Source organism: Nymphaea colorata, chromosome 10 (genome assembly GCF_008831285.2).
Source record: "Nymphaea colorata isolate Beijing-Zhang1983 chromosome 10, ASM883128v2, whole genome shotgun sequence".
Lineage (NCBI taxonomy): Eukaryota > Viridiplantae > Streptophyta > Magnoliopsida > Nymphaeales > Nymphaeaceae > Nymphaea > Nymphaea colorata.
In genome coordinates this window covers 17,339,764-17,407,570 of record NC_045147.1, presented here as the reverse complement: position 1 = coordinate 17,407,570, position 67,807 = coordinate 17,339,764, and the positions used below count along the sequence as shown (strand labels likewise).

The window sequence follows — 67,807 nt, the reverse complement described above, 5'->3', positions numbered from 1 at the left end:
TATGTTTTCCTTCGCTAGCTACTAATAGGTGACTTGTAGTGTGAACTAATTCTAAATCTTTTGCAGTTACTACCTGAGTTCTGTTGTTGGATACTTCAAGCTTTAAAAGATCAAACTTTTCTCTGAGTATACTTTCTTTTAACAAAGTCTTTGTTACTTTGGGTGCAAATTAAGAAAAATACCATTTTAGTCATCGATCATATAAGCAATTAAGACTCTTGCAGTGTAGAAATGGTTCACTGGAATTGCAGAAGTTCAAAACCAACCATCTTTTTCTTTAAGAGGCACTAAACCATTCTGTAATATAAATGCCATAGGTGCTGTTAATTTCATTTGGAACTTGAGTCCTTTGCTGCTGTTGATTTTTCCAAACATATGTATTTCTTTACATGCATAGAACATCATACAGTAAAATTAATGGGAACATAAACAAATAAATAGAAAAAATGGGCTGAATAAGGCATAAGAAGGCAAATATGAGAAGTTGTAAGATCCATTTAGGCCTCTCAACTGTACCAAGAAGCAATAACTTGGTGACCGCTAGATCAAGTTACAGCATATTTTTGTTCCTGATATCAGTTATCAGTTACGTGAATGTGGAGCATGAAAGAGTGGTAGTGTTTCCTAATTCTTTCATTTTCCTGTTGCGCTTTTTGTTGTCCTAGCTCGGATGCAACTGATTCCTCTTCTGGCACTTGGCATATCATTTAATGTTTTCTCCTTTTTGCCTTTCCTTGCTATTGCCTTGTTCTTGTTTAGTTAGCCATAGAATGCATAACCACTTTTTAATGTGTGATATTGGGATCCCATTTTTCAAAGAGAATTGTAGAAGCCTTTATTGTTCCTTAAGGTGACAATCTTTTCTTGGATTTTGTTTGCCTTCATTTCATATTTCATTGGGGCATGTCTTGTGTACAACTCAAACCCTATCCTCTGTGGACAATATTGGTCTCAACACTTCCTCAACAAGGTTTTTCTTCATAGTTTGTTGAAAGATGTTTTTTTTCTTGAGGAATTATCAGAAAGATCTTGAAAGTTCTAAAACTTGAGAAATGTAAAGAGCAACAAGAAAGTTATTACTTATAAAGATTTCAACAGGTAAAAAAAGGTTTGAACAAGAGAGAAAGAAAGAGAAAAAGCACATGCTATCTAGGGAATAATATCTTGAGACAATGTTGCAATATTTTTTAGTCTGATGATATTTCCAAGATTGGGGTGATATTTCGTCAATATTATCAGCTAACCTTCAAAATAGTGACAGTATCATAATATTTTCAAGTTTCAACATACTGGAACTCTTTGTGATTGTTTCATCTAAAGGAAGGTGATCTGGGAAAAAAATTGTCATACATTGCATGCTTATTTCATAGTTCATTCTTGAGCAGGTGATTGCTACAATATGCGAGGAACTCCCCGCAGATGGCATTTTCCTTTTGTATATTTCAGCACCAGGTTAGACTTTATCATCTATTGCAGTTTCTTCAGGTCTGCTTAGAACTTCCAAGAATCTGATGAGATTATCATTCTTCAGGGAAGGTCAATCAAAGCCCCACATCATCACCTTGTGTGAACTCTTTCAGACATGTAAAAGTGGGTCGTCAAGCTGTTGATTACTTTTCAAAGTCAGGTCCCGTTTCTCAAACAAGTACAGCAAACTGCCATAAAGACAACCATTCACATTCTCATCCTATGAATAAAAGGATAGAAGACACCAAGGACTATCTAGGTGGCTTTCTGTGGCTTGGTCCTCGTGGAAGAGGTACTTGGTGCTTATAATTCAGGCATATAAATTGGGGAAATCCATCGTTTGACCTAAAACAGGTGACATTTCTTTCAGGTTTGAACAACTTGTATCCTGGTGATATAATTCCTTTTACAAGGAGACCCCTCTTCCTAATCATTGATAGTGACAACAGCGATGCATTCAAGGCAGGTTTGTCCAACCTTGTCTCTGGTCTGGTTGATATTTTGCTTGATATAAGGTTTCTGTAGGGTGTCACCTTGATACTGCCTATTTTGCTTTTGTGGTGTAAGGCTATCTCTGACAATGTAAACTGGGGATTTTTACGTAGGTAAATGATCTCTGGTGGACAACCTGATTGTGGGCCAATACAATTGAAAAACCATGTTCTTTGTTGTAAACTTCCTTCACGTGTTGGTTGAATGTAAAAGTATCTAATATTAATCAGTCTTTTTTAGGTTATGCAAGTCATGGTGCACTGTAGGATTTCTTTGAGGGACTTAAAAACTAAAAAAGTTTCCTTCTGGTAGGCTCAGTTAGTCCTTTGCTGCTGGAAGTTGACTCCCCTTTGTCTTCGTAAAAATTGTATTGGATTAAATTTCTTCTTTAATCATGTTCTTCATCATAGTGGTCATGGAGAATGACGGAACCTAAATGGTTTCCTGAAATCGAACTTTAGGCAACTAGTGTCATGAATTATGCTTGAACTTCATTTGAGTGGAAGCAAGAACCTACGACTCATAGAGTGTCCTGGCTCATGTTTTAGACTTGTGCCCTCCTAGGTAGTTTAGTGAGAATCCCAAAGGGTGAACAATTCAATACAGCAAGATAGAAATACTCAATCTTGGACAAAATACCATTTAATCATGGGGGTCTATTTGTAAGTGGTATTTTAGTAAGAATTAGAGGTAGCTTCTTTTTCATCAGATTGATAAATCTTCTCAGTTCTTTCTTTGGGATAGCAACATTTGCTTGATTATTACTCAAAGAATTACATGGAGTTTTAGTTTGCACTTATCTCTAACTTAATAACGCCTGATCCATTGTGCCATTAAAAATGTTGTTGTTTCCATTTCTAATGATCTACTGAAGTGTCTTTACTCTTTAGGTGTCTATGTAGCACTGGTAAGCTTTTTTTAAATTTTTCAGATGTGGGGGAAGGAGAGGCTTGCTTTTCTTTCCATTTTTTTGGTTCATTTGTAACTTTAGCTTCTATTTTTCATTCTGGTTTGTATACCTTTTTTTGACTTTTTCCTTTTTCTTTCCAGGCAATACATGGTGCAGAAAGAGGTGAGGCTGCTGCTTTGCTCCTCTCTCCTGGGAAATCAACATTCCTTGCGTCATCAGCAATTGATTCGACACATGATGGAAGCCAGTTCACTTTTTTCCTGACTTCTCCATTACAAGCATTTTGTCAGCTAGTTGGTCTCTGTGCTGCTAGCATTGATGTGGTATGTTCAGGAGGTCATTTTTGTTTTTCTTTCTTTTCGGCAGTCTGAAATTTGAAGGAAACACAAGTACGACTAGATCAGAGGCCAACAATGTACAAAAATCTTGTTGAAGAAACAAGAATGTGTACAAGTTTGACCTTTTCTGAGTCTGATAACAATCAAATAAAATGGAGAATAATATCCCTACATGTGCAACAGTTTACACAAAAAAGTTAATATGGCTCCAGAAGTATTCAGGATGTTGTACTCTGGCAATCTTTTTTCACTTCATCTTACATGACATTGCCAATTGCCAAGCTTATACATATGACAATCTCTTTGTCACTTAGCCTAACATATGCCACATAAATGCTTCAGGATATGTACAGCAGGGCAGAGAACATCTTTTCCTCATTATTATCTCAATGGGAGACAATATTGTGTACATCTGACTGCCTAGATCATGTCTGGGTGCGGGTTTTAGGCGATCCATTTCTGAGACAGCTGATCCTAAGGTACGTGTTAATATGTTCCTCGTTTTCTTGTTGTGGCTTGTGAACAATACCATGCATTAGATCTCAAACATGGCATGTGGTTAATTATATTTGAATGATTTTTTTGTTTTGTTTTCTGATACAGTTTTAGTTTCTATTAAAATGGAGAAATAACAGGAGTCTAAATGTGGTAGTTTCAAATAAGACAATTGTAGCCTTTTCGATTTAAAATTTTCTTTTTTATTATGACTCTGGAAGTGAGAAATCTATTTAAACAAGGATATGTCACATGGTTGAGCATCAAGAAAACTGGAAGTTGTTTATATCCATATAAGCATACAAAAGTCATAAAAACTTGTTGTATCCTCCACCCTTAGGAGTTAAGGTAATCCTTCAAGGAGTGGGTAAAAGTAAAACAAGAGATGGTTGATCCTCTCAAGTTCTGATGTTTGTGAAGAGGTCACAGACCAATGCTACTAGCTTCTTTGGGCGAACAGCGTACTAGTTACGAACAGCAGATATTCTTGCACTTCTGAGATTTTGTTTTCTGCTATTCTTTTCAGGTTCATCTTCTGTAGATCGGCTCTCTCTTTGTTTGTTTTATCACACAACAATAGCCAATGTTTACCAACTTGCCTGCCCCGGCTTCCAGATCGCCTTTCACCTTCCTCTGCGATCATACAGTCAAGCATACACAGGCTGGCCAACAGTTTGAGGGCTGTTAGCTACTTTACTTTTACCAACATTGTTAATCATGTGCCCTCAGGCTCTACTTTCGAGTTGTCTGAAATTCAAGAAGTGGGTTGAAAGCTCAGCGGCCACAAAAAGGAAGACCTTTTTTTTTTCTCTTCCCTCCTGGAGGATTCCTCACAAGTTTTCAGGCATGCGGGACTGCTAAAGGGCCTAAACTGCTATTGTTGCAGGGTTCTTATGCTGTGGTAGTGTGAGATAATTTGTCCTGCGGTAGTCCAAAACTGCTTCCACAGGCTTGGATTCTCGCACTCTGTAAAGTTGGTGTATCTTTCCGAACGTGGTTGTATCATCATTCCTGAGCCGGAGTTCCTCTTGTTAATTTATTCTTTTTGATGTATAATTTGATTATTACTGGCTGAGTCCTGTAAGAAGATGCAGCTCGGTTCAACTCCATCCGAGTAGTGGAATATCATAGTTGCTCATTCTTTTTCCTTTTCTTTTCCTATTTTCCTATGAACTTGTTCATCTATACATTTTGGCTGTGTCTGAACTTTGTAGAGTTTAATTTGGTTTGACGAAAGGAATCTCTCTCTCTCTCTCTCTCTCTCTCTCTCTTTCTCAAGCGCTTGTGCATGAAACTACCTACTAGCGCGAAAGGGAACCCTAGAGGACAAACCGTCCTGGTATTCTGGTGCATTAAGCAAAAGATACTAATGTTTTCTACTCTTTCTTTCTCAATCTTATTCCTCTTTTTGTCTTTTCATTATTCAACTCTATCGAGCATCAACCTTCGTGAAATGGTCACTTGTATATGTGGAAAACGTTCTATGCGGGTTCCAAAGGGCTTATGGACATCGATGTTTGGGAGGCCTTCCCTTCGTTGAGCGGTGGAACGCTCGGCAGTCGGATCCCAAATGTGGTCTCCCATAGAGGGTAGCCAGTCATGGGCGGCTTTCTTTCTGGCAAGGAGCAGAGTTCTCCCCAAGATGATGGTCCGCTTAAGGTTGAGGAGGCTGATGGCCGGATGAGGATAATCATCCGAGAGGAAGATTATGAGCAGATGAAAAGGACGTTTTTGTGGTCAGGTATCGTTTGGGGCCTAAAGGGAAAGCAAAAATTAACTATCCTGAACTCGTCAACAAACTCAGAGCCATGTGGGCTGAGATTATCCATGGCCAGTTCACGATTTTGGGGAGACGTGATTTCCTGGTAAGAGTTCGGAAAAACTCTCAAACAGATTTGGGGCTTTAAGCGAGGGGTGTTTGCCTGCGGAAGGAGAGGAAGGGGAAAGGGCATCGGTGAGCTCGGCTACAGGGGATGCAACAGACTCTTTGATGGCTTCTCGTACACAGGACGCCAAGATTTCTGGAAAGAGGAAGGAAGTTAGATGCAAGAGAGGTGCTGTCGTGGGGAAGGGTAAGGCCAAAGTCTCTAACCTTGGAGACCTGCTTTCGCCCTATCTCTTCATTGTTGCCATGGAGATGGCTTCCCAGCTCATGGCTGACAGATGCAGCAAAAGTGGATCCTCACCCCTTAGTTCCCAGAGGGGGGTGGGTGCCCAGGTATGCTTTCTTTCGCGGATGAAGTGCTCATTTTCAGTAAAGCTTGCATTTCTTGCATACAGGAGGGGTGGCCGTTTTCCTGAAATGACTTTTGCCTTCATGCGGGTTCTAAAATTCACCGGCACAAGTCTACTATCATTCCTTTCCACCTTGATGAGGCCCGAGTTAGGGGGATCAGGGCGATTCTAGGATGGCAGGTTGGAGCTCTCCCTTCTTTGTATCTCGGACTTCCGTTATTTCATGGTAATCTTACTGTTGAAGGTTGTGAGGATCTTTTGACAAAACCCCACAAGAGCATAGCTGGATGGAAATCCAAGATTCTGTCATATTCTTGTATATTTTGCCTCATCAAGCACGTTCTCGTCGAGATACTGGAACTCGGTTTTTCCGTTACCAAGCGCTGTTATGAGGAAGATTGCTTCCTTGATGGCTCGATTTCTTTGGGGCAATCTCAATCAGAGCAGAAGTGAGCACTTGATAGCTTGGTCTACCGTGTGGAAGCCCCTATTAGAAGGATGAATGGGCCTCACTGACCCCAAAGCCATGGGGAGAATGTCTCTGGCTTGGTTAGCCTTGCAGGTCTGCAGAGATCAAAAGGAATGGACATGTTTTATCCACCGCAAGTATTTTCATTTTCACTCTCTCTGGTCCACCAAGTTCATTAAACATTCTTCGTGGTTCGTGAAAAGAATTTCTGATGGCTGGAAGGCAATTCAAAGTCACACGCAGTGGAGGGTAGGAGAAGGATCCATTAACTTTTGGGCTGATAAGTGGGGTCCAATCTGCCTAAGGAATCATGTCAATGGTACTCAGCTGCACAGATCTTTTAACCTCTCAATTAAAGACACTATGGTAATGGAGGCACCTATGGCTCTCCATGGTCAGATTTTAATCTTCCTTAATAGAGTGCAGCTGTCTATGCCATCCATCACTACTCTTCCAGACCAACTCATTGTCCAAGGGATTCATGCTGAGCAGTGGAAGAGTTCTAAAGTTTGTCAACTTATAAGGGAGAGAAGAGTAGAGGAGAGATGGCGTAAATGGATCTGCAGATTCTGCACCAAGAACACTCCACCTCGCCAGTCTTGGAAGAGTGAGTTCAGTTGCTGTCTCCCTCCGAATACTTGTAATGAACATTGTCATAGAAAACACGTCTTACTTCGAAAAGTACAAGTAGCAAAAAAAGTCAGCCATATAGAACACGAAAAAACACATCTTTTTTAAAAAAATGACAAAATAAAAAAATGTGAAAATACACATATTATATTACATTTTTCGTTTTTTTTTGTATTTTTTATGTTTTTTTAATTTTTAGGATTTATTAAATATTTTAAATTTTTTAAAAATTTGCGGAGGTTTTTTCGAGATATTTTTAAGATATACAACTTTGTCATATTATAACTCCGAATACAACTTTGTCATATTATACCTGAGAAATTTCTCGTCGTATAATATCCATACAGATTTTTACATACAGTTTTCCTGTGATCTTACGTCATTTATAATTTTGTGAGGTAGCTACCGATACACCCTCGGTGAACGTTCTGTTCTGGCGTCCAAAAGTCCATAATTCCTTTTTTTCCTCCCTTTATGGCGTGTTTCCTGAATTCAAGTCCCATGCAACATGTTGATTCTGCCCGGTAAGAAGGCACTTCTATCGTGCAAGCACCATTCACTACCATCAATTGTTCGATGGAATGGTTGGATGGCAGTTCACACAAGGACTTGAGATCAATATTTATTGTATGAATATCTGAATACTAATCAGGTTAAAATTTAGTGAGCAATTTTGTAGTTGAATCTGAGGCGAGTCTGAAGTTCTATATAAATCCAACCTGATTACATGTAAATGCCAGCCTCTGTGTTGTGGCCAGATTCTATTTTAAACATGCAGGTCCAGCTCTGAGTCAGACTCCAATTGCGTAAATACTTGTCGTTCTGATTCAATTCACATCCCATTTAGCTCACCCTGAAGAGATTCGCACAGACTCTTTTTGCTTGTAATGAAAGGGAAGAAAATGTCCAAAACGCTTGGGTTCTTTGCTCCTCATCCTTCTACGTGATCTCTCTGCTATACAGACTATTGAATGATATAACCCCGCCCCCCAGGTGTGTAGTGCACTGGGCAGTAAGGCTGTCTACTCCAACTTCGGTCTATATTAAGAAACCTGTGGTCACTGTTACGGCCCAATGCACTATTTTCCTGAATCGTCGAAAGGGCAATGTGCCGGAGATAGGACGAGGGTTTGGCTGATTTTGATTTTTGTCGCCGCTTTGTGTCCCAGCTCGAAATTTGTTCAGTTCGTCCACATCCAAAGTATTTGCAAGCCAATTAGCTCACATACAGGCGTGGCTGCCACGATCTCTTCAAGTTTTATGGTTGACCAAAGCCAAAATCTTTAAGAGTTTGGGCCTCCATGTTTCCTCTACATGCTATGCATGACACCTTGGCCAATTCATTCGGCTTCTGGCGAGCAACGCTTTGTTGTAGGAGCAACTTAATTTTTTCGCTAGTTGTGGGAAGCTCGCTGTGTTGTAACAGCTAACTGGCGAATGAGATCATGGCTTCCCTGATTATAATATATATTTTTTTACCATATTATATCTTAAGCAACAATATCATCGCATCAACTGTACCAAATTATATAGGAAAAGGAATTCTTAGGGGTGTTTTGAGGTGGGTTATAAGCGTGAGGGCGGAATTTAGGATTATAGTGGAAAAGATAGACTCAAAGAGAGTGAAATAATCTAGGATTATAGTGGAAAAGATAGACTCAAAGAGAGCGAATTAATCCATTTTTATATATTTTCTGAGTGCACAACACTTCTTTCCATTTCATTTTCCAACAAAATGTGCTACACTTTCTCCCCAAGCACACACATCTACATGTGTATAGTTTAGTTCGATAAGCAAACATAATAAGGAAAGACTTCTTCTATTTATATATTCAGTTCAACCGACTCTTTTAGAAAAAGCAATGAAACAAGTAAGAGTGTGCATTCTAACTAAATAATGGTACAAAGTGATGCTAACTGGAATCCTTTTTGATGTTGTCACTTCTTCACTCATTCATAAAAAATAGGAATACTTTTTCTTGAGTGAAAAAACTTCCAACAATATGTGTTCTACTCTTTCTCCACAAACACACACCTCTAAACGTGTATGGGTTTAGTTCAGCAAGCAAACACAATAAGAAGAGAGTTCTTCTATTTATAATTCAATTCAATCAACTCATTTAGAAAAAGCTATGAAACAAGTAAGATTCTGCATTCTACCTAAAGAATGTACAAAGTGATGCTAACTGGAACCTTTTTTAATGTGGTCACTTCTTCACGCATTCATTAAAAAATTGAAATACTTTCTCTTGAGTGAAAGAACAACTGATTCGACATTTCTGTGCTCACGATCGTTAACATCAAATAGAACAATACTTCCCATACTGTTAATTACAAAAACACATCTTGTTTCTTTTTTTTTTTTGTTTAAATAAGAAGGTAAATCCTTTGTTGCATTCCAATTTGATTGAGAGGATCGTTGCAAGCATAAAATGAGTCGTTGGCAGCTATTGAAGGCTTAGCCACTAAAGCAGGAGAAGAGGGGACCTCTCTTCGTTGGAAGGCTCTTAAGCCAAAGTAGAGCAGAGGTCAGAGCGCCATCCATTAATTTGACCTCTTAAAGTTACTCAACTTTGAGAGTCCTATTTGGATATCATCTAATTAATAGATGACGACCAGTTATGCAATCTACATTCTAAACAACTCAAATCATCATATGACCAGTTAGAAGGACAAGCAAGTTCGGTAAGTAAGTGAGGACAACAGAATCTGGCAAAGCCTCTGCACGTTCTGAAAACTTAAAAGAGTCTAAACTTCAAGTTCTGAGTCGTGCACCCACATGGCCTCATCAATGTCCATTTCAAAATTCAAATCATTAAAGATGGAGCATGGGCCTCTTCTCTGTCGCCCATTTTCTGCACTTTCACATGAACAGCTTCTTAGTCATTGACACTAACAGAAGATCCACACACATTCGTCAGAGAAGGAAAACGGACGAACAACATTAATAGAAACACACCGGGGAGGTCGACAGCGTCCTGCATCTGACTTGCCTTTTCTCGTGCCGTCGACAGATAGCAAGCGGATGGATCCAACACACGCACTCTCTCTCTCTCTCTCTTTCTCGTAACGTAACTTACGAGAAATGGTAATATCTTCAACTTCTTACAAAAATATTTAGAGCGGACTTCTAGATGTAATCTTTATTTCAGGTTCAACTTTTTATTGGAGTTACGTTAATGTCTTTCTTCTCTCTCTCTCTCTCTCTCTCTATATATATATATATATATATATATATATATATATATAAAAAGAGAGAGAGAGAGAGAGAGAGAGAGAGAAGTAGGACATTAAAATATCCAATTTACCTGTTTGCATCCCTAAAAGACTGGTTCAAATATTAGACGGGAAGGTGACACTAGCACGTAAGGAACGGCGCATCGCAACTTTGAGGATGGCTTTAAAAAGTGGGAATAGGGAGAAAGATGGCCCAAAAAAAATTCTCTCTATACCTTGAGTGTCCAAAATATCGAGAGTTTGAGACTAGGACATAAGTTGGCCCTTGTAATTTATAATTTTGAAAATAGCACCAAAGTTCAATATTGCCAATTTATGTTGTTGTTGTTGCTGCTTTTGCTATTATTGTTATTATTATTATAGGCATAGTTCAAGATTAATGTTTGGCCCAGCACTTCATTAAGTAGTGATCAATTTTATTGAAGCCAATAACGTCTTGGCAGTGCACTGTTAAATGTTTGATAAAGTAATAATTTCCACACTTTATGGTTACATCACTAAAAGCATAGAGGAGAAGCATAAAATTGAAGCAGGTTTATGAAACACTTTTTAAAGGGTTTCATGAATGTGTCATAGGTGTTGTGTAAAAGGAAGAGATAGTATTTGTGCTAGGTTTGGTCAGGCCTCCCTAGCAGTGTGGCCTCAAAGAGATCCAAGCCTTGTTTTAGACTAACTGGCCTAGCCCAACACTTACGATGCCAAGCCTAAGCCCTTTTTAAGGGGTCGAACGTGCTTTTACCAACTACCAATCCAATGTCTAATATATATGAACTTGTTTTCAAATTATTTTAAATATTTTTATATCGTTTTTGGTTATTTATTTAAAATGATTTTTTATCATTTTTGGTCAATTCTCGACGGATTTACCCGATCGTGCCGTGCCCATTCCGTTCACAAGCCAATTTTAATAACACTGCTTTATTTGGGCCCCCGATAATGAAAGCCTTTTTTCCTTTTTAGTGCAATACCAATTATGGGGACTTAAGCAAGAGATCGCGTTATTTGTTTAGGGAGATTTTTTTATATAAAAACTTGGAAATGTATTTGTTTCTATATATATATATGTGCACGCACGAACGCCTACATGTATACGTATACGGTCTTCGAGCATAAAGCCTGCCGATGAAAATCTGAGTCACGAGAATATTTAGTCCATTGGTTGCCTTCCTTGCTGAGAACAGAGTCTGATCATGGCCGCACAAACTTACAGTCCCTCGTATTTGACCAAGATGGCAGCGCAGCGGCCTGCAGGCCTTGATTGGCTGGAACTGATGGCCCAGCAACGGCGCATTCTGTCCAACTCCTGCACTTGTCCACCAGGCTGCCAGCCCGGCGCCATGACAGGTGCCGCATAAGGCCGCTCTCCTGCAATACAGTTTTACGATTTTTTATCAGCATTCAAGTTGAAGTTGAAGAAAATGGAGAGACCAACGTGCCAAAGGAGGCTTAAGAAGTGAGCTTGGTCATCATTTTTACTATTAACCAGCAGAGGTGCTTCTGCTTTTAACAGAAAGGCCTTAACTAGTAAACTTGGAATAGGTTTTTAGAGAGAGATTGTGCAACAAAATTTTCTTATGCGGTGGAGCATCTTTCTGAAAGGTGAACCGGTTCTTTATTAAGAGACAGATTGTCAACGCAGCAAATATGAACTGCACGATCACAAGGACTCGGCCTCTCCCCATGAAAATCACCACTGTGACGACATAAGAAAGCATAAATGACCTGAATAAATGACATTAAGATAATGTCTTTGCCACGTACTAAAGTTAATTTTAATGTAAAGGCATAGTTTTTGCATGATTTTAGCATCATTCATAGATAATACTAGTCCGAAATTTATGAATCGATACTCAAAGTTTATGAATTGAAATGTCGTCAGTGTCGACATCGGCGCTATATTATTCGTGCTTGACATGCATCGACTCATATCTCGAGCCGGCTTGCTTTTTAGAACGAAACCTTTTGCGGATTTTTAAACGATTGAGCTAAATCAACGAACACTTTTTTGACTCGGAAGCGATTCAATTCGATTTTCCATCGTTGCGACACTGATTGCAGATAGTCGTATATGCGGACAGGTTTGCTGCATATGCAATTTAAGGGAAGCAAAAAAAATGATGCTGTGTTTCCAAATGTAGCAACGTCAGAACGTGGCAGCAGGACTGCTGTTTCTCTGTTGGTAAATTTTTTAAGATGAATCCTATGAAAAGGAAACCATTCAAATCTCGACCCTCTCTACGTATACGTATATAAGATTTAAGCAAAGCGTCGTCCGCGAGACAGGTCTAGCGCTGCGCCAAGAAGCAGTTGGCGGATGCAGGAAATAGTTTAAAGAGTAGAGGGTGGAGAACACCATCTCGCCAACTCCATCTGCATTGTCTCTGCGGGCGAGAGAAGAAGAGACTGAACAAATTGTTGGTGGGTGGTGAGAAAAAGAGAGAGAGAGTGTGTGTGTGGGGATGAGGGAAGAGGAGGAAAAGATGCAGCAGCGCCGGCGGCTATTCAAAGTGCTGAGTAGTGTCTCGCTGCTAAGGTTGCTACTTCTCTGCGCCACTGTTACCATCTCTCTCGCTGCCATCCTTTCCTGCTGCATGTTCCCTTCCGGCAAGGTTGCCGTCCGCCACGCTTCTCTAACCGAGGTGATCGAACGCGCTCGTTTACATTCTCTACGACCCCATTTTCCCTTTCGCTTATGACTCTATGCCCTGCTTGTTCTTCTTTCTTTTCATCATTTCTTGCTCGATGTCCGGTTTTCTGTTTCTTAATTGCGGCTGCTATATTTAGCTGCACAATGGATTGTTTTAGTTCTCCTTTTTTCGACTTTTGTTGATCGGAAATGGCCTTAGGATAGTACTTTTCTGCCAAAATGGGAGAATGAGTTCTTTTGCGGTATGAGTATGCTTAGAATTCTTGCGTTTGTTAGGATCTTAGGAACACTAGTTTTTTCGGTCTCTGCGAGTATAAAAGGGTCTCCCTGTTCTGTTTTATATGTTTTTGTGGTATGGAGTTTCTGTCTGCAGTTTTTAACCTCGTTTTGCTATGTTTTATTTGCGTACCGTGGGAGTTTGCCTCTTATTCGACGAATATGGTGTGTGCTCTCCTTTGTTGTTTGCTAGGCTTGTAACGTCACTTGGTTGTTTTTGTGGAAATGATTTCACTTCTTGCCTTCATTACTATTCACAAGGTTTTCTGTGCCTGTTGATGTTAGACTCTATCGAAGTGCTGATCTTCGAGTAATCTAGTGGTTTGAGATTTTCACCCTCTGTATTTCCGTTGTTTTCAAACGAAACATCCTAAAAATGTGGAGGGTGCATCTAGGATTGAACCCGTGTTGTCGTGTTTAAAGCAGTTGGACTTCATGAATATTCCAGTTCTTCCAAATATCTGAGTCATTTTGGGGAGGTTGTAAGGTGGGGTTCACGGTTCAAAGAAAGTTGAAATCCGATTGTTCTGATCCTACATTACTCGATCACGTTATGATCCATGGATGCCAAAAGAGTGTAAATTCCAGATCTCATAAAAGATCTTTCGGATTTTGATAAATTTGCTTCTTCTTACATGATGATATTTTTTGGTGAGATGAATCAGTAAACTTGAGAGGAGGTGATAGGGGTGACGGGCCACCTCTTCCTACTGCATCCTTGTTTCCCTGTCCTTGCATTTGCTTACGGACACAAGACATAAATATATGCATATATGTCTATGTATTTATGTTTCTCTTTTGGTACTTCTGTTTGGAGTAGTAGTGGAACCCAGCGAATACCTTTGCTAGGGAAACAAAAGATCTACATATTTGTCTGATGTTTTATGTTCTAAGGTTGGATGTCCCCCATGTTAGGAAATTTAGTTTAACCATAATGTACGAGCACTGTGCTGTTACTCCTACTGTTTCCTTGCTTGTTGCACTGGATTTTTTTTGTAGAAGGTTGGAATCAAATTAGCTACTCCTACTGTGTCCTTGCTTGTTGTACTGGATTTTTTTTTGTAGAAGGTTGGCATCAAATTAGCTAAGCCCTGTCCTTCAGCAGAATGATATTGCAATTGAAAGACAAAGATATGAGTTACACTGGACAAGATTATCTTCTCCCAGACAGTTGCTGAAAGAGGCCACTCCTTTACAAAAGGTGATGCACATTTACTTCCACCATCATCCTGGACTTTTGGGTATTTCTTTTTTCTTATTTATGTCTGGGTTGCTGAAACCCGTCCCTTTTCTTCTTGAGATGTAGGTGTAATTTCTTTTTCCTTTTTCAGAGCATGTTTATTGTTGTTGAAGTGTTTGATGCCCATACGCAGTTGGGTAGAATCAATGACACGGTGATTCTCAACAAGCTTTGGAAGCCTCCCTCTGTTCGAAAGTTTGTGCAATGTGTACAACCAAGTAAATCATATACAGGTATTAGGATCTACTTTTTATATTCTTTAATGATCTTAGGGTCTAAATATGAATGTGATTGTTATTTTGTTTCTGCTTTTTTTTTTTTCCTTCAGCTCCTAATGGATCAAAAGGTTACCTATTGGTTAACACTAATGGGGGACTTAACCAGATGCGAGCTGGGGTAAGCAAGCCTCTTTTCTTTAGGGTCTGGCTCTTGTCTTTAAGCTTGTATTTTTTGGTCTTCAACACAATAAAATTTCTTATAAAATAAAAAATACAAATGAATATAAATATATGTTTTGTGTGTTTGTGTGTGCTGTCATAGATGCAGAAGGAAGATTGCATGTGTACTAGTCTATTTTAGAAGGTTTCTCTATTCAGAACTGGGAGTGCTTCTTTCTCCTTTTTCTGTAGGTTCATATTAATAAAAATGCATATTTCAAACCGCAGATAAGTGACATGGTAGCTGTGGCTCGTATTATAAATGCAACTCTTGTAGTACCAAAACTAGACAAAAATTCATTCTGGCGAGATTCAAGGTTGATTATCTTCTGCTTTTCTGCTTCTTGCTTCATTATTATTCTGAAATCCTTTGGTAAATTGGTAATATTTTCTTAGATAGTTTTCACATCTTGTTGCAAATTCAGCATTTTCTCTGATGTATTTGATGAGGAGCACTTCATAAGTTCATTAGTTAAGGATGTTAAAGTTGTGAAGAAACTGCCTAAGGAAATGTTAACGGCACCAAAGAAATATCAAACTTTTAGGAGCTGGTCTGGCATAAACTACTATGCAAAAGTGATTTCACACTTATGGGACGATTATCAGGTGCTCATCAGCCTCCTTTCACTTTTTTACAGCATCTTAATGAAGTTAATTGTTGTCCATGATTAATACTATTGTTTCAATTTTTATATAGGTAATTCAAGCTATAAAATCTGATTCACGACTTGCAAATAATGATCTACCTCAAGACATACAGAAGTTGCGTTGTCGTGTTTTTTATGAAGCCCTCCGTTTTTCGCCAAAAATTGAAGCTATGGGAAAGGTAAATGTTGGTGTTAGCATTGTATTATTCATGTGTTTGATATTTATCATCAACATACCATGGCTGCAGCTGCTGGTTGAACGGATGAGATCTTATGGTCGTTATATTGCTTTGCACTTGCGTTATGAGAAAGACATGCTTGCTTTTAGTGGCTGCACTTATGGTCTGTCATCTGCCGAAGCTGATGAACTCACCACCCTCAGGTAGATCAATTAGAGGTAACTTGTCTATGGAAGGAATGGTGTCATACATGTATTTACCTATGAGGAGACCAGTTGCAATGCTGCTTACTCTAAAATCTTCTTCAGAAAAAATACCCCACATTGGAGAGTGAAGGATATTGACCCCGTGGAACAGAGGGCAAAAGGATATTGTCCTCTAACACCGAAAGAAGTTGGGATGTTCCTTAGAGCTCTTGGACATCCATCAGATACTCCAATCTATGTTGCTGCAGGAGAAATTTATGGTGGTGACTCTCGCATGGCTGATCTCAGGTCCGCCTTTCCTATTCTCATGGGCAAGGTACTGAATGTTGGTCCTTGTTCCTACTTCTTCTCCACTGTTCAACATCTTCTGGGTTTGTTTTTATTTAGTAGGTAACTCTTGGTCCTTACTTCACATTAAAAATGCCATTTTTTAAGCAAGGATATATTAAAAAGTCTGAGAGATTATATTCTGAAATACTTAATATCCACATGCATTGGGGAGCTGCGAGATAAATGTAGGTACTACAGTCTCTTTTCTTTTTGCTCCATCTTCAGACTCCAGCTTGTCCCACTGGAATGTTCTTATGGCTCTCAAGGTGATGGGTTTTTCTTAAAATTAAAAGATTAAGAAATGCTAGATGGGTTTTCCCTTAACCTCACTTAGCATTGTTGTGTAGAATAGTTCATCAACCTGGCAAGCTTTCACTGGCCAGTTGTGGTTTCTTCCCCATAATGATTCAGGGACCGTAGGCTAGTTGTTATTTTTGTCAGAGTAATAGGCTCCTACGACTTTGGTATCCTGAATCCTTCATCCTGTCTCGGGTGGTTATCGTTGTCCATAAGTTTGTGGTAACGAAGCAACAGATTCCTGAATCCTTGAACTGTATGAGCTCTATTGTTTTGTTTGGTGCTGCTTGCTCGTGAAAATTGAGGAAAACTTGCTAAGGTTGCTCTGTGCTCTTCCATGCGAGTGAAGCTAGATTCAAGGGCACATCTTTTATGTTCTGCTTTTTAACCAGGAAAATTTAGCATCTCCAGAGGAGCTCAAGCCATTTGTGCACCATGCGTCTCAAATGGCAGCCCTAGACTACATTGTGTCAGTGGAGAGTGATGTGTTTGTTCCAACCTATTCTGGGAACATGGCAAGGGCTGTTGAGGGACATCGACGTTTCCTTGGTCACAGGAAAACAATTTCTCCATACAGGTGACCTGATGTTATATCATTTACAAGAATTCATTTCAAGGATCTCAGTATCTCACTTCTCAGTTCACTGCACTTCGTTTCTTTTTCAGAAAGGGCCTTGTAAATCTCTTTGATAAAATTGATCAAGGATCGCCCAATTCAACCAGAAAGTTATCTGAAAAGATTATGGAAATGCACAGGAAAAGGTGTGCAGTGTCTCCCAAACAAATTATAAATTCATGGACAAATTTGTCAAGTTACTTTCTCAAGGTGAAGCTGATATTTTTTTGGTTTGACAGGCGAGGATCTCCTAGAAAAAGAAAAGGGCCTGTGTCGGGGACTAGGGGAAGGAAAAGGTTTCTATCTGAAGAACCATTCTATCAGAACCCACTGCCAGATTGTCTGTGCCTCAAGGAAACACTTCATATGCCCATGCAAGAGACAGCAGAGCATAAGCTGGGGTCTTCTTAGCAGGACGTCGTGGAAGTACTCTCTTTCTTCCGCCCCTTCGACGCCCCCTTTCCCTTCTAGCTGGCTACTACGGGCTACCCACCGCAATTCGAGTAACCTGTTAGTGGCGCAAGTTTAGATTGACTTCTTGGTTTCGCTCTCTGCAAATTCTCCTGTAACTGGTAGCTTCTCACTCACCAAATCATACTTCATTTCCCTATGCCTTAAAAGAACGACAAATCAGTGCAGCCGCCCTAAAGGGTGGCAAATGCATTTCCATTGTATATTTTTACTGGTGTGGAGTTCTTTGTACTGTAAGCATGGTAGCAGCAGGCTGGTTCTACTCGGGAAACCAGAATTTGTAATGAGCTGCAGTTGTCATTTTAAGTTGTGATCTCATTTTTCCATGTATTTCATGGCTCGTTCTACTCGGGAAACCAGAATTTGTAATGAGCTGCAGTTGTCATTTTCAGTTATCTCATTTTTCCATGTATTTCATTGTATCAAAGGAACACTGAGCAATACAAGAATGCTTTTGCTTGCAATTCGGGGGACTAAGTAATCGCTAAATCTTGGACCGATGACGGGCATGCATTTCCTCCTCCATAATTTTCACTAATCAGAACGAGTAAAACCCAACGAGTGTGGACGGCGATAGAGAAGAGTCATATGTTGATTGTTTTAAAATTCTGATGACTTTTATGATCCGTTGAAACGGCACATTTCTTGCTCCACCCATAACATTGTCCAAGCATCAGATCAAGTTGCCAAATATCACTGGAACTGCCTGCACTGCCTTTACGGAACAGAACATTTGATTCTAATTATGAACAGGTTTCAAAATCTAGAGATCGCCTTGTGTACGCCTCGAGGTTATCACTTGTTGAATCACCTTATTCTTTACATCATAGTGATGACAAAAATTCAAGAGTGGGCGATTGATCAGTATCCAGCTGTTAAATAGAATATGCTTCATCTCAATAACTACTAGTACGTGCATTTTCAAGATCTAGAATGGTATTTTGAAATGTTGAGCCAACACAAGTAATGTCAATTTTATGTGAAAGGAGCCCTCGATATCCACCATCTCTGTTGTTCCTCCTCTGTAGTAGGATGATGAAAAATTGAGTTCTAACATGTACAACTATTTTTCTCAACATTTTATGATAAATAAGGAAAAACTTTTACCTTAGGATTATAAGTTCGTCGCTAATGTTTTTGAACATTCCAATATAATCATCAATGGCTTCACTTTCGGCCAATCTCAACTCTTTGGTGCAACCAAATCTTGCGTACCCATTGGATAAAATGTACTAGCCCATATAGACATATATGAACACTATTCTCTTGGGATCTGATCGTCGAAGTTTCATTTTTCACAAACACGATCTAACTGCTTTGTCAATTGCATATTGGACTTCGATGCCCTGGTGATTGTAAATCCATGACAGGATATATCAGTAACTTCTTTCACCTAATATGTTATCTACATTACGGTTCAAAGAAAGTTGAAATCCGATGGTTCTGACCCTACATGTCTCGATCACATGGAGTGCCGAAAGATTGGAAATTCCAAATCTCATGAAAAATCTTTCGGATTTTGAAGAATTCGTCTTTCCTTACATTATGACAATTTTTGGTTAAATGAATCAGTAAACTTGAGGAGGCAAAAACCAAAAACGCACTCAACCTTTGGAGAAATATCAAGAGCATAAGTTAGAATGTTTCACAAAAGCACAATTAGCCTTTTAAAGCATCAAAAGAACGTACTCGTATTTAATATATTAAGGCAAGTTTTCCATACAAACGCATAAGAGATGCAATTTATTTTAGTTCGGGCTGGATCCAACCTTTGTCAAATTCACCTTAATGGGATTCTATGTAATGACTCCTATTTTTTCAAATCCCTGCAATCGGCGCGCATAAAAGCGAGCGAGAAAATGATAGAACACTGACGTAGATGGCGAGAGATCTATGTGACATGGATACGGCAATTGTTCTTGAAGAATGAGAACAGCGTGCTAATTTTCTGACAATCATTTTCTCAGTGTGTCATCCAAACACCATAGAGTTTGCAACAGCTTCTAAATTCAGTTGTTTCATTGGAAATTGTATACTGTAGGTTGTCAATTTGAAAGTGGTTAATGATGTAGGATGGGATTCACAACAGTTGCTTAGATCTCTCAGTCTCAATGTCTCCTCATTTTCTTTAGCTGATTTTTTTCTTATTTATTATGTCTTTTTGTTTACTTTAGCTGATGTTGTACCTTTGGCATTGCAGCCGAGCCGGGTGTGTGGAAACCCACACGGTTTAATCCGAAAATATGGGCTCGTGTTGCAGACAATGTTTTCGCAGCAATGCCAAGGACATTGGCCTTATCAAGGTAACTTGGTCTACCCTTTGAGGTTGCTCTTGAGATGTTGCTTTCTTAGATAGGTTGCGATGTACAAGAACGATTGAAATGGTCATCGTGCGGCTTAGTTTTGTTTTATTGGAGAAATAGTATCAGTACTATTATGGACCTAGATTCCTATTTGGCAAGTCTTCTACTGATCGTTATCTGACTATTTGCTTTCTCCTCCTCCTTCTCTCTCTCTCTCTCTCTCTCTCTCTCTGTTGAAGATTTTCAGCGCCATAAGGCTGTTGAAAGTTCGTTGAACTTTTGTGTTTTGCGACACGTTATTTAATTAATTATAATTTTTTTTATCCCGATAAATCTTTTTCAAATTGCTACATACGTATGCTTGTCACCTTAGTAAGTTCCTCAAAGCTTTTGCACTGCGGTTTGCCTCAACAACGGTGAGTAGAGTTAGAGTTGCATCTCAAACTGATGTATATCCTGATTTCCCGCTATGGGAGATATTGGGAGAATTGGTGTCTTAAGAGCCGCCGTATCTTGAAAAAATTTTGGTCTCATTTGATAGGGTATTCTGTAGTTATGATCTTATGGGTCCTGTTGCCACGCTTCACGAATGTATTTGGCATGGGTATTTTTGCTATGTTGGCCGGGTTTATTTTGAAATTCTTCGTGTAGTGGACGATCTGATGATGGATTCTTGCTAAAACAGGCATTCAACAATTTTACATAGCCAAATTTCAAAATCAAAATGTGCAGGATTAAGAAGAATGCAAGACTAAATGGTTTGGATTTATCTATATGATTAAGAGAGAGAGCCAACCATGTTGGTGTTATCTATATGATTATTTTTTTGAGAATGATTTGGATTTCATTATCTTAAAATTTCGTAAATTTTGTGGTTAGCAAAAGGGGAAGGGGGTTGTTGAACCGTGAAGGATGTCGAGGGGAATCAAGCCTTAATTTTGCTAGGTTTGCAGCCTGAGCTTGTCTTAATGAAGCAGGGAGTTTTTCTTCTTAAGGAGCAGAAGCAGGTCTATTAAATGAACTGAGACTCAAAGCGTCCATCGTCCAGAAAAGGGATCTTCTCCAATTTGAGATTTGCTGACATATCAATTGAATTCCAAATAATATAGTTTTGAATTTCGGGTTGTTAGATAGGCAGCATAGTACCTATTCGTATATACGTATCACATATTCTAGCTAGATTTGTTTTTCTTTCTAGGAATTGAAATTTTGAAAACTAAGGATGTAATATCACAGGTTACAATGGTTCCGTATCACCATATCAACTTCGGAGTGTCCGATTGCAACTGAAACTTATGGATAATTTATCTCCATTTTAACATCAAAGCATCTTAAAGTTCCCACTTTGCACAGAATGCCATCTGCAGCAAATTGAGCGTTCGTGTAAACAAATTCAATATGGAACTTCCATCCAGGTACTACCTACCCTCTTACATAGTTCTCTAGATGGCCTAGATACAAATTTTGCATAGCGTTTCCCTCTTTTAACAGCCGCCAATTGACAGCAGACCTATCGAGCCGAGCTTTAAATAAGTACACCAAAAGAAAACTGGGAAAGCCTGACGCATGGCTGACCTTCACCCGAAGGAATAAGAAATAACATTATCAGAATCAAATCAGGCTGCACAAAATTCTTTGACGTGAATGAAAACTTTGCTCTGTGGACCGGTTCAGCCTAAGCTTTCAGGTGGAAAATCTGGCAACCAGGTCTGTATGACCTCTTTTCTGCAGCCTGCTCGAATTTTTTGGCAATTGCTTCATTGTCTTGCAAATCTGTCTGCAAAAAGTACCGGATCCACCAGGACTGGCTTCGCAGCTTTGCCTGTCACAAGAAATTCATAAGATTGAGAAGGGCAGCAAGAATTTTTGCAGCAAGGAAAGAGAGCTGGACAAACATCTACTGTTTCAAATGTTGCATGCAGAAAGAATGATTCAATACATTAATAAGTGAATCAGTAAAACACTGAAAAGAAGATTCTCCACGGGTGTTTACTTCTAGAAATCAAAGAGTGATTTCATATCAGAACAAACCTCAAATATCATTACAATTCCAGACCATTTTTGTACTTTTTGGGAGCCTAGGATTTCCTCAGGTATGGAGATGTTTGACCGTCTTCAATTCATTGATAACAGCAACCATTTGTTTGAAATTATCACCAAATAATGTACAAAATCTACTTAAAAATTTGAGGACAAAATGTTGGAGATCCCAGCTCCGACTCCTTTTTCCTTGAAATTTTGCTCTTCTAAGTGCTGAAAGAGAAAATTTTCAAGAAAGTTCCAACCATGTTTGATTTAGGGTTGTATTGCAGGTGATATTTAACCCATCTGCACCCCAACTTGTTTTTTCTCCTGTGGTATCCAATGCCTCCTTAGATTATTGACCTATCTTCACGAATCAAACTGTGAGCAAGTACCATGACACAGTGAATTGGTAACGTGGCGATATGAGCATATGATAAGCACAAAAGAGAAAAAATGAAAATTACAAAGAGAAAGTTGACTATAACATATGATTGCTAGTCTTGCAGGTCCACATTATCAGGTAAAAAGGCACAAATTTTACATCCTAGTAGCCAGGATCAAAGAAAACTTTGTGCCTTGGAACTGAAAATATAAACTTTTCCAGTGACACACAATTCAATAAGTCAAACAACAGCAGTGAGACACTAAACAAAACACTAATAAGAAGTAAAAAAAAAAGGGGAGGAAACTTACAGGTCTCCCAAATCTTGATGCTTCTGGCAGTTTAGCTCTACGGTTACCAGGATAACCTTCACGAAGAAAAAACATTGTCAAACTAGTGAGATAAACTACACACACATTATTAAAAACTAAAAAGTGAACCAATGTCTATCATGACAGATTGGGAGATCAAGGGCTGCTATTAATCACGCCAAATAACTCATATGAACGATATATATGTACAAAAATGGAGTAATGGACTTTGACTTGCTTTTGTCTGTACACAAAATACCATAATCTAGCAAGGTTATGGAAAACTTAAAGACATAAAAGAATACCAAGGAAAAGTAGCCTGAAATTTTGTCAAGATCTAAACAACAAGCAATGAATAGATGTAAAATAATCCACGTTATACTACTAACAGCTTATGAAAGCTCAGGCATTTTCTTCAGCATTTAGCATTCACATGCAGATATTCGGATCCACTAAATCAGACAGGCAGTTTTGGATTGGGTCATCACAATTTCACAATGTTATGCAGCAGATGCTTGTGTAAAAGGCTTAATCCAACCAACTACTTGTTTGTGGGGATATTACATCTAAATAAAAATTGATTAATGCAGTACATATGCAAAAACATAAGTTAAAATAGGTGGATCACAGTCAATGTCATGTTCTTGTATTCTAGTTGACACACTAATGTGTCATACTGTATCCTAACAGATCATGCAAATGATCAGCCTTCTGAGCTAAAGCACAAGGGAACAATAAAAGATTACACATTTCAATCAGAAAAATTCAAACTCATATACTTAAAGCAGCTGAAGAGCTTCGGTACTGACCAGCAAATAAAACAAGCCCATCTTTTGATACTCTGGCAAGTTCAGGAAGAGTCTTATTGAGGTACTTTGGGGAGAGATAGTCCAACGCATCTGAAACAATGACAACAGAAAATGACTTTGCCCTGTAAGGCAGAGGGAACTTGATATCAGCAACACGGACTAGGCCCTTGTGCACAAGCGACTTGCAACTGTTGTCCGCATCTTCCAAGTCATATGGTTCCACACCCCAAGCTTCTGTATCATCTTCTTTCAGCAGTTTAGAGACAACTGCACATGTATCAGGGCCAACATGCAAAACATTGTGCATGCTGTCGCCATATGCCTTCTGCAGAAGAGGCAGTGCTCTCAAAACTTCGGATGTGCATGAATGGTCACCTGCTAAGAAAAATGCATCTTAGCAAAATGATAAGAACCAGTAGCTGATATAAGTTCACATTGATAAATGATTCACATTGTCATTTGATAAGAATCCGGGAGAACATGGGAGCAAGAAGAGTAAGTATGTAGCATCTATCAGGGCATGCTGTGCAGTGACAGGATCTCTTGAACCTAATACTTATAGCAACTGAAAGTTCATTAATCTAAACTACGTTTTTTGTGCAACCATATACCTCTCAAATTTGAAATGGAAGACAACCACAGCAAATATATGTTTTGAAACCAGGTACACTGATCATGCAGTGAATGTAATTTTCATCCTCCGGTTGTGTAGGAAATCACAAAGCAATAATTGACTAACAAAATTTATGCAGTTCTGAGATACAACTTCCCTATGGCAGCAAACCACGTAGCAACTTTGCATCTCAATAATATATGCACCGAGGCATAAGTATCAAACCTCCCTGAGCCCCTTAATCCAAAAGGAATAAATCTATAGGATGATTGGTAGATGAAGAATGGCTTACAACAAGGCAAAGCTGCTCCTAGACAACCTGACAACTCATTATGGACATGAAATGTTGAAGGAATTGAATGAACCCTGCTGAACTATGAAGGACCACAATGAATGCAGTAGTCAGATTGGCATTATTTTTAGGAGTCTTTATACACACACACACACACAGTCTATATAGTAAGCATGAGGAAAGGCACCAAGAATGCATCATTTCCCACAGGACCCTGTTGGACTGTCCAATTTCTCACAATCAGATGGCCTTTCTTATTAAAAGAAAAAATGATGGTAAGCAGGCCTCAACAGACCCACGGAGCCTTCTACAGATGCCATTGGAGACCGCCCGGCAGGGCAGCAACGGTCAGGATGCTATGGCTGCCATGCCAGGCTGTCTCGCCTTCCCCTGTTGCAAAACAATTTACCCAAATGGCAAGCTTTTCTTGCAGGGTAAGGCTGTCACCTCCCCCTATGGTGTGTGTTGGGGGAGGTAAGGTTTCCTTTTACATTTTTTTCTTTTTACATTTCCTTGTGGGGGGAGGCTGTCAAAATTTTCTTTTTAATTTTTTTGTCATTATGGGCGGTCCGAATGAAAGCAATTGGATGGCCCAGAATGTGTTCGCTGAGAGATAATGCTTACAAGGTGTTGTTCCTCAATTTTCCTACACACAAACAGAGAGAGACATATAGAAGAAAGAGAACATTTCTTGGCCATTTATTGATGAAGGAACTGGGTAAAAGGCAATGTTGAGAAATAGCACTCACTTCATGGTCCGTATATTTAGAATTTTAGATATACATGAGTGAGAACATGGATCAGTGGCCAGTCGTTCATAAAAGCGTACTGCTGTTACAGTGAACACTAGATATACACACTTTTTGGTAACTTATCTTTTGGAGAAAACCATTTCAGATACACATAATTTTAAATCTCCCTCTTTCTATTTTTCTCTCTCATGCAGGAGCGCATATAGGATCCTATCATGTTCCAAGCTTTCAAAAAAAAAATAAATCAATAAAAAATACATACTCTGCAAACGTCTAATGCCATTTGCAGTTTAGATTAATCATCTTATACAAACATTATGAGAATAAGCATGTTGAAACTGCATAAGCTACAAGCATGACAATGCATAATAAGGAAAGGCAGGCATACCATCATATCTCAACAAAGCTTCTCTGTCGCTACTACCAAAACCACCTGTCAATACCCAAAAGTTTAGACACAATAAAAAACTGCACATGATTTATATCAATATAGTATCTTCTAATTCAATTATATGGATGTAACATCCCAGAAGTTTAGTCTTATATCAAGGATTGTGAGGGATCTTCAAGGACTTATAAAAGAAGACCATTAATGAGATGATTGTCCTGGTTCCTAGTCTTTTTAGGATTGAATCCGAAACTGCTAGGGAGTGGGTTGGGATCCGTCGAACCAGCGGCCCGAGCCCGGGAGTGGGTCAGGTTGTTATAGTGGTATCAGAGCAGTTTCAACACTCGGACCTAGGGTATCACACGCACGGACGCGTGTGCCTTAAGGGGGGTGGATTGTAACATCCCAGAAATTTAGTCTTGTATCGAAGATTGTGAGGGATCTTCAAGGACTTATAAAGGAAGACCATTAATGAGATGATTGTCCTGGTTTCTAACCTTTTTAGGATTGAAACCAAAACTACTAGGGGGCCGATTGGGATCCGTCGAATCAGGGGCCCGAGTCCGAGAGTGGGTCGGGTATCTACCATGCACATAAAATTGTCAAAAGTGTTACTAGTAAATAAAATAACTCATAATTGGAAGCTGCCAAGAGGAGTCCTTGAAGAGAATTTTCCACAATATGTAAGATTTTTAACAAAGAAAATTCATAAAGGAAAATGACACTCCCAATTGTTTGAGCAATTTTTACGACTTATCTCAGCAAAAGCCAGAAGTTCTTAAGAAATAAAGATGTGTACAGTCATGCGAGCCAAACCTGAACTACTGTAAGAATAGGCAATGAGAAGAAAAGCTCCCTGCAAGTATTAAAGAGAACAATGAGTGCATCTGTTACTCCACCGTGAAATAGAGAGTCACTATTGAAGCCACTACCATCCTTTAAAAGAAACAAACCATACCAGGAGAATCAATCCAACAGATAACATAGATGAGGACCGGGACTTCTGATGAAAAGTATTTGTCAATGGTACGGTAGAGCTATCAGCAAAGCGCCTCGCGCTCGGATTTACTGACCTCCTCGACATAATTCCTGATCAACGAAACCTATACAGTCTGAAACATTACGTTTGAAACGGTACCCAAAACAACAAGAGTGGAGCAAACCGACCGAATAAAACGCGCACTGACAATACTAAAACAGTAAAAATAAACTAAATGGTCCAAATAATGAAAATCCTATCACGATGGAAATACTCTTGAACTAAATCTGCTACCCACATCATTCCCCGTGGATCCGAGCGAAAACCTAGAACAAGCCGCTTGACGACACAATCGAACGTCAAAAGGGAGTGAAATTTGCACGATGCACGCACAACCCAAAAATGCTTCAGAGTACACTAGTAACAAAGAACAACGCGTGCTACTGCCACGAAAGCTAGGATCCCTCGAAATTTCCCAGATCTACAACTCATTTTGCAACCGAAAGCTAAAAAGCAACTAACGGCGAAACCGCTCCTGTGATGAGAAGAAAAGGGCGGGAGGGATCGTGCGAGAAAGGCTACGAACTACGAACGGCCGGAGAAACAGCGAGACGCGAGAATTCATGCGACGATAGAGAACAAGAAGAAGCGGAGGAGGAGGATGCTGAGGTACCAGATGTAGGTTGTGAGAGAATCGGCCGTGGATTGTGCAGATCTGGAGGCAAGCTCTGGCACTCGCTCGCTCTCTCTCTCTCGTTCTTCTTTTATTTCTGCGGGAGTTCTCAACGCCGTTTTGAGATCTTTAAAATAAACTAAAGAAAAGACGAGTGTCAGCCAGCAAAACAGCAGCTTAATTCACGGGGAATGTGAAGAAGAGGAAGTTTACGAATCACTGTCTGGGTACAGCCAGAAACTCCTAAGCATCAAGCCCTGGATGCCTTCATTGCCAGCTGCAGGCAGCGTCAAGCATTAGATGAAAATAATGGACCTGCTTTTGGAAAATAGATGAAAATGTTGGGGCTTTTTGGCGGTTCGCTGCCTGGTTTCTCGCGGTTAGGTAAAGGCGGGCGAACGCGGGAGCCAATAGGAAGTCAGGAGTCATCAGGGACTGCCTGCCGTCCATCGTCTGCTCGATCCGACGGTGGAGCTTCGTGTAGGCAAAGCACAACCTGGACGGATCCTGGCCGTCCGCTGGGAGTCGGGCGTGGGTGAGATCCCGCGACGGGCTGGCGCCGCCTATAAATAGGGATGGTGGGCATTGCCCACGACCCTACGGTCTCTGAGCGAGAAGGTTCCCCGCTTTCTTCCGGGTCTTGAAGGTATGTTGCTGTTCCTCTCTCTCGCGTTGTTGGTTTCTGTTGCTAGGTTTACGTTTTTTTGTTGATGGAGAGGATGGATTAGGCTTTCCTTTTGTCTTTCTTGTGTTTTCGTTGGGCTTTTTTGGTTGTAATAGATGCTTAGTTGCTTCTGGGGCTTTGCTGTGGCGTCTCGCTCTTCTAAGAGCGGTTTTTGGGTCCGGATCTACGTTTTCGGTCGCAAATTAGGGTTTTGGGTTTCTTTGTCTTGTCTCTTGTTCTAATTTTTAGGGGTTTCGTTGTATTGTGTCGATATTGTGAATGTGATTACATATCAGTCTCTTGGGTTTCTGTATATGTACGGGGTCTTTTCACCCTCTTCATCCTTACTGGGATTTGGTTGTCTGCAGCATCTCTTTTTCTTTCTGAATAGATTAGGGTTTCGTGCCTCGCTTTCCCTTTTCTGTCCTTTTTTGGATTTTTTCCTTGGGGGTTTGGGTGCAGTGGAGAAAAAAGAGGACGAGCCTGAGGATTGGTGACTAGGTACATCGGTTTTTTTTTTGGGTTTCTTATACCTTTTTCTTTCGGTGGCGATCCTTTCTGTTAGAATATTGGGTTTTATTGTTGGAAATTTTTCTTATTTTCTCCTTTGTCGTGTTTTTTATTCAATGCCTAATTTACGGGTTTTTGGGTTTTCCATTCACCGCCGTTGTCGTTTGTTTGCCTGCACCGTATCTGATACGCTAGTAGGGTCCTTTCGTTTGACAACTTTCCCGTTGCTTACATTTAATTTTGAGGCTTATCTGTCGTTGTATTCTGATTTATTCTGGTATGTTCCTCTCTTGTGGTTCACTAATTTACATCGATATGTGCCAAATTACTGTACATCAAACGGCCCTTATAACAGCCGATGTTTTTTTGCTTCCGTGGTTTCCTTGGTCACTTCTGTTGGGTTGAAGACATTTATAACCAGAGATAGAAAGTAGGAGATTGTGTGGTAACTGTTGGCCGTTGTCTTTCTAGATGGCTCGTACCAAGCAAACCGCCCGTAAGTCCACCGGAGGAAAGGCTCCCAGGAAGCAGCTTGCGACCAAGGTAAATGGTTTGGTCTACAACGAAATGTTGAACCCTTATCTTTCTTCCTCATTTGGCCGATCTCTGAAACTCTTTTCGGCTGAATTTTCAATAGGCTGCTCGTAAGTCGGCCCCTACCACAGGAGGAGTGAAGAAGCCCCACCGCTACCGTCCTGGAACTGTTGCTCTTCGGTATGCTTTTCAAGTTTGTCTTGTTGGATTATTGCCTTCTAAGCTCCTACTATTTGCAAGTTATGATTTTTGTTGTTCTTTCGCTTCTGTTTAGTGAAATTCGCAAGTACCAGAAGAGCACGGAGCTCTTGATCAGGAAACTGCCATTCCAGAGGCTTGTTCGTGAAATCGCTCAGGATTTTAAGGTAAGCGCCTGAGTTGGGGAACTTTCTCTTGTTGGCTGCTTTGCAATTTATGTTTGTCTTAGTGAGTTGTTCTTTTTGCTTGGCAAATTTTGTGCAGACGGATCTGCGTTTCCAGAGCCATGCTGTTCTTGCGTTGCAAGAGGCTGCGGAAGCTTACCTCGTAGGGCTCTTTGAAGATACCAACTTGTGCGCCATCCACGCCAAGCGTGTCACCATCATGCCGAAAGACATTCAGCTGGCACGGAGGATCCGTGGGGAGAGGGCTTGAGCTGATTTGAAGGGCCTCTATTTTGATCAGAAGTGGAGCTCTACCGTCATTCATGGTGGGATTAGAACTACTGATTTCTAATGGTACTTTGTGGGTCATATGAAAACTTTAGGCAGGTGTTTTTGGCTTTTTACTAGTTGTGCGTCTATATTCATGATGGATAATGGTGATTAGAATGTTTTTGTACATAAACCGCCTTTCTATATAGGCGAAAGACCTTGTTTCGGTGGTGACATTTATCAGTTAATCGTTTGTGGTATTGAGCTCCTTATGATTGTGTGCCTTCTCTTTTTCTCACATGCGGAAGGGTCGAAATGCATCACACTAACTCGATTCTTTCATGTACTTGAAACCAAACAAGCAATCGCTGTGGACATGGTGAAATGTGGAGCTTTATCGTTTTAATCGATTTCTGTGGTAATGGTCGACAGTAGGAGATTACTAAGAGGAACAAACTTTGAGGGGATCGACTGTGGGCAACTTCAAGTTGGATTCTTTGTAGTTTACCTGAATTATTCAAGTTGGAATGCTACTTTCAAAATGGATCGTGCATTAACAAGTGCACCTTGAACTCGAGGATTCACAAATGCGTGTTGAACTATATGATAAATTCAGTTTCACTACCTTGGATTGCTGTGACGGTGTCAGGAGTGGATTGGTAACTGTAAGAAATGTGTTTCTTTTTCTCGAGTGTCGATCTTGTGAAATTTTTAGATAAATGGTCTGTACAGTGTCGAACCTAGTCAGTTTTGTGACTCGGAGGATGGTGCCTATGTTTAGGAATGATTTCAGGTTCCGTAGCTTTGGTGTGCAGTGGCAATGTGCGAGATGGTTTTCGCTTGAAATATGGGGAAAAAGAAAGGCGAATGTCAACCGTTACAACACACTGGCATCGGCCATTAAAGATCATAAGGAAGGTAAGTTTACTAATGTCAAAACATAATCACTGGCAGGTTCTCGCAACTGCGTTCTCGGCAAAATTCTTAGCAGAAAAAGGAAAAAGAAAATGTAGAATGCTGCTGTTATTCTTTGGCAATACTTTGGTAAGTCTTGCAAAGACCATAGAGCTTCCGTCTTCTGGTTTAGGTTGCCGGTAAAATCTTAATGCGGTTTTAGACAAAGTGAAAAGATTGTGATGTGCTAAGGATCGAATTAGCTTAATCTGGGTCAATCTAATAGCGCTTCCATAAACACTTGGATTCCTGTAGGCTGCAACAAGCATGATGCCTCTCGTACGCCCAAGGTATCATTTTTTCTAACAATCCCAGAACAAGGTACTGATTGCAGAAGACATTGCTATTTTCTCTCATCATGACGAGTCAAGGACCGGAAAACCACAACGTCGCCGTTGGGCGAGCGACGACCTCACTGCCGGGCAAGCGGCCCCACCAGGGGTCGTCGTGCTCCTGCCAGACAAGGTAGCCGGACCCTTGCCCTCCAGCGAGGGTCGACCGGCCGCTCGCTCGAGCCACCATGAAGATGCAGCGATTTAACTTTGGTGCTTCTGTCCTGCAATGCCCCTTTATCTTTTAACCATTGAAACCCGTCGATTCACTTCCTACTCTATTGAACTAAAAGGTCAAAGCAAGATTGGACCTAATTTAAAAAAAAAAAAAAAGTGAGCAAAAATGAACGATCCAAAACGTGAAACTGCAGCCCATTTTGAAAGCAGTGACTGAAACATGGCAACGACGAAGCATCGGCGAGGTTTCGTTGATTGCAGTGCTGGGCGTGAAAAACCATCGAGACAAAAACAATAAAAATCCGGTGAAACTAAGCCTCAAGTGCACGCGGTAAGAAGAACCAAAGCTGTCGGCACGAAGTCCAACTCTAATCAACAAAACGACAAGCTTAAACCCGACTTCAACCATGAAGAATAATTCGAATCATATTCTCAACACGAACTGCCGGTAATCATCTAAGGTAAAAACTAAGTTTTGAATAAGAAAAATTAGTTGTTTTGGAAAGAGATGAACCTAGCCGATGTCCACCAGTTGGTTCAGAGTGTCGCCGACGCCTTTGGCATCCTCCAGCGAGGCTGTCCCTTACCGGTGCTTTCTTTTCAATTTTTTTTTTATTTGTTTTAGAAGGGCGTACTTAATATTTTATATGAGAAAGCAGTTTACTAAGAATTAGATGCAAAAATTAAGGGTCTTGTGCAAAGTCAACGGACGCGGAGGGGGCAGTTTCCCTTTTTGTTTAATTTTTTTTTTAATCTTCTAAGAGGTAGGCGAATATGTATTGTTTGCACTTTTGTTCCTCCGTCATTCAATGGGACTTGCTTGGCCCGCTTCGATGTGTGACCACCACGTGAAAGGCAGTCGCCAAGGGTGAGTGGAAGGTGCCTCCCTTTTCCAACATTGTTGCATAACTAAATGCCTCTATGTGTAGAAATTTTGAATTCCGGTTGTTTGCCTGGAAGAGTCGATGAAACTCTGCAACTTTTAGTTTCATCTTGGTTGTCAGATAACTTCTTCCACTGCTAAGCTTAAATATATGCCTTAGGTCGCGGTAATGGCCTGTGCCCACATGACGCTTTAATCACAATGTGGAATTGTTGAGGGTAAAGCCTCAAGAAGAGCCTTCAACGATGGCCTGCATATCCCAGAGGGGGAGCTTCCTTTCGCTTCAGTATGAACTAAACTTTCTGCTACTTCCAATACATTCTTGCAAAAAAAACATAGCACGACAAGACAAGCTCCACCGATCCAACTCTTATGGCAAGATTGCCTGAGCACACGGAATTTTAAGCCCACGTAGTCAACTCGAGCTAGAAATAAAGGCAGGAAATTGCTAAAACATCTCAACGTCGGAAGTCATGCTACTCGGAAAGTATATAAGCAGGTAATAAAAAATCAGAAACAGGTTTGCGCATAAGGTCATGCATCAAAATTTATTTCAAAGGAGGATATAATAAGATGTCAAGCGCATCGAAATGCTCTCGAGGAAGAAGACGTGTCCAGCCTTTTGAACCCAGCAAGGATCTTTATCCGTCCAGACATAATTACATAAAAGAAAGAAGAATGTGAGTCATACAGCACACGCTCATAGCTCTTCTTTATATTTGTTTTTTGCCGGTAGTTAAATGCAAAAACTGTGGTTCTGCAACAACAAAAGGGGCCAAGTTCTTATTTTGTTGCTAGGAACAAGATTATGTGAAAATCCCCTCACTTGTTGGTTTTTTAAGGTAGCAAAACCTTCGAATTAATCACTGCAGCTTCAGCAGCTTTTATTACAACGGGCCGGGGAATGTGCCATTCTCTCTCTGCTCGTTCCACTTATCAATCTGCATACAAAAATGATCGTACATAAAATAAACAACACGGCATAAAGAAGTTACGTGACAATCAAGGAGACATATATACAAGATTCTTTCAAATCAACAAACTTCTATGGGCATCATACATGGACATGTGTGGTACAAGTCATGCAGACAAAGATATAGACCTGTGTGGGTCAATTAAATCAGATCTTAAAACCCTTTGAGCAGCATTAACTTGATTGAAATGATCACAATCTTCGAAAAATAATCACGTTTATGAAAGTTTATAATTACTTGTAGCCTTATAGGGATAACTTAGGTCCTCTTTTTGCTTGTTTTAGTGCCAAGATAAAAATTCATAATTAGTAAGGCAACAATACTGGCAAATAGGAGCTTTTGTGACCTCAAAAAACTTTACACATTCAAATAATACCACCTTCACAAGGATGCAGCTATTTGCAAAGTTTCTAATGTTTCTATACAGAATGCTAGTTATATGTATGACTAGGATGTCACCACTTCTAATCAATTCAATGCTGCTAATCATTTTCCTTTTGCTCCTGTCGCCTTTCCCATGCATGACAATGCTAGACAAGAATCGACAACCGCATACACATGTACACATGAATGCAAGACATACGAGGCAAAACATTTGACATCCAAGGCCAGTGATTTGCAAGTGACCGCAACAAAAATATAGCAACAAGAAAGGCAAAAAATAGTAAATGATGATAATCGATTGAAAAGTTTTTTAATTCAAAAGGGCCGTAAACGGAAGAAAGCAAAACAATAAAATGAAAAGGAAAAGGTGTGAAAAGGCGCAAATGGTTTAAGTCTAGGACTACCTAAACAAGCTAAAGAAAAGGGGTAACTAGGCTTGAACAGGAGTTGTGGCTCAAGTTTGGCCTTACTGAGCTGAACAATGCTTGGTATCGGCCCAAGCCAAGACGATTCAAGTCTTTTATTTTTCTCAAAGATATATAAGAGGACCAAGCAATATTTTGAAAATGTAATGCCCTCAATAGAGCATAGATGCTACAATACCAACATTACTTTGTGAAATATTAAAGAAAAAACTGTGTTCCTGTTACAAGTCTAGTCAAGCTTCAGTGAGCAAGTGTGAGGTCATCCCAGCTCCAAGTTCAGTTTATGAGATAAACCTTAACTCATTTATTATGTGACTCGAGCTTGAGCTGAGCTTTAACTGGGTCGAACTCCAGGCAAGTTTGAGTTACTCGATTTCCTTAAATCAAGCTCAGGTGTAGGAACTATAGGATTCAAGTTCAAGCGTTAATGTCATTCAAGCATGAGATTTCACAAACTCAGATTCAAATTTGAGCTTGTTTGAAGTTTTAAAGTTTTACACGATCCAGATATGATTATCACATATTTTGCTTTTCTTCTCTATGTTTCTGAGACACTGAATAGATACCTACAGTGGCTCACGTAATGAAGCCAAACTGTAATGAGTGTGGTATTTCATGCATGTACATACCAAATAAGAATATTAAAATTCTTCTTCTGAAAAAAAGCGAAGCTAGCATCTTAATTGCAGATTATTTAACACCGCTATATGAGTAGTACACATTTAACAAATCTAAGGAAAAAATAATGCACGTTACTCATTGAGTAAACAAAAATGTCAGTGCAATAAAAAGATCAAGGGTACAGAAGAAAGTGAAGTTAGGAGTAAGATGTTAGCTGTAGACTACTTTGTGGAGTTTGTGGTCCACCACTGTCACAATGCCAAGATATTTGGCATGGCATGGGACACATAACACATGCTAGGCGGAAAGTATATGTGACATAATTGATTTGTATGTATATTGTATAGATAATATATAGTGAAAGTCAAACTGGCATGTTTAAATCTTGACCCTAGCACCTGGAAATGTTCATGTTAACTTATCATTGATCTTAAAATTGCAGTATGACACTAGAGGATAGTTGAACATTGAATCAAAATTTTGAAGCCATAAGGCCCATAACCATCTTATGCATTTGTGCATTATGGGCTTCAGGTGCCAATGCAGGATAGGAAAGTTTTGAAACAAAAAGTAGGGTACGAGCCTCACTGATGCAGGCCATTACTTTTTGGTTCTGAGCCTCACAAACTCAGGTTATGAATCACCAAAGATTTTCAGCAGACTAACGTAGGCAGCAATCCAACAGCAATTTGAAAGGTTATTAAAGAAAAAGCACAGCAATGCCACCATATAAGGAGGTAGTAAAATACACAGTTTAAACAAAGTTCAAGATAATAGCATACCCATTCACCAGGGCAAAGAGATCGATAATACTTTGCAAACTTATCACACTCAGCAGCATCTTCTCCTTTTGCAGCTATGCACCTGCAATGTACAATTTATTGATCGATAACATGACAAAAGATCTTGTTATCAAGCAAGCCAGCACAATTCAATCGGCACATTAAGCAATTAATTGTGTGAACCGACAAAAGTGAAACTGGATGCAGGGAAAATAACAAATGGTCTACATAACTAGCTCACCTGTGATACTCAATATAGCGGGTAAAGCAGTGTCTTGTTTGGTTTGTTGTAGGAAACCGGAAGTCTGCTGGTGCTGTCTCAACCTGAAATTCAGAGTTATAGTTGCATTAATATTAAGCAATGACTGGCTTAAGAATAAATGATAATCATAACATTGAAGACTGTATTATATTACCTTGATAACTGGCGCTGAATCATCAGTTTCTTGTGGCTCAGAATCATCATTACTTTCATCTGCAGAAACATCATCAGGATTTGCTATAGTTATTTCTGTGACAACATCAGCAACAAGATCAGGTTTCTCTGCTGATACATCTGCAGCAGCAACAAGATCAGCTTTCTCCATTGCTACTTCTGGAGTAGTGTCAACAGAAACAGGAACAGGTTCCACCGTTGTTATTTGTGTAGCAGCATCAATTTTATTTTCTTCCATTGTTTCTATGACTGCATCTACTACTTTCTCTTGATGCTCATTCTCCTGTAGTATGTCAGCAATCAGAAGATCAGAACAAGTACCACTACAATGCTAGCACAAAGTAAATAAATCAATATGGGGAAAGAGTAGGAGATGAACAAGATGATACTTCCAGGAGATGAACTATATAATGTTAGTATATGTGCTAGCCTGGTGTACTTATTTTGAAGCTGCTATTTAAAGGTGGCAGGCCACAGGGGTAACAGATCCAGATACTAACTGAAGTATATATGACCCTGATTGGTTGAATTTTAGTAAGAAAACGAAATGGGATCATACATGTTCTCATAGATATTCAAACTGGATCACATGTAAATTAGTTGAAGTCGTTGATGCATTTTCTAACAAAAAATTCAGACCAAATCCAAAGGTTAACATCCAAACAATTGGATTCTACTGGATATAGAAACTGCTGGTGCCAGGTGGTATGGCCATGCCTCTTACGCAGATACACATATCGATAAGATTCCTGATATAATTTTTGGGTACAAAACAATAAATGTCATACAACAGAATACCTGACTTATCTTCACTGCACCAGCACCAGAATCAACAGTAGGCTTAGGCGGATCTTGCACCACGAAATAGTCTTCCAGAAGAGTTGGCTGCAACCAGCATGAAACGAAGAAGTTTAATAAGAAAGAGCACTTAATTGTCAAAATGTTGACTAATCCACTGTCTAGTTCCAAGTTTCCAACTAGTTGGTTGAGTTGGCTGTCAACCCTGTGTCTCAAACCAAATACTAGCTGGTCAGACTAGTCAATTAGTTAGCCTATTGTTGGTCGCCTAATTAATCTCTATCCTATAAATATAGATATGTGTATTGTGTGTATGGATCTGTATGTTTCTGTATTTACTTCCATATAAATATATGCATTTATTTATTTATAGTCACCCTACTTGAACTGAGCCAGAACAACTAGTCCCAATTAGTCATTTTCTGAACTTGTATGACTTGTGTCCAACTACTTATTTTGCGAGAGAGAGAGAGATTAACGTGGTTGATCTTGGATGAAAGTGCCTAATATTTGAACAAACAAGACACAAATGTCTAAATTACATAACAAGGTATGCACATGCAAATTGGATGGACGTAAGAATAAAAGGACAACTCAATTAAAACTTAAAAATTCAGTAAATTAAAAGAACTTCATGGTGAAAACGACTTTCTTAAAAGGAGTCATAATAGGAATTTATTTTTTTGTTTGATTAAGTTAACCTTTAAGATTGACGGTGGCAATACAGGGCAGATTTAGAGCTCTCGAATGCAATATGCAAATCCCAAAAAGTGGTAATATGCAGGGACTATATTAGTAGCCAACGGTTTGCAAAGACTTGTATCCTGGAAGTACTCTTCAACAGAAATAAAAATATAGGAAAGGCACCTCAGTGGCTTTCAACACTAACTTCGTTTTTGTATGGTAGAGTATCTTGATTGCAAATGCCAGAGGAAGGGCCTAAAAGCTGGAAGCAGTACAAGAGCCAGAATAAGACAATGTGGTTTCAATTCTTTAGATTTCAGGGGAGTAGGTATCATGCAGACAGTGATGAGGAGATTACATGGGAAGAGATGTAAATGCAAAGGCGTTCTGATCCAAGTAAGAGCAAAAAGCATAACAAAGTTGATATCCAAGCTCCATTGAAAAAAAAAATGAAAGCTCATGGGTGAGGAGATTCTCAAGAATCTCAACTGAAAATTAGACACAATTGAGAACAACTTCCTCTTCTTCTTTCCAAACATGGATTCCCACTCACTCTAACCACTTATGTCAACCACAATTTCGGTTTTAAAACTCAAAAGAGTTAGTTGCGATAGAGTACAGTTAAATGCTGAGGCAAGAAGAATGAGCATGACGTGGAGGGTGAAAATCTGTACAGAAATAGAGCATTAGTTCCTTTGAGTGAACAACAGAAAACCCAATCTTATAGCTGCCTACTCACAGAAACTAGCCTTGCCTAACCGTTTCATGTGGCAATATAGGTCAGTGGTTATCATTTATCTGAATTCATGATCTAGAGAATCTACCATGTAGTATCTCTTCCAAAAAATTGTCACATTCAAGAATGACTGGTACAAACAGTGTCCGCCACATTTGTCGGTCTTTGGTAAATGGACAAAGGCATAATTACTAGTATAAGATACATATCATATCCAGACAGGAATTAGATTCAGAAACAGTTACTTCCAATAACATGAACAAGATAAATCAATCTTCGTTAAGTGGTTAAAATTAAAGGTAGCAAAAAATTTGAACTAGCTTGTTTCTTCAAAGTCTCATGAGGACCACCTCACCTTATGTTCATAGCAAGTATAAGAACATTGTGTTTGTTTTGGAAATTCATTCCGTGCTTTTGGTCCATATCCTAGATAAACACCATGCAGATTTATTTTGCAATACAGATGAAAATATCAGTTTTATTCTGCTTCCAACTCAAGCAGTATTTCCTGTCGAAGCTCTCTAGCAATGATAGAGGACATATCAGGTCTGAGGAAAAACCCATCACAAGTTGAATTAGAAATTTTCCTTATCTTTTTCTCTTCCCTTGTTTACACAACCGAGGATTACCTGCTCACGGGTTCCGCAAGAAAGCAGTAAACTTTGTTGTAGATTGAGCCTCAGAAGAACTCAGATATTGCGATTTGACATTGTAATTGATCCATTGGCATGTTTCAACAGAGATCCCATTATCCAAGATCTCCCTCTATTCAAGGTTCAAACGCATCCCCAGAGAAATTCAGATAAAAGAAAATCATTAGCACATGATTTCGCTTTTTATGTCCTCTGTAAGATCGTTCAATTACGCTCATTATCAGAGGACGAAGACCACCGGTTGAGGTGGAATCAACACACCTCACTAGAACAATTCAATCCTAAATTCAATGTGAAAAATAGAAGAGAAATCATCTAATAGAACTGCATCAGTCGATTCAATTGGGAAAAACACGCAAACATCAGATCAGCACAAGACTTTGCGGAGAAACCAATCTCGAGACGTAAATGCCGTCCTCATGACACGAAAAATGTCACGATCGCGGCAGGGACAACGTGCCAATCACACAACATATACAGACTGTTGAGAAAAAAAGAGAAGTGGGGAGGGTACGACTCTCATTAAGTTCTGCAGATCAGAATGAAAGCACCCTATTTTCTACGGTTCCCTAAAAATAGGAATGGGGACAAGCAACGGAAAAAGGAAGAGAAAAGCATAAGGGTTCATCCAGAGCTCGGTAGATCTGATTGGGAAGCAAGGCCGTACCTTGTTATCGGCAACCTTCTGCTCCGCTTCCGCCATTGGTGGCCACTCTCTCTCTCTCTCCCTCTCCACCACAAGGCGGCTTTACTCTGACTGAGAGCAACACGAATCCGAGAAGAACGGCGAAGAAGAGACCTTCAGCCTCTCCAAAAGAATAATAATCAAATAAAAAAAGATCCAACGGTCTCCAGGAGATCGCCCCCACCCACCCTTCTATGCAAAGAATCTTGCCCTAAACCCCTGCACTATTTCCCCTAAATCCCATAAAACTCTCTCCCCAACTCATTATTTCTCCACAACCGCCTCCGATGTGTCTCAATCCCAGTTTTTTTCTTGTAAATAACGAAAACGATCCTTTTCTCTTCATACTTATAAATATTCAAACTGATGTTGTGTAAGAAAAACGGGTTGCTTGTGACATTGAAATCGACCTCTCATAAATAACATAGGAATAAGATCAAATTCGAACTAACCTTTTGTTTCATATTATTATCTCAATACATAATCGTGTTCTTAAAGTAATATTGATTTGCTCATATCAAACTAAATGATTTGTTTCATACCTTTTATAATCGTACTTATTTTGCAACCAGTCTACGAATTAATTTATTAACCATCGAAGCTACCAAATGGTATAAATTGACAAGTAGCAGTGTTAGAATTTAGGCTTCTTTTAACCGAAAAAGAATTCCCGATAAAATAAAAAGTAACTTGTAAATCTCCAAAGCTTGCAGGTCGTTTCTAGGTTTTTAGGTATTTGTACGGCATAAAAACACTATTTTGTGAAAATCTAGTTTTCATAAAGTTGTATTTTCATATGAAGATAAAAAGCCTGGACCACCATACGTTTATCACCGAAAACTCAATTTCCGTAACAAAAAAAAAAAAAACATGATTTTTTACTCGATATATTCCAGTTGCTATCGTATATCAAACTTTGGCAAACATATATACGCCTAACATGATTTCGTGCGACAAGTTCCTTTCTTTCATATTTAATATTTAAAAACTTGCCGGTCAGTGATGTACTTGCTTTCCACTTTTCCATGTCAATATAAGTTTGGACCTTTGCAATAGTTTTTAGTGATACAAATAAAACAATAATATTCATCTTGTCACAACAGTAGTCGGCTATATATATATATATGAAAATTCACTATTGTCGGGTGCTAGATAGTTAAAATTTAAAAAGCAATCACTAAACAACAATCACTAAATTAGTATCAACATAGTTTATGATAACTTTAGTGACGATCTATGGTCCTTTTAATGGTAAATTTTTAAATTTTAAACTTCTAATAGCTATCTGATATAGCAGCATTGACCTTTCCCATATACATATACCAATAAAGATTTTGTAACATAACAGTTTTTAAATATTCAACTGAACTTGTTTTTTATAAGCATCCTCCAAAACTTGCTTTCGCGGGATGAGGAAAAAAGATCAGTTTCTCTTATTTTGATCCGGAGCCCCGGTCCCATTTTTCCTTTCCTTCCTGTTCTTTCTTTTCTGTTTCATCGTCAGAATTACAATTCTGCTGTTTCCTTTTGTTCTTTAATTAAATACATTCAATCAAAACATCCAAAATATGAATCCACAGATGGGTGAGTATCAGCTACTTCAGGTCAGTTCAGTCCACTCAAAATCACTAGTAACTTCGCTTTCTCTGAACCAGTCTGTGTATCAATCTTGAATGCGCTACAAACCTAAGGAAAAAAGCAGCTTTGTCCTACAGCTTCACCTTGTGGAAGAGTTGGGAAGAGTGACAATCAGCCATGCTAGCCTTCTTGGGTGGCCTTAACAGTAGTCATTATGGCTCCATAGTGTCCTGTACTTGACAAAACAACTGCTCGCTTTAGGAAATTGTCGTTCTTTTACTTTATATTAGGCACCGAAGGCGGTTATTTGAAAGACCAGGCTTGGAATTTATCATTTATCTGATTCAGCAACACCTAGTGTTATTCGGCCTGGAGCTTCCAGTTGGTAAAACAGGAAAAGAGGAATATCTATTTATTTTTCACTGTTTGAAGCACATGGAGCTGGCTATTCCCCACGACAAATTTGCCAGATGAATAGGACGAAGGACCTGGTCATCAACCAGACGAACAGGCCCCATGGTCAGGTACAGCTTGGGAAAAGGCCGAAGCTTCTTGAGACATCAGAATCACTTGCACTGTCCTTCGCATATCAAGGTCTGTCACCACTGGGAATGGACAACTATGACAAAATTTTACTTTTAGCACAAAATTCAATATGGAGATACCAATAATAACTTGTTAACGGTGGATCATCAAAGGCACACATGTACATATACAGAGTACATCCAACATCATGATCAGATGTAGATGAACAGTCAATGCATGTTTATTGAATGTATTTGCAAGAAAATTTTGATAAATGTCGTTAAGGTTACACAGGTAAACAGGGAACTGGACACATACAGCTACTGTGAATCAGGAATGAACATCTCATGAGCACAAGGGACAATTGACAGAAACGAATGAATAAACAGCATGAAAAATAAACGATCAATTTCACGAGCTTCTTACATGCCATTTTCTCCACCAATCTACTCAAATCCATGTCGTTCTCAGGTGCAAACAATGGATGCTCAGACCCAAATGACTTTCCAAAAGCTATCTCCCACTAGTTTACAAATGAAGAACCATGGAAGTTCAAAGCGTCGGTGCTTCCTGCCATTTAGTATCACAGCAGCCAAAAATGTGACAAGTACCATAATGACCTAAAAGGATTCTCCAGATGCATAAAGTACTGGATGCTTTTTGTCAAGAAATTGAACCTATATCAGCATTTGTGTAGTGAACATGCTTCCAGAAGCATAGCGTACACCTGACCTGGTTTGTAATTTAGATCTGTAATTTTTGCATTCTGAAGATTAAAGAGAAATAAGCAATTGACAGGTGAGCGTTCCAGATGTGTGGCTGCATCACTGCAAATGTGGAAGTTCTGAGTCGCATTCTTCATCTAATTTTCGAATCTGGTAGATGTTCAATGAAATCCTTTAGGGAAAACAATGACAGTGTGGAGAAGAAAGGATACCGTGTGCAAGCAGGAAGCTCCACTCTAAAGCGGACCGTGCTCTAGAACATCTAAACTTCAATATGAGATTGAGAGAGCCAGATGACCCATATTCATGCAGTGACATCTTCAGTAAAGACTAGAACTGAAAACAAACATTTTCTCTGAAAACAAAATGATCATTTGTGTCCATGAAAAATGGCATATCAAACAGAATAGGTGGTGGTTGTAGAACTGCTACTTCCAAAAGTTTTTCGTGAAAGACTGAAACCATCACCTGAAGACGAGCATGAATAACTCTGTTAGTATCTATCGTTGGAAGTCTTATTTATGATTTCCCTTTTTTCTTCAACATGTCCCCAAAACGCCGTAGCAATGCCTTTTTCTTTTTCTGTATAGCAGGAGGCACTTTGTTTTCATCCATCTCTTCCAGCTGGGAACAAGTCACGTGGTCATAGTCATCAAAATTCAAAGTTTCTCCATCATCCGTCCTGTTCGGTGACAAATCAGACATCTTATCTATTGATTCATATTGTGGTTCAAAGTCATCTATTTCTGATATATCATCAGGATCATGGGGATCCAAAACCAATTCTTTGTTTTTCGAATTTTCATTTGGTGAAATACTTAGAGGCCGAGCAGAATATGTTTTAACATCTGCTGAGGGTACTTCAATGTGTCTCGAATCATGAAGCCCCTTGGCTGATGTTTTAGGATACTCTGCTGCCCCTTTCGACTTCATTTTTGATGCCCCTTCAATTCCACAGTCTTCTAGCAGCCTTATTTCACTGTGCGGCAACTCATGGTTTATTTTACTTGGCAAACTGCAGCTTCTGTTGGAGTCTTCTACTGTTGCTGCATCCAGCAACTTCATCAGCTTGTCAACATTCTGACGGGCTGCTGCTTCACTTTCCTTAAGATAATCATTTTCATGAATTACACTCACCAACTCTCTCTCTACCTCCGATAAGGCATTCCTAAGCCGTGAGTTCTCAACATTAACAACTTCAAAGGCTTGCCTGGCTGCACTTGCTTCCACCTCAGCTTGTCTCACGGAATCCATAAGCTTGCATTTCTCTATTTCTGCTATTCTTGCTCCTTCCTTAGCTTCTCTAAGCGAAACAATCAGTTTCTGGTTCTCTTCTTTCTCGGCGGCAATTTCTTCTTCTGACATCTTGATACAGTTAATAAAACCCATTTCCTTTGCATTCCATGAGGAAGTAGAATCCTCTGCATCTAATCTGGCCCTTTCAATCACCCCCATCAAACGATCGATTTCTTTCCTTGCTTCATTTAATTCTACTTGAACCTCATCTTCTGAGTTACTTGTAGTTGACTTGTACAACTGTTGTTCAACCTTAAGGCTCTCTGATTCTTTCTGGATAGATTCGAGTTCTGCCTTCACTCGGTTCCCTTCGTTGGTGACCTCATGAAGCACCACCGCCAGATCATCCAGGGCCTTCTTGCTCTTCTCCTCTGCCTCTGTCGCCAACCTAAGCTCATTTCTAAGCGAACTTGCTTCCTCTGCTAGAGCCTGCATGTTTGAAACGGCTAAAAATTCACCTTCTCGTGCATGAAGCAAATCGTTGCGTGATTTTTCTAGCTCCAACTTGAGAATTTCAATAGTTTCACCCATGTTGTGAAGATCAATGTTCCCTTTCTCAAGATGATGGTAAGAAACTTCTAGACCTTTGCTGCCCCGACTGCCTGATGCCTCCAGCGCTTCCATCTTTTCCTTAAGAGAAGATATTTCAAGGTTGGCATCTTGAAGCGACATCTTCGTATCCTCTAGCTGTTCTGTGAGTGAGATCATTGATTCAATTACCTTACTTTCGGATTTCTTAGAAATCTCAATTTCTTCCTCAAGCATCTCGATTCTCTCCTTGCTTTCCCTCAATGAACTTCTGGCCTGAGACTCGGAATCTCTCAGGCTGATAAGCTCGAGCTTCAGGTTCTCCAATAATGTCACTGTTTCAGGTTCTCCCTTTCTTTCCTTCCCTTTCTCGGCTGCCGTCCGAGAATCAGATGCCGACTCTCGAGATTCCGTCAAAAATGCCAGTTCGACTGATAGATCCTGAATCCTCTTGGCATTTGCATCGGCCATCTTCCTAGCCTCCTCGGCCTGATTCAGAGCAAAAGCCTTTGCTTCCAATGCCACAGACAACTCTTTGGTCGCCCTCTCCAGATCCTGCTTAGTTGCAAGCAATGCTGCAGAGTCCAATGACTGCTGTTTCTGCAGTTCCTCAAGCTCAAGCTGCCAAGCTTGTTCCTTCTTTTGTACCGACATGATGCTTGCCCGCTGTTCATCGTCTCTGGGTTTCGCCATCTCAGAATCCTCTTGTACATGCTTCTGTTTCGAGAGAACCTCGCTGAGCCTCAAGTTCGCCTCCTCGGCCATCTTCTTCATCTCCCTGAGCTCTTCAAGAGCTCGTGACTTCGCATCCTCAGCCATAGCCAGCTGATCCTTGGCCTTCTTGAGATCCACCTGGGCCTGACCCAGTTGCTCGTGGAGCACTGACCCTTTCGTCACGGCCCTTTTCTACAGACCCCAGAAGAATTCCATCAAAATGAGCCCCTCCCATCAAGGAACAAAAGAGCAAATGAAAATGGGCTAAGTTTATACCTCAGAAACTGTGCTGCTATTGAGGTGGTTGCTTCTGTTATTGTTGTTTGTGGCGGTGGCGGTGGTGGTGACTTTTGAAGATTTGCGATCTACCAACCTCGCTGATTTATCAGAGGAAGTCTTTGAATGGGTCGAATTCGACCCAGAATCTGGAGATCCCCTGGAGACTCTGCCAACGATCTTAGAGGGGGCAGATCTAGACCCACCAGAAAGCCCATGTACATATTAATCATCAAGAAGCGAAATCAAAAACTCAAAAGGATGGATCCACCATAAAAAATCGATCATCACAAAAACAAACAAAATTGTTCTAGCTTTTGATCGAATATGACTACTTTCTTCAGCTATGCAGAACACTGCTAAAATTTCAATGCGCACGAAAAAGAAGAAATCAGAAACAAATCGAGGTCGAAGACTCATACCGTGATTTTGAAGACGACATGTTGAATCCAGGCTTCTCAGTTAAGATGACGAGACTTGGAGTCTGGAATCATGAGAGAGAAGGGGAGAGAATGAATTTGAGGAGATGAAGAAATGGCGTTTCTGTCCTTCGTCAAATGCCGGAACTCGCGGGTCTCCCGCACCAACACCAGGAGACAACTATCAGGTTGACCCCCAAAGGACTTTCTCTCCCTCTGTAACGCCTTCAAGATGGAAAGAAGTCTCTCTCTCCCTCTCTGTAACGACTCTGCCTGATGGGAAGAGTCTCTTCCCCTTCTCCCTCTCGTCAGACGACGAGCATGCTCTTATTCCTGCGCGCCATGTACTCCGCTTCAGATCACAGTTCCGAAGAGATATAAAATCTCAACCGTTCTTGTGAAAAACTGAGGCCTCTGGTGGATCCCACCACTCCACTGCCTGCGTCGGGGAGGATTAGATGAAGGCAAGTGAATCTAGGCAACTCAAATCCATTTAAAACCGTGATTCGGAAAAGGAGTAAGGCAACTTCCAACGGTCCACTTTGTATCGGGAACTTGGAGTTGCAAATGAGCTGGAAAATTGAAAAATTCCAGATCCACTTACCGAACTCCACCGCATTTCACATGTTAGGTAACATGTTATATTAACCGAACTTCTTTTAATTGGATCTGTATTTAAGTTTAGATCTACGTTTAGATGGCAAGATTTTCAACGCTACAAAGAAAATTTTGAAGGGTGGGATGCGACCGTCGCAGATTTGGATTTGATTTGTGTGGATCTGAATATTTTTTGTTATTTTTCTTGTTAATAATCCGAATCCAAGTCCAGCTCCTTTACAAATCCTAGAGGTTAACTACCAAAGAAGTCTACCAAATTGAGAAAAACGGTTTGGACCCATAAAAGTTCAAGTGTGGATCAAACCCGAACAGTTTAACTTCAAAATTTTCGCCAAATCTTACTGTGCATTGTTGTTCTATTGGATTTTTTTTATCAGAATAAAGTATGAAACAACTAATTTCAACAAAAAAGTTCCATTACTTTTTTAAATTTTATTTACTTATTCTTTTCGAGTATACCCAGCATTATCTTCATAGCAAAGGAGAAAGCTGTTGTTCGAATCCGTAGTTTTTGTAGAACTTCTAGTTTAAGTTCCCATAGCGTAATTTTTTCTTAATTTGCATAATAGGGGTCTTTTTTTAAAAAAAACATTTCTTCACATTTGAAGTTAAATCTGCCTTCAAATTTGATATTTGGGCCTCTTCACCTTAAAAAACATTGTTATGAATCTGAATAGCTAAACAAATATTAATATTGCATGATCTTTTTAAAAAGCAAACAAAGAAAATGTGCAAAAATTTTTATTAAAAAGTTCCTAAAAAAGTATTTAAAAGTAAAAATACCACGTAGCAGTCCAGTATTAGCCGTCGAATCAAATCAATTTGCCGCTAATTCTCTCCAAATCCATTGATTCAAACAAGCTTTTATGACGCTGGTTGGCATGGTAGGAACGCCAACGGCACATAATATTGTTCGGAAGTTAAAGATGTGAAATCAAAGTTTCAATTAGTAAAAAAGTTAACAATGTATATTGCATTAAACTTGATATACCATTATTTAATCCGAATCTACCAGGAAACTGTTCCACAGAACCCACTCTGATCTGAATTTTGAGTTTCAAATATGGGAATAGATGGACGGGAACTCTTGTTCATTATCCAAGTAGGTGTTACTTGTAAGCATCAACTAACCTTCCCGAGAGAAATTTGCATAGGTTTGGCTATATATATTATTTGGTTATAAGTTTTAATCAATATTTTAAACTAATAACAAAGTCGCGATTCTCTATTATGTTTGGATCTCAAATTCAAGGGGATAATAAGATCAGTGAGCGTCTCAGATCTGTATATCCAAGATCCAGCCCCTTAGTTTGGACCTTAATTAAATCCATCGCTTTTGCATGGTAGCGTGGATCTGAGAGTCGTTGTGTTAAAATCTTGCTTTGAAGGAAAGATCTCGCGTTTGTTTCGGAAAATAAAATAAGAGAGCGACGGATTTGACACGTGGAAGGAGGGTGAGCTGCCCACATCCAGATGACTCAGGCACTTGAGTCAGATACGCGACACGTGGGGATGAGTCTACCTCAGCAGGAGCGTCGGTGGCAACGGAGGTCCCCACCTCCTTCGCCAAAGGGAGATAGTAATACAGAGGATGTTTACGAACGCGGAGAGGAAACAGCCGATCGAAGCAGCAGAATCACTGCAATGGCGGACATAATCATCAATGGAGGTGAAGCCCAGGAGAAGAAGAGCTCTGCGGAGAGCTACGAGCTCCTCTTCTACTTAGGGGAACGCCCCGCTCGCTCTCCTCTCACCTCGGCCGAGGCGTTCCTCAAGGCAGCCATCTCCTTCAAGGGGCAGGTACCCAAAGGAAGAGCCACTCGTCTTCTTCTTTCTCTGCTTTCCTTCTTTCTTTTGCTTCATTTTTGAACAAACGTCTTTTCTCTCTCTGTGTCTCGCTCTGCGCGCGGTAGGTTGTGAAGGCCACATGGATTGAGCGTGGAGGTCGGACCATCGATCCCACCATCTACACGGGTCTGCTGGGCACGGCCTTCACTTGTCTCAGGACGTACGAGTCCACTGGGAACGAAACCGACTTGCTTCTCTGCTCTGAGATTGTGGATTCTTGTGCAGTTGTTGCTGAGAGTTGGAACAGGTGGGCATGTGTGTGTGTATGATAGGTCTGTATGGTTATGTTTCCGGGAGGTAATTTGTCTGGATAAACTGGGATATTGGCAAAAGAAGATGGCTGATGGTTGCACTTTTTGAGTGAAACATCAGCTTCTGGTTTACGATGGCGCTGCACCAGTGAAACGAAGCCGGAAATTCCCGTGTGTCTGAATTTTCCGTTGACTGGGACCCTGCCAAAATGCAGAATCGTGGAATAAATCTCTTTTTGTTCTTCACTGGAGAACCTTGAAGATCTGGAATTGTTTCGGCTTTTTCGTGTCCTTTGGAAAGCTAAACATCTGGATTCAGAGTTTGTCCGATTTAATTTATCGTTACATGGCCGATGATTCGCTCATGATGAACAGCACCAAGTTATATTGTCGTATTAAATCTTGTGGGCCTCTGATGATCTTTGTACCGACAAAAATCAGAGTAGGATACTCTCTAGTTTTTACAGAGGGGGAAAAGGTGTCTAGAGGAAGAAGGTTAAAAATCGAGGTAGTAACTTTTTTCTGTTTTCTTTGGGGTGCAGGCACGTTACGTTTCTGTGTGGGAGAGGAGGGGTGTATGCCCTTGGAGCGGTGGCTGCCAAGTACAGGGACGACCATGAAAGACTTGAGCTGTTCTTGAATCTCTTCTATGAGGTATGTTGGGGACAAAAGTAAATATAAAATAGATATATGGTAACAACTCTTACGATCTATGCATTTTGTCTCTTTGGAGAGGATTCACAGCCTAAGTTGCAAATATTCTTATTAGAAGTTAAGGAGATTATATATATATATATTACGGGTCAATGTCTATTCTAGGATAACGACACCTGCTTGTGGGTGGACCGCATCTTTTTTGGTGCCATTAACAAGCTTCCACGGAGATATTAGGTGCTAGACGGATTTCTCCGGAAGTCTCCTTCAGCTAATGAATGTGACAGACATGAGAAAAATATGACACTCAAGAGGCTTTTCTTTAGGAAAAAATTTGAATGAAAAAAAAAATTGGGATTTCCAATCTATGATTTTAAAACCCAATGTTTGCTAAAACCGTACACGTGTGGCAGATCCAGATTCTAAATCCAGGACCGTCAAACATAGCCTAATGTGAGCCTAATGAGAGAACTGGCTGTGCTTCTGTGACATCTATGGTTGCCAAAGTGTAGAACTCTACGGTGGAGCCCCTTGATTTCTAGGGATCTTCTCTTTGGTGAGTGGGAATCTTCCGCTTGGTGTTTACTCCTACCATCGAAAAACTAAATGAGACTTGAGCTCATAAACTTGTGTCTCCTACACATCTCTACAGTTTCATCTATCAAAAACCAAAATTGTCAAGAAAATGGACTATCTTGTTCTTATCATCACAAGTGAGGAAGCTAGATTGCCAAGATTGTATGGCTTTAGATATATATCTTCAATTTTGTGCAGAAAGTTTGAGGACTTTTTCATGTTTGATTTTTTCTCGACTTCGCTTGGAATATGGAATTCATGTTGCTTTCCTCGCCATTGCTGAGCAGGTAGCCCAGGAAAAGGCACTTCCAGTCGGGCCTGAGGAAGGAGGGTTCGGCATGGCGTATGAATTAATGTATGGCCGTGTAGGGTTCCTCTGGGCAGCTCTCTTCATAAACAAGCACATTGGTGAAGGAACCGTAGACATGAGTATCTTGATGCCAATCGTCGACGCAGTGCTGGCCGGCGGCCGGGTTGGGGCTTCTCATTCTGGGTGGCCATTGATGTACCAATTTCATGGCACGCGGTACTGGGGCGCCGCCCATGGGCTTGCGGGGATCATGCAAGTGCTGCTCCATTTTCCTCTTCCACATCGCGAGGATGTCGATGATGTGAAGGGTACACTCAGATACATGATTGGCCATCGGTTCTTCCACAGTGGGAATTATCCTTCCAGTGAGGGGAACGGGAGGGACAAGCTGGTGCAGTGGTCTCATGGTGCTGGAGGCATGGCCATCACCCTCTGCAAAGCCTCTCAGGTTTTTTTTTTTTTTTCCTCTTCTCTTGGATTAGTTCTTCATAGTTGAGCGGTAGATTTCTCATTGAAAGAACAAACTGGCGGGGTTGAGTTGCAACTGTTAGTCTGTATCTCGTCCTTTTCATTTTTGTTTTTGTGGTGAGCTAGATGGTCTTTATTTGTGAACAAGGTTGTGGGCAATTCCATTTGGGCAGTGGAAATCATGGACGCTAGTAGCATTGTGCTCACATTCCCTACTGTAAGATGTCTGATCAAACTGTAATAGCTGGTGATCTACACAGATGATTTGACAAGGAAATTAGTGCTTGAATCCTTAAAAAGGCTAATTATGTATCCAGGATTCCATGTCTGAAGATCAAAGATTCAGAAGATGCCGGTGTCTTGGATTCAAGAATTGGTATCTCTTCCTACCAAACCTGCTCTTAGACCACATCTAATTTTATAGGAAATCATTGTCCTGGGCTAGCCGTTTATACAGGGTTTTATATTTCAGGTCAAAGATGATTGACATCGGAAAAATTTTCATTTGAATAAACATGATTCAAATGTTTTATGCCTACCAAAATCATCTCTGTGGATCATCTACATGGCCAAGACTAGATGGGGCTTTCACCTTGTTGGTGGGGAAGTGCGTTTTGCTCCAATGAGATCTGCTCACAATGACCAGGGGCTAAGCCTTAGCTGAATGTGACTAATCCAGTAACATAATTTTTCAAGTTCTGGTTTCTGGGTATATCAGAAGCTGATCAAATTGTCTACTGCTGCAGTGCATGCACTTCACTTTGTTTTCATCTGTTAGTTTGGCACTATGTGTTCCAAAAGCAACTTTGGCTAGGATCTAGTATTTTTCCGATGTTCTGAAGCTGTGGAGTAGGCTCTGCTTGTACCTTCATGGCTAATGTTTAGGGCTTCTGTTGTCTTCTTGCGACATCATCCAGGTTTTTCCAGAAGACATGGAATTCCGCACTGCCGCCATTGATGCTGGAGAAGTGGTAAGGAAGAGGGGGCTGTCAAAGAAGGTGGGACTTTACGATGGGCTTGCCGGGAATGCCTATGCCTTCCTCTCTCTGTATAGGCTCACAGGTGAAAGGATCTATGCAGACAGGGCGAAAGGGTTTGCCAGCATTCTGTATCAGAATGTTCATAAGCTGGCTTTGGCTTCGCCGGCTTCCTTCCACCCGTATTCTCTCTTTCAAGGGTTGGCAGGTGCTGCATGCCTGATGTTTGATCTGGCGAATCCGCAGAGTGCAAGGTTTCCTGGATACGAACTCTAGTTACGGTAGCAGCGCTTCTCAACAACGCGTATGATCATATGTTGGAGATTAGACTGGTATTAATATCGTCTGTGACGGAGTTGCAGGAGATGTAGGCAGCTCTCCTGATGATTGGGGATGAATTCTGTCTGATCTTCTCTGTGGTGCAATGAAACGAAGAACTACTGCGCCATCGCTGCATTTTGCTCGATTTGATGCGGCGGATTGGGGGGAATTTTATAGAAATTGCACGGGGGTTGTCCTGTAGTTCTTTTTTCCTTTGGAAAAAGAGAAGCCAAAATATTTTTCAGAAGGCTAATGGCACCGTTTGTAAGAACATACTTTGTGGGTATCGGAACTTCATGATTTCTTTTTCTTTCTTATATTTTGTCTTGCTGAGGTTTGTTTCTTTTATTTTATCTTTGGAAATCAAGGGTTTACAATTAAATTTAGCAAAAGGCATCTAACATTCCATTAAGTTGTCCTAAATATTGTGCGAGAAAGGGGAACGCCTTTTCTTCTTTTTGCAAGAAAGGAGCAGGCCCCCATTCTTCTCTCTTTCTTTTTCTACCAGAAAAGGGCACCTTCATGAAAAAGTGAACAAGATCAGATTGAGGAGTGCATTCTGAAAATCTGTGAGCTAATGTACCCTTCTTCTTTTTCTTCTTTCTCTTGCTCTCGGCGTCTCCCTCTAGCGAATTGTACTGATTAAATTTTTAATGGAAGACAAATACAGAGGAGAGGGGCAAAGGCAATGGGGGAATACAAATTAATGAGCAAAATTGCTAACACAAGAAATCGAAAAGAACAGAAAAAGTAAAACAATAACAAACAGATCAAACTCCTGTAGGCTTTTATCCGATTTGTTCTTGAATTTTTTCAAGACGCAAATGCGCAGGGTGGAAAGGCTTCCCTGACCTTTTCTTTTTTCCCTTCCTTCCTCTTGCACCGACCCTTTCTTTCTGATTTTTTGTCGCCAACTAGAGGATTGGTTCTTTGCTGCTCCTCCTAAGATGAAAAAAAAAGAAGACAGAAGAAGAAAGATCGGAGATGGGATAGTCAAGTTCAAAAGATCGACTTTGCTTCTCCGGCCTCATGATCGTCCTGCTCTTCTCATCCCTCTGCTCCCCCAATCTTGGTTCGATTGGAGATGGGACTCTCAAGTTCAGAAGATCGACTTTGGCTCTCCGGCCTCACGATCGTTATGCTCCTCTTTTCCCTCATGACCAACATCTTGTTGTTTCTTCAATAATTTCTAATCTCTAGTGAGTTGTTTCTTCAATAAATTTTGATTTCTAGTGAACCTCTTAGTAACATTCGTTTGAATTGATCTTGTAGGATTCCCAATAAATTCTTGGGTTTTTTCGGAAACAGATGATTATTCATCTGCTTTTCACATTCCTTAAATAGCCAATACATTGAAGAATATCAAGAAGGTTATTTCGACCAAAGCATCCCTGCCATCTTCGAGCCCGTCTTCCTCGTCATCAGGGCCCAGAAGAAGCTCGCCCAGATGGAGAAGGAGCTCATCAGGTACGCATCCCTCGACTCCTTGGTTCCAAACATCGCCGGCCCGCTCAATCCCTTTCTCCAGCCACAGACCCTTACAACCAGTGGACCAAGCCGGACCCATAGCCTTCACCTTCTTAACCCACTTCCACCCCAAAGCCACGACGCGGAACCGCCTATTATGGTGGCGTTCGAGAGAGACATTTCCACCGCTAAAATGGAAGCGTATAACTAAGATACAGAAGCAAAGAAAGAGCACACATAGAAAAAGAGAACGAGAGTGTATTGTCCTCAAACTCCACAGTCGAAAAGCACACACATTCAAAAGAAGAAGAAGAGAGACAGCTTTACAAAGCACATATTCACAAATTACAGCACATGATGTAACACACACAATAATAGAAAGAAAGCTCTCAAAACACACATTACAAACTGATGGCGGCACACGGAACAAATATAATAACAACCAAGCAAGGGAACTTCTGCGACATGTCGAGGGAAAACAAAAGTTCATTAATATCCACGGGGCCTGGGACGTTGGTGGACTACTACTTGCTGGAGCAGCAGGAGCTCATGCTCTTCCACAGTGAGACCAGCATGAAGCAGAAGGCTGAGGTCAGAAACACGCCGGAGGTCGACGTTAAAGTGTGCGCGGCGAAGGCGGAAAGTGGTGACCGAGGAAGAAAAGGACCACCCAACAGTAAAAGCCGAGGCCGGCCACCACCATCAAAATGCCAAAGTGAGGCAGCTGTTCAAGGAAGAAGTCTCCGATCTTCGTCTCCACGTCGGGGTAGCATAACGCAGAGAAGGAGGCACATGGTTGCAGAGGCAACAACCATCAGCTTACTAGATACTTGAGAAGCCATAGCCTGGCGTTGGTTATAGGGTTATAAATGCGAGGGGTGGAAGCTTGCATTCATCTTGGAGGTATGCTTCCCAACAATCTCCCAACTTTCCAAGATGAATGTTTGAACTACTCTGGTTCGATTCGATGGTTGGGCGATTATTGAAATAAATATTATCGTTTAAACAAACAGAGGTTCTCTGTCTGGCTTTGATGAGAAAGGGCAGATCCCACGATTCATGCCATATACACATGTTCTAAAGAAAGATTTAACACAACTACATGAATCAAACTAGTAAGGGGAGAGAGTTTTGGAGAATGCCATAAGAAACACTGGTTCAGGCCAACCGTCCAGTTTAAAATGACACAAAACACTTTCCAAAGTAGACGGCCTTTTTTTTGCCGTTTTGGTATAGCAGAGACTAGAGAGCGAAAGCGAGACTTCTATAAATTATATCTGAAGCCATAATTGAAAGATAAGCTCTTAAAAGGAAATTAATATCCTCATATTAATCATCAGTGACACCATAAACACATGTCTAGCGGCACTCATCTTTTAAGTACACGCTCTTTGAGAACCAGATATCGATCAATAAAGAAACAAACGTTCGGCTCCTATGTTTTCAAGCATAATATTTGTGACAGATTGTTAAGTTGCTTCGGTTTAACCTCATTAATTGTATCATCGCCCCGAGTGCAAAGATTGATTAATTAATTTAAAGTCATTCAAAATGTTTTCTGGTGTCTAGAGACTATACAGTTCTTTGTTTTGTTATGTGCTTCTTTTGCTTATGTTGAATCTTTTATCGAAATCAGCCCGTGACACAAAAGACATTTGTTAAGAAGAACATTATGTTTTCGATGCTTCGTCATTCGTTCTTATTTTAGAAAATTATAGATGTTTTTACTAGATTCAGCGATTGAACATTTAACACAATCATATCATGCTTGGTAAACTAAATATGATGTTTTTGAAATACGTTTCCAATGATACAAGGTTCCTCTTTTGTTTCACCTTGCTAATGTAAAGTAAGGACATTAATTGAGACCTATGCCTTTTTTTTTTTTTTTCTTAACTTGAGTGCCGTTGTGTTGTTCATTGTTGTGAATCTACGGTCAATGTTAATAAAAATAATGTTGAACCTTTTAAATAATTGTTTAGGGTTTATATGGCTCTGTAATACTGTGTGTATTTTATTCTTTTGGGTATGCCGCCGGATTCGATAATGATATCATTGATATGAGATTATAGGTGCGTGTTGCCTGATTACCTTGCTTTTTTTTGAGATGCTTTGGCATTTTTAATGCAAAGGTAGGTTTTGTTTTATTTTAAATGCTTTTAAATTTATTATATTAGTTTGAAAAAAATCAATGCTGTTGTGTGTTTACTGGTTAAAATTTCAAAATTTTGGCCGTTAAAAAAATTAAGTCACTAAAGCTATCATAAACGATCGCTGGCTGCACCATAAATTCTGGCTAATATTATTTTAGTAACAAATTCTGGCTCATATTATCTTAGTAACTTTTATTTAGTGACAAATTTTTAAATTTTAACTATCCGACAACACTCGACATATGACACTAATTTAGTAACTTCTCCTTAATAATAATTTTTTTTTTAAAATTTTAAGTGTTCAACAACATTCAGCATCACACACTAATTTAGTAACTTTTCTTTAATGATAAATTTTTAAATTTTAACTATCTTTGACAATATTTGACATACGACACTAGTTTAATAATATTTTTTTTAATGATAAATTTTTAATTTTTAATAATCCAACAACAAAACATTGTTTTGAAGAGCTCAGCGCTCCAGTCCAGCACCCTTTGATAGTCTCATTCTCTATGCTACTTTCACTTCAATTTCATGAGCAAGCCACAAACCGATCCATTTATAGCACAAACATAACAGTCTGAGAGAAGAATCCATGCTTCGTTTCAAAATCCAAAAAAATTTATTGAAGACGGTAGAGTTTTTATATGATGAAGATTTTTTCAAATCTTGAATACCTGGAATGGGAAAATTTATTTTTGGGAAGATCTTTGAGTTCTTTTATGTCATGAAGATTTTGAAATCTTTGCTTGTGATTTCAACGGCTGTAAATCTTGACCGGATGTTGGAAAACACGACACTTCTACAGCAGTTTTGCAAAATCCAATAGATCGGGGAGTGGACGTGCCTTAGGTAAAGGTTCTGCGGTGAAGCACAAACAAAGAATTGGCAGGGTTGTGTCTGTAATTTGACTAAATTTAAAGCTTTTTCTTCCCAAAGAAAGTGCGGGGACGAGGAAAAGGAACTCACAAAGGACGGGATAAAAGAGGGTCTTCCTGGCTGTTTCCCTTTTCTTCGCCTGCTTTCCCCTCTTCCGAGTCCCTCTGTAGCAGAGAAAGCGGGAGAGAGAGGGAAGAGAAGAGATGGCGTCCTCTGGGCCTCGCGAGGAGTACGTCTACATGGCGAAGCTTGCAGAGCAGGCGGAGCGCTACGAGGAGATGGTGGAGTTCATGGAGAAGGTGACGGCGAGCGTGGAGGGGGAGGAGCTCACTGTGGAGGAGCGTAACCTCCTCTCCGTCGCCTACAAGAATGTCATCGGGGCGCGAAGGGCCTCGTGGCGCATCATCTCCTCCATCGAGCAGAAGGAGGAGAGCCGCGGCAACGAGGACCACGTCACGGCCATCCGCGGTTACCGCGCCAAGATCGAGTCGGAGCTCTCCTCCATCTGTGATGGAATCCTCCGCCTCCTCGACACCCGCCTCGTTCCCACCGCCGCCTCCGCTGACTCCAAGGTCTTCTACCTCAAGATGAAGGGCGACTACCACCGGTACCTTGCCGAGTTCAAGACCGGCGCCGAGCGCAAGGAGGCCGCTGAGAACACCCTCAACGCTTACAAAACTGCCCAGGTTTCTCTCTCTCTCTCTCTCTCTCCTTCCTCTCGCTATTCTGGGTCCATGATCGCCTGATTTGGGGATTTTTTCTTCATTTTTCTCGTCGGTTGCAGGAGATCGCGAACGCGGATCTGGCTCCAACGCATCCGATCCGCCTCGGCCTCGCCCTCAACTTTTCCGTCTTCTACTACGAGATCCTGAACTCACCGGACCGGGCTTGCACCTTGGCGAAACAGGTGAGCTGTTGCTCGGATCTGGCGGACTTCCGATGGATTCGCGACAGAGAAACCTAATGTCTCCCTTTTCCCTTCCTTTCTGCTTTCTTCGCTTGCCATTTCGTTTTTTCATTTTTAGCGCGTTTGTTTCTTTTGCATGTTTGCGGATCTCAGGCATTCGATGAGGCGATCGCGGAGTTGGATACTTTGGGCGAAGAATCCTACAAGGACAGCACCCTCATTATGCAGCTCCTCCGGGATAACCTCACCCTCTGGACGTCCGATATGCAGGCAAGTCTCTTCATTTCCTCTTCCTTCTTATTTTTCACCATTTTATGGACTATCCAGATGCTTTTGGATCATTTTTATCTTAAAAAGATCTCATCTTGAACTCTCATCAGGATGACGGCGTCGACGAGATCAAGGAAGCAAGCAAGCGCGATGAAGAATAGTAATCTTCCGAGTTTCTTTGCTTCATTTCCCCCCCCTTTTTTGGGCTTTCCTTCTTTGTCCGTCCCCCGATCGAGGAGGTTGTGACTGTGAGTGCGTCGAGTTTTTTCATTTGTTCCCCCCCTTTTTTTTTCCTCCTAGGGTTTGTTGTTTTCGTCTGATCTGTCTGTGTAGAGATAGTATGAATTTGAGGGTTTCCAGGTGGGAATCTGAAAAAGGACGATGAGGAACAGCGGCCGTGATTTCTGCGAGTGGGACGGCCGAGATCCGATTTCAATGGATGTGATTTCTCTCCTTTCTCCGCCTTTCCTTTTGTTCTCTCTTTGCTAGCACCGTCCATCTCCCTTCGCTTTTTCTTCACTTTTTCCTTTTAATATATAATAATTGTGTGAAATTATGGGTGTCTCTCTCTGGTTCTCCCTCCATGGATGTCGATGGTGTTGATGACGACGGGGCAGCCCCCACGTTTATCCCTGCTGTTGCTTCGTGACTCCTCCATTCTCGTCATTGATCGGCCCTTGGTTGCCCTCCCCACTCAGCCCCTCCGTCGCTGGGCCTGAATCATTTTGACCGGCGTTTTGGCGGACCGCCGCCGCTGCCTGCCGTTCGTGCTGGTCCACGCGCTTGTCTTGGCTGGAACCCAGCGGCCGGTGGGCTTGGCTACCTACCTACCTTGGGCCCTTCCCCACTTATTCAATATAATAATAATACTCTTTAGGACCGACCGAATTGTTTCGTCGTAACGCGTTCTACCTTGGATGTGCCTCCCCAACAGTTCTCGGTCAAAATATGACTTTTTTTGCCCCACTTACAAATTGAAGCAACTCTTGCAATCCTTTGAAGGATATCCTGATTGCGGGTCTGATAAGGCAGCGGATCCATAAGTTTCTGTGGTTTTTTTCCTCGCTTTCTCTGTGGCGTGTGATTGTCGACGATAATGATGTGCTCCGTTTGATGTTGAGGTGTTGTTTTCTGGCGACTTGTGGGTCTGTCTCCGACATTTTCGTGTGTCTTAAGGAAGGTGATTAGGGCTCTGGGAAGTGATGCATAGGGTATGGAACCCTGATCAAATACCCTTAAAAAGGTTGGTTCAGATTCGGACCTGGAAACAAATAAATCAAGGCTTCAATGTTGAGTCTTGTATTTCCTTTTTCTTTTACGGACTACGGCGATGTTAAAGTCGGTGTTTGAAACACTGCGAAGAAAACCTTCAATGAAGTGGCTGAACTGAATCGAAAGAGTTGATGAATCGGATTAAAAAGAAGGGGAAACGGAAAAAAGTGTTTAGGAAGAAAAGATATTCCCCCGGAGCGCGTTGGCAGCAAATGTTAAATCCAACAGCAGTGCCAAGGTTTCGTTGTCTGTGCTTTGAGGTGCAATAGGTAGGCTATCAATCTTGCAAAATTATAAACTTCATCGTGTAGATTCAGATGGACTTGGTCCAGATCGATCCCATTCTGGTCCATTCAACTAAAAATCAGCCAATCCTTGGCCAATTCGTCCCGATTCTTCATGGAACCTCTTTGTACTATGAAGTTGTAAGACTTAAAGAACCCATCTAATACGGCGTCCAGAGTGTTGTAGGAACAAAAGCACAAATAAATTGACGCGGCAACCGACCCCGCTGGGCTTCAACTTTTTCCGTCTCGACAGCAGGCAACTACATCTCCCTTGTTTGCTTTCAATCGCTTAATCCTTATGATTTGGACGTTTTGATGTTGCCTATGAGAAGAAAATTTCATTGTGCTGTGTTTTGGCTTTTATGGAGGGGTTTGGCTCTGTTCCATTAATGTGCCGTGCAGCAACTTCTGCAAGAAACTTTTGTTTGTGAAAGTGACCTGTAAGTTTTAATGTACAAGACGTCAGAAGTTGGATAAGCCAATTCATTTGCTAAATTATGAAAAAGAGAAGCAATTATTTAGTAGCGCAATGTGTGTCAATTTAAGAAACTACTTGCCACTTAGACAATGAAAATGATGCGGGTGAAATGAAAGAAAGGAAACCGTTAACAGAAGATAACCAGAAATCAATATTTAGGACTACACTGCTTAACTTGATCAGTAAAGTCTGGGCTGAACCAAGGGAAAAAAAAAAAAAAAACTCTTATTACAGTTCATCTCTTCTCAACTATGGTGACATAAATACATCAAAATCAAACACACAAGAGGAGCTAGCTCCCTCACAAAAAGCAGCGGTTTTCCCCCACACTCCATTTTGATAGGGAGCTAGCTTCAATTCCTAACACAGCACTTGCATTTTTACAAAAGGAAAACTCTTCCAAGTCTTCGTTTCCATTTTCTCCTCGCCCCGTCACCCCTACCTCACCTCGAAATTGGTCATCAACTTCTGGACCCTGTAAACCACCATTAAAAGTTGAGCCATTGCAAACAAATGGACAAATAAATGACAGAACGAAACAACAGAATGTCAAAATTATTGAAAAGAAACAATATGATATTAGGGGTTGCCTTAACTTTATGTTGAATTTAAGAAAATTGGTTCTAATTTTGTCTGTTCCCAGATTAGTAAAGTTTGATTTCTGATCCAAATTAGGGTGGCTGTCCTGTTAACCTGGAACATCCCACACACACGCATGCACAAACATCTGTTCCCAGATTAGTAAAGTTTGATTTCTGATCCAAATTAGGGTGGCTGTCCTCTTAACCTGGAACATCACACACACGCATGCACAAACATACGTAAATAATGGAGATTGGTAAAGATACTCAGTGAAAATACATGCGTTATGTTGTTAAATCATCTTTACATGCAGGAGGATTGTGTACAACGTGAGGTTGCAGGTTGTGGTTAGAACTAACCTACTCCAGTTTTGTTTATTTAGATGTCTCTTAATCAAAATTTACAAAATAGTAACTGGATTTGTTTACAATAAGACTGGGCACTTGGAACATCGCTACGACCCAGTGATGACTATAATGGTAACTCAGACTAGATTTCAGCTGCAAGTTTATTAACTGCAAAACATAAAGTTGATTCTGGCCTGGCCATCAAAATGCTTAGGCAAAGGAGAAAATGAACAGAGGAGCTTGTATGGACAAATAAAGTAGGGGCTTTCAAACTAATTCCTATTTCCTAACATATGCAGTTGACAACTTCACGCCTGTCTTATGCTGTTTAATATTATCTTGCAGATCCTTTCGGTACTTTTAACCATGGTTAATATAGCTTATCATAATCATGTAAACAGTTATGCCACCCATTCCTTTCTTTCCTCTCGAGGGTGCTTAAAGATATTGTCGGTAGCAACAAGGCAAGGATGAATTTGTCAATTGCCTCTAACAGATGAGTTTGGAAAAAGCCCACGAGGGTACATTTTCCTATTGCAAAGGAGAGATGTTTGAACATTGTTAGCTTTATGATTAGAAAACACATGCATCAACGCATAAAGAACACTACATGCATCAACTAGTCATGCTTCCCATTCATCGTAAGTTCAGACAAAAGTTGCCAAAGCAGAGAATTGAACAGGAAAGAAACAGGGGAATGAAATAGGATAGGGAATCAATTTTGACAAAATATTAAAGGGCATAAAAAAGTTTAAAATTATAAGCACTCTCTTTCTTTAAAAAATTTTAAGTCCTGATTAGGTCGACTCATCCTGGTAAGGCACATTTTAGCACCTTTGACTACCTTACGATTGCCACTTTAGTAATGTTTTAGACTCTCAGATGTCAGCTCGAACTAGCAAGTTGCAATATGAATGTCGTCACATCTTGCCATGGCCCCAGGAAGCAAGACTTCCTAAACATACCTTCATTTTTTGATTTCCTTTGCTGTTATTGAATTCTGGCTCCCATTATCTGTGTCCCAATAAACATTATCACTGACTTGATGCTCCTAATAGAGCTTACAGCAAGTAGCAGGCCCTGTTTTATGATTCTTATGGATATTACTAACGCTTGCATCTTCTTCACATTGCAACTGTGGTTTCACTATCACACTGTCATACAAATTTGCATCAACGGTATTGCTAACCTCACCTTCGTTTTGAGAATAGAAATAGCAGCCAAGTCAACCATGTTATCCTTTTTTCTCTCAACTGCCAGGACTCCTAACAAGCTGACATGTTGAAATGGAGAAAGCATACATCTTCCCTATACTATCATCTGATAGAAATGGAACTTAAGAAGGAACCTTCCTTTACTTCAGCGGCACAAGTCACAACTGGTAGGAATGGCATAAGCCTGTAACTTCTTTCCCTGGCAACTTCCTTTGCTCCTGCTGCATCTATAACCCAGCATTATCTTTGTGATGATTTGGTCCAAGAATATCCCTACTGGTGTATGGAAGTAGATAACATAACAACACCAGTTTTTTTTCTTTTCTAAACCTTATAATTAAGTCCATCTCCTTGCTTGGGCCCTCCTTCCCTATTCATAGTCTCATACAAACTTACCTTGTTTTCAACAGCATACCACGAGGCCCATTGGATCCATGCTGAACCTTTGTGTAGATTGGGTTCCATGTTGGCCAATCTTTCTTTCTTGCTCTGTCTCATTTTTGTCAACTGTGATGTGATTCATTATTACAAAAATGAAATAGGCTACCTAATGGGTTAAGCCTTTGTTCTATGGCTCATGCATTTAGTTACCGACAAACTCTTCATGTGTCATAGGCATTAGAATTGGTTAGTGTCTTCAACGAAATGTCATAGACATTAGAGTTAATAGAGAACAATGAAATGGATGACCAATATAACATTCTTTAAGTGGCATAATTTCATCTAAGAGTTGGTCTTGGCACTACGTCTCGTTCAGGCAGCATCAGAAATGATACTGCCCTGATTGTAGCTATACTTCCCTTTCAAAATTGCTGTGGCTTTTATGTGTGACGCTCAAGGAATTGATAGTTGCATCGATTTTGTGCATTAGCGCCTACCAATTTTTGAAGGTAGCAAAATTCACGGTTCTTTCACTTTGCTGCACTTTTCTATTTATACTCTAAGTAGCAGATATTTCTGTAAACATGATGATCAAGTAGACAAACAATTTCTCTCTGATCACCCCAATCTCTATTACATTCAATTCAACTGTAGGTCTTTTGAAATAAGCTTAGGGTTCGATTGACCTTTAAGAAAAACTATTGTGAATTTTCAATAACTTTGGGGAAAACATATTTTAACATCAAAAGTTGCCATAACCACAATTTAGATTTCAGCAACTGTATTTGTATATATCGGTAGCAATAATGTAGTGATACTGAACCATGACACAGGATGGAGATATGCATCTGCTTGGATGGATTTTTTTCACCAAATGGTAGGCCTCATGATCTACATGTATTTAGAATGATTTATTACTATACTGTCCAGTTTAGGCATCCCTAAAACATCATCAAATCAAACCTAAAAAGAGTAGAAGATCAACAGCTTTAATTCATAAAATATGGAAGTATATAAAGATGGTGCAGATAATCATGCTGCACCTAATGCATGAGGCCACGTAGGACCTGAACCAAAGTTGTTATCTCGTTTGGAGGTTGTTTGCATATAAATCAACAAATAATTAAATATCTAATATGGCAACTGAACATTTAAAGGTATGTGCACTATATGCAATTTGCTTAAAAGCTCTCAAAAGTCAAAACTAATCTTATCCTACAGGCTACAGGTGCTTCAACAAGATGTTTTCCTGAAGTACAACTAAGAGGCCTTGAGTTGTGAATCTTTGGTGATTTCATGACACTTCATAATTAGCACCACCATTATATAGCAAAAAACCTTTCTTCTAAAAGCGGATCAAGTGATGGATAGTAATCAATGTACCTGATGTCCCAACAGGAACAAAGTAAAATGATGAAAAATATACATAAGCTTGAAGAGCAATGAAATTTATGGACCTGGCCTCGTCTAACCAAACAACAGCTGGGTAGCCCAAAAGAACATAGATAAGTCAGACCTTGCCTAAGACCGATAATGAATATGCTGACCTGGACTCTAACAAGGTATCAGAGTGGGTATTATTAAACCTAATAAACAAACCATTTAAATCACACGTCTACATCTTTCTTTCCATATGATTAGTTGGCCTGCACCAGATAAGGCATGCACATGTGCCAATTCTAAGTAAGTTTACACACATTAGTGTATTTATGACCATCAGAGTATTTAATTGCAAGTTCAACATGAGTGGTTAATTTGTACCCCAAGCTTGTGCATGGGCACCAGTGTACAACTTTGGTAAATGTAATTGTGCCAATCTGCTTGACATGACTTATTTGCCAGAAAGTAACATCTGATTATGCTTTCACCAAAGTGTCATTATTTTTTTGGGCCTTGAAATCTTGGACATTCATCAATTCTCGTTCTTGAAGTTCTAAAAAACCTCACTTATCATAACTGGATGCTATAATACCTGATTCCTACACAATCAAACAGGTATATAAGACTTGTGTAATTACATTATGTGTGTTATATTAGAGAAACAATACCAAAAAATTGACTGAAAGTCTCATTGGTCTGTTGGGCTGGAAGGATGGTTGTTCACATTTTTTTATTCCACATGGTGGGTTACTATTCCTTATTTCTTTCAACGGGTTCAACAGCCAAATCAGGAACCAATTCTTTTAGCAAATTAATCATGTCAAACACTTTGACATAGGCAAGTAGTTTAGTTGACACAAAATATGCCAGGATTTGTACTTTGATACCTGCGTTCCTTCATTAGCATCAACTCGACGATTGACACCTAAAACGTCATCTAAAAAAGTCAAGCTATTAATTTACACTTTAGAATTTTTTGAAGGCATTTGACTTTTCTGTTTCCTTCTTTAAGGAAAAAAAAAAAGAACTTACTTTATTCCCAAAGGACACCGCTTATTTACCAAAAGCCAATGCAAACTACTTTGCTCTAGATGATTGCATACTTCACTGGAACTGATCTCTATAATTCTGAAAGTAAATAACAGATGCCGGTGCTTAAAAATTTGCATATGCCTTTGTAAAATATGATGACTTACAAGACAAGAAATTCAGAATTTTCTTCCTCTCTTGGAAAAGCTGCAGGCAGTCGAACCAATATCAGATCATCGCAAGAAGTGCAACCTAGAAATAAAAAAATTTCACCTCCTTAAACTTGAAGGTATTAGGCTAGCATCTAACCAGGTGAACAAACCTCAGTGTTGGCATTCAAATTGCAGTTTGATCTTAAGGATACATAAGCACATGAGTTATACTTAAGTCCAACGGAGAACCGCACTAACTCCCTTGGTCAACGAGAGTTTAACAGAGATAGAATAGTGAATGGAACATGGCAATGGGAATTTATGAAGCAAGCTAGTTGTGTGACTGTGTCATTGATAATTTGGAGCCAAAGAAAGCTAAAGAAAGTTACAAAAGTTGAACACTAAAAAAATACAAAAATTCACAGAAAAACAAAGATCAGCTATCAAGAAATACGAACTCGTCATGCCCTCAGGCGGTGAAATTTCGAAGTAAATAAGTTAACAATAACAGTACTGTACATTACTCTCAAGCAAAAAACAGAAAAGGAAAGGGGAAACATAATTAACACCGAAAAGGCTCATGATGCAAAAATATACGAACTCACCAGCGACAGGAGACCTTCATCCTTTCGTGGTGGTAACCGGCAGCCGCAGGAACCCCGGCGACGAGGGAAGCAGAATTCGATTCCACGGCGAAGAGGGCGAAAATGGGAATCCTGAATCCGCCGCACCCGTGTTCGGCTTCGGCGAAGTGTTCGTCAAAGGCGGAGGTGGTGACCGCAACTGCATGGAGCAGGTGGGTGACAGAACAGCGAACTGCGACGGAGAGAGTGGCAGGGGAAGAAGACCATTCAGGTTGGAGCTGAGTGGGCTCAGCGACACGGAGCCCTCCGCGGGAGGGTTTGGTAAGGCAGGGAGAGGGTCAGCGGAAAAGGCTTGCGGGTTCGATGGGATGGGCGGCGGGGTTCTCGTGATGGGTGCCAGGGGAGGCGGTTTCATTCTCTGGAGGCGGGAGTTGGGCGGTTTCGGAGGGCGGATCGGAGGGTCGGGGAGCCACTCAGAGGAAGGCGAGCCGGTGAGCCTCTGCACCACCAGCCGGAAATCGTTCTTGTTGACGGTATAGACCGGAGGACGATGGTGGTTGTGGTCATGGGGCGGCGAAGATGAGGGCGAAGTTGTAGCCGACGACGACGCCGATGGCAGCGGCGGAGGCGCCATTGCTGTTTTACCAATCTTATGAGAGATTTTGCTCACTCCAATGTGATACTGGTAAGGTTGAAGCTGATTCAGAGCTCTCGCCGATGGCGGATACGAAGAGGCGTCGTCCATAGTGGCCGCACTCCCGCGCTTTCCGGCGAGAGTTCTCCTCCGGTGGTCAAACGCCGAGAAAGAGGCGGAGAGACAGTGGGGAATGGCTTCAGATGAGCCCTCATGTCGTTTTTAGTGAGTTCGAAGTGCACCCACAATTACGGAAAAGGGCTTCATTTTCAAAGAAAAAGTCGAAAACGGCGCGATATTTTCAACGACAGTGCGTCATGGCCGTTAGGGTATTTTCGGTAAAGAGAGCTCGTCTGTCGTTTACTTGAAAATAAAGGAGGGGGGCACGTAGAAAGATGGGCACCGGTCAAAGTGGGTCCGGGTCTGAGTTTACAAGACGGGTCCACATCAGGAATATGCTCGTGCGCGGGTCGATACTGTTCCAGGGTTGAATTTTTTTGTAGTTCGGTTACAAGGATAAAAGAACAAGCTTGACCCGAACCCGGATCTGATCTCCACTGGGAAGGGAAGATAGTGGTGGTCCAATCGGATCTAAATCCTCGTTCGTCCCATTCCCAAGAGGTTGTGACACAAATGGATCGGATCAGAGGTGGACCCAGGCTTTGGATTCGGCTGTCAAGGAGTATTGGGGACGTGTCGACAGGGCACATGTCCAGCGTACTTGACGCTAGACCCCTTGCCCTCCAGCTATCACCGCAAATCACTGCACGCCACGTGCCTACTTCCGTTTGTGCGACTAAAACAATGAAACCCAAAAGTAAGGGAAGGATGTCGAGCTTGAGCTCGGCCTCGATATCCATGATCTCTAACTCGTGTCTTTTCATCTGTGCTTAAAATTTTCATGTTTTTACTTAAGTCATTCTAAGTTTTTGAAATTGTCAAAATATAAGCATTAGTGTTAAACGAGCTTAATCGAATTTCTTGTTTACAAACTCGAGTTTAGCTTGAACTTGATTCGTTTAACCTACAAGCCGAGATCGAGTAGAGCTTAACCGAGCGAGTTCTAATCGAGCTCAAGTTGAGTTGACTTGTTTGAACATTGAAGGCATCATCACCATGCAAGAAAACTAGTGAGTTTGTTTGCCTTGAAGTGTGTTGGTGCATTGGCTTGGCCTAGTGATAAGTAGGCAGTCCGTCGTTAGTTCGAGTGAAACGAGTGTCACACTGTCTCTACTGCGTGCTTCAAAATACTGCAAGTTGATGTGCAACACAGTTTTAAGTCTAGGGGGAAAAAAAGAAATGAGATTAATTTAGTTGTCGCTTGGGTGGTGGGATTTCTTCAGCTCACCAAAAAACACAACTTCTTTGTCACCAAACCTGATAGATCCGTTTGTTCGCAAGTCCTTCTAAACAATCTGAACTTAATCAAGCTTGGTACGTCTGTGATATGAGCATAAGCAACAATTGGACTTGCCAACAGCCGATGATCAATTAGTTCCATGGTTTTAGTCGATCGAATGCGCATCTCCATTGCCAAGATGAACAAACATGTCATGGAACGTCATAGATTCGACCACATCGACCATTTACGGAGGCTTAATGATCTTCTTAGATTCGACCATTTACAGAGACTTAAAAGATCTTCAAAAATATGCGTGGAACGTACATATAGATTCCGCCATGTTCGACCATTTATGGAGGCTTAAAAGTCTTTATGATCATCCACCATCACTTCTTTCCGTTGGAACAATTATGGAGACTTTAAAATCTTCATGATCACACGCTACTTCTTTCCACTTCAGGGCTTCTTTATGTGCCCAGTGAAGAGCACCACATGACTCTTCGTCTTGTGCCTTTACTGCACAATAGACCATTCTGTAATGCTTGCTTTAGATCGCGTCCCGAGCAAATAGTGGAGCAAGAAAGTACCCTTCACAGTGTTTAAATGAGAGACACAATCCAACTCATGTCTCAAACACTCTTTTCACTTACTCAAACATGCCCAAGAAAATGTTTGGTAAGAAGAATGTTGTGTTCTTAAAACACCTGATCGACAAAATCATGTTTTAGCTTCTAACAATATGACGTGATTGTGTTTAGTATTTTGATTGCTAGATCTAGAAACAATATTTGTCATACCAACCTGTTGCCTAAACAAGAATATGATGTTCTTGGAACATGTATTTCAAAATAACAACTGTGTTTTAATAATACGTGTTTCAGGAATACAATGTTCTTTGCATCAGATACCCTCTTAAGGTGATGGTAAACAATTATAATAGTAAAAGAAAAGGCATCAGCGTAGGATGTATCTTAAATATGTTTGCTCCTGAGGCTGTGTTCAGTGTATGCTTGTATAAAACATGATATATTGCATAAATATGATAATCTAAAACATGATTTCGAAATTTTTCATGGCTATAACATCATTGATGTGTATGTAACTTGATCTGTGGTTGTTCTGGTATACATAGACTCGACGATCAAGACAAACATGGACAGGCGCGAGAGTCAATACTAAACGGATGCAAACATCTTTGTCTTCGTGTACAAAGAACGAATGCCTGTGCAGGAGAAATCATTAGAATATGAACAGAATCTAGCAGTGAGGCCTTCATCGTCCCACGGCTTCAGTAAACAACATTTTTCTCCTCCTATTTCGTCATTGACTCGATGATCTTACACGATAACTAG

General features: G+C 40.4%; 9 protein-coding genes across 12 annotated transcripts in view; 5 read left to right on the top strand and 4 right to left on the bottom strand.

The window, feature by feature from the left end:
* The window catches only part of LOC116262458 (uncharacterized), an 8,361-nt gene extending 3,423 nt beyond the window's left edge, over positions 1-4,938 (top strand). The window contains exons 4-9 of one of the 2 annotated variants that reach the window (XM_031641863.2): positions 1,386-1,452; positions 1,532-1,759; positions 1,838-1,929; positions 3,010-3,192; positions 3,550-3,686; positions 4,229-4,938. In XM_031641863.2, coding sequence (XP_031497723.1) covers positions 1,386-1,452; positions 1,532-1,759; positions 1,838-1,929; positions 3,010-3,192; positions 3,550-3,686; positions 4,229-4,472 — 951 coding nt within the window. In that variant the 3' untranslated portion in view covers positions 4,473-4,938. Of the gene's footprint in view, positions 1-1,385; positions 1,453-1,531; positions 1,760-1,837; positions 1,934-3,009; positions 3,193-3,549; positions 3,687-4,228 lie in introns of those variants that run through there. The other variant, XM_031641864.2, reaches the window with a different exon arrangement.
* A 7,627-nt stretch (positions 4,939-12,565) lies between these two features.
* On the top strand, positions 12,566-18,007 carry LOC116263342 (O-fucosyltransferase 7-like). Its single transcript, XM_031643036.2, has 12 exons — positions 12,566-12,912; positions 14,302-14,397; positions 14,570-14,669; positions 14,765-14,832; positions 15,102-15,190; positions 15,299-15,479; positions 15,571-15,699; positions 15,769-15,902; positions 16,008-16,221; positions 16,925-17,109; positions 17,199-17,294; positions 17,388-18,007. Exons 1-12 carry the CDS (start codon positions 12,733-12,735, stop codon positions 17,557-17,559), a joined length of 1,644 nt encoding a protein of 547 aa, XP_031498896.1. The 5' UTR covers positions 12,566-12,732; the 3' UTR covers positions 17,560-18,007.
* A 3,208-nt stretch (positions 18,008-21,215) lies between these two features.
* LOC116263343 (probable pectin methylesterase CGR3) lies at positions 21,216-27,305 on the bottom strand. Of its 3 annotated transcripts, none has more exons than XM_031643037.2 (7): positions 27,147-27,305; positions 26,453-26,583; positions 26,311-26,350; positions 25,495-25,539; positions 23,450-23,824; positions 22,641-22,696; positions 21,216-21,744 (listed from the first exon to the last, which is right to left on the bottom strand). In XM_031643037.2, exons 2-7 carry the CDS (start codon positions 26,576-26,578, stop codon positions 21,598-21,600), a joined length of 789 nt encoding a protein of 262 aa, XP_031498897.1. In that variant the 5' UTR covers positions 26,579-26,583; positions 27,147-27,305; the 3' UTR covers positions 21,216-21,597. The 3 variants fall into 3 exon arrangements, with proteins under 3 accessions (XP_031498897.1, XP_031498899.1, XP_031498898.1); XM_031643039.2 differs by having other exon boundaries at positions 26,453-26,606; positions 27,147-27,300; XM_031643038.2 differs by having other exon boundaries at positions 26,453-26,597; positions 27,147-27,294.
* A 346-nt stretch (positions 27,306-27,651) lies between these two features.
* Positions 27,652-29,758, top strand: LOC116263344 (histone H3.3). Its single transcript, XM_031643040.2, has 5 exons — positions 27,652-27,792; positions 28,792-28,863; positions 28,958-29,034; positions 29,129-29,219; positions 29,317-29,758. The coding sequence occupies exons 2-5, from the start codon at positions 28,792-28,794 to the stop codon at positions 29,485-29,487; spliced, it is 411 nt and encodes a 136-aa protein (XP_031498900.1). The 5' UTR covers positions 27,652-27,792; the 3' UTR covers positions 29,488-29,758.
* A 2,595-nt stretch (positions 29,759-32,353) lies between these two features.
* On the bottom strand, positions 32,354-39,165 carry LOC116263356 (cytochrome c oxidase subunit 6b-1-like). The gene is made up of 6 exons (XM_031643064.2): positions 38,993-39,165; positions 36,253-36,339; positions 35,435-35,737; positions 35,260-35,342; positions 35,019-35,100; positions 32,354-32,773 (listed from the first exon to the last, which is right to left on the bottom strand). The coding sequence occupies exons 1-6, from the start codon at positions 39,026-39,028 to the stop codon at positions 32,720-32,722; spliced, it is 645 nt and encodes a 214-aa protein (XP_031498924.1). The 5' UTR covers positions 39,029-39,165; the 3' UTR covers positions 32,354-32,719.
* A 2,167-nt stretch (positions 39,166-41,332) lies between these two features.
* Positions 41,333-45,390, bottom strand: LOC116262558 (WEB family protein At5g16730, chloroplastic-like). Its single transcript, XM_031642032.2, has 3 exons — positions 45,075-45,390; positions 44,653-44,848; positions 41,333-44,568 (listed from the first exon to the last, which is right to left on the bottom strand). The coding sequence occupies exons 1-3, from the start codon at positions 45,092-45,094 to the stop codon at positions 42,358-42,360; spliced, it is 2,427 nt and encodes an 808-aa protein (XP_031497892.1). The 5' UTR covers positions 45,095-45,390; the 3' UTR covers positions 41,333-42,357.
* Positions 45,391-47,292: 1,902 nt separating this feature from the next.
* LOC116263444 (lanC-like protein GCL1) lies at positions 47,293-51,411 on the top strand. Its single transcript, XM_031643215.1, has 5 exons — positions 47,293-47,489; positions 47,603-47,784; positions 48,331-48,442; positions 49,306-49,776; positions 50,714-51,411. Exons 1-5 carry the CDS (start codon positions 47,334-47,336, stop codon positions 51,047-51,049), a joined length of 1,257 nt encoding a protein of 418 aa, XP_031499075.1. The 5' UTR covers positions 47,293-47,333; the 3' UTR covers positions 51,050-51,411.
* A 4,265-nt stretch (positions 51,412-55,676) lies between these two features.
* LOC116262159 (14-3-3-like protein) lies at positions 55,677-57,326 on the top strand. Its single transcript, XM_031641288.2, has 4 exons — positions 55,677-56,282; positions 56,381-56,503; positions 56,657-56,773; positions 56,884-57,326. Exons 1-4 carry the CDS (start codon positions 55,800-55,802, stop codon positions 56,932-56,934), a joined length of 774 nt encoding a protein of 257 aa, XP_031497148.1. The 5' UTR covers positions 55,677-55,799; the 3' UTR covers positions 56,935-57,326.
* A 1,622-nt stretch (positions 57,327-58,948) lies between these two features.
* LOC116262160 (VQ motif-containing protein 9-like) lies at positions 58,949-65,308 on the bottom strand. The gene is made up of 2 exons (XM_031641290.2): positions 64,501-65,308; positions 58,949-59,285 (listed from the first exon to the last, which is right to left on the bottom strand). Exon 1 carries the CDS (start codon positions 65,222-65,224, stop codon positions 64,517-64,519), a length of 708 nt encoding a protein of 235 aa, XP_031497150.1. The 5' UTR covers positions 65,225-65,308; the 3' UTR covers positions 58,949-59,285; positions 64,501-64,516.
* Positions 65,309-67,807: the final 2,499 nt, after the last annotated feature.

Bases quoted from the DNA above. Each gene is read 5' to 3' on its own strand.
- LOC116262159 (XM_031641288.2), top strand. From the start codon at position 55,800: ATGGCGTCCTCTGGGCCTCGCGAGGAGTACGTCTACATGGCGAAGCTT. The intron at 56,283-56,380 runs GTTTCTCTCTCT...CGTCGGTTGCAG, and splicing joins ACGCTTACAAAACTGCCCAG to GAGATCGCGAACGCGGATCT. The intron at 56,504-56,656 runs GTGAGCTGTTGC...TGCGGATCTCAG, and splicing joins CTTGCACCTTGGCGAAACAG to GCATTCGATGAGGCGATCGC.
- LOC116263343 (XM_031643037.2), bottom strand. From the start codon at position 26,578: ATGTCGAGGAGGTCAGTAAATCCGAGCGCGAGGCGCTTTGCTGATAGC. The intron at 25,540-26,310 runs GTTTGGCTCGCA...GGGTATTGACAG, and splicing joins CTATTCTTACAGTAGTTCAG to GTGGTTTTGGTAGTAGCGAC. The intron at 22,697-23,449 runs GTCAGTACCGAA...TTCTTCGTGAAG, and splicing joins TGGGCTTGTTTTATTTGCTG to GTTATCCTGGTAACCGTAGA.
- LOC116263342 (XM_031643036.2), top strand. From the start codon at position 12,733: ATGAGGGAAGAGGAGGAAAAGATGCAGCAGCGCCGGCGGCTATTCAAA. The intron at 15,480-15,570 runs GTGCTCATCAGC...ATTTTTATATAG, and splicing joins ACTTATGGGACGATTATCAG to GTAATTCAAGCTATAAAATC. The intron at 17,110-17,198 runs GTGACCTGATGT...TTTCTTTTTCAG, and splicing joins AAAACAATTTCTCCATACAG to AAAGGGCCTTGTAAATCTCT.
- LOC116262160 (XM_031641290.2), bottom strand. From the start codon at position 65,224: ATGGACGACGCCTCTTCGTATCCGCCATCGGCGAGAGCTCTGAATCAG.
- LOC116262558 (XM_031642032.2), bottom strand. From the start codon at position 45,094: ATGTCGTCTTCAAAATCACG. The intron at 44,849-45,074 runs GTATGAGTCTTC...TGGTGGGTCTAG, and splicing joins ATGTCGTCTTCAAAATCACG to ATCTGCCCCCTCTAAGATCG. The intron at 44,569-44,652 runs GTATAAACTTAG...TGGGGTCTGTAG, and splicing joins ATAGCAGCACAGTTTCTGAG to AAAAGGGCCGTGACGAAAGG.
- LOC116263344 (XM_031643040.2), top strand. From the start codon at position 28,792: ATGGCTCGTACCAAGCAAACCGCCCGTAAGTCCACCGGAGGAAAGGCT. The intron at 28,864-28,957 runs GTAAATGGTTTG...AATTTTCAATAG, and splicing joins GGAAGCAGCTTGCGACCAAG to GCTGCTCGTAAGTCGGCCCC. The intron at 29,035-29,128 runs GTATGCTTTTCA...GCTTCTGTTTAG, and splicing joins CCTGGAACTGTTGCTCTTCG to TGAAATTCGCAAGTACCAGA.
- LOC116263444 (XM_031643215.1), top strand. From the start codon at position 47,334: ATGGCGGACATAATCATCAATGGAGGTGAAGCCCAGGAGAAGAAGAGC. The intron at 47,490-47,602 runs GTACCCAAAGGA...TGCGCGCGGTAG, and splicing joins CCATCTCCTTCAAGGGGCAG to GTTGTGAAGGCCACATGGAT. The intron at 49,777-50,713 runs GTTTTTTTTTTT...GACATCATCCAG, and splicing joins CCCTCTGCAAAGCCTCTCAG to GTTTTTCCAGAAGACATGGA.
- LOC116263356 (XM_031643064.2), bottom strand. From the start codon at position 39,028: ATGGCGGAAGCGGAGCAGAAGGTTGCCGATAACAAG. The intron at 36,340-38,992 runs GTACGGCCTTGC...TGCTGGTTGCAG, and splicing joins AGAAGGTTGCCGATAACAAG to CCAACTCTTCTGGAAGACTA. The intron at 32,774-35,018 runs GTATGCTATTAT...TTTTGTATGCAG, and splicing joins CTCTTTGCCCTGGTGAATGG to ATTGATAAGTGGAACGAGCA.